The sequence below is a fragment of the Triticum dicoccoides genome, chromosome 7B (genome assembly GCF_002162155.2).
Source record: "Triticum dicoccoides isolate Atlit2015 ecotype Zavitan chromosome 7B, WEW_v2.0, whole genome shotgun sequence".
NCBI classification, from domain to species: domain Eukaryota; kingdom Viridiplantae; phylum Streptophyta; class Magnoliopsida; order Poales; family Poaceae; genus Triticum; species Triticum dicoccoides.
The window spans coordinates 62,117,672-62,189,760 of NC_041393.1; the positions used below are offsets into that span (position 1 = coordinate 62,117,672).

General features: G+C 46.4%; 1 protein-coding gene across 1 annotated transcript in view; it reads left to right on the forward strand.

Moving 5' to 3' along the window:
- Nucleotides 1-71,936: 71,936 nt before the first annotated feature.
- LOC119338612 overlaps nt 71,937-72,089 on the forward strand; it is a 1,614-nt gene continuing 1,461 nt past the window's right edge. Inside the window, exon 1 of the mRNA XM_037610907.1 lies at nt 71,937-72,089. This exon is cut by the window's right edge and continues 275 nt beyond it. The gene's annotated coding sequence lies outside the window, so the exon portion shown is untranslated.

The window sequence follows — 72,089 nt, forward strand, 5'->3', positions numbered from 1 at the left end:
CCAACTCGTAGCTAGTTGCGCCTTTACTTTGTTTCGAGTCCGCTCAACAGCTTAAGTGAGCTGCTAGCGCCCTTACTTTGCTTCGAGTCCGCTCAGCAACTTAAGTGAGCCGCTAGCACCCTTACTTTGTTTCGAGTCCGCTCAACAACTTAAGTGAGCTGCAACTAGTTGCGACAAGGTTGCTTGTCGGTAGCGACCCCGCCAGCAGGCTGCTGAAGTTCCACACTCGGCGCTCGCGGCAAGGGTACCTGCACCGGCAAGTTTCCCTAGAAAGCGTAGGGCAGAGCCATACAAAGCCAAGAGTCGAGTAAAGGAAGTAACACAGCAATTTTTTTGCCTAAGATAGAGTTATATTACAGAAATAACTTGTCGCGCCTCTAATAAAGTGTTCCCATGACATGACTGGCAGCGACAAGAAAAGAAGAAAATGGATGGCCTAATCTACGCTAGAGGTCGAGTGTCTATCCTTTTTGCCTCTCTTTCGTCCGCAGGGCTCGCATATCCTGGCCAGACTGCTTGAGGATGAAAAGGAGAAGAAGGGCGCGCCGGCACCTGGGCCCCGGCAAGCCAGTATAGCTGGGGGCTGCGAGTGCCAAGAATCGTCCACGGCAAACCAGAGTTGCCGGGGGCTGCTCGCGACGGCCCAGTTTCCCACTTCCACCGTCCGCGACTCCAAGCGCATGGGAGCCGCGTGGCGGGGATGCAGAACCAAGGCGACGGATGAGGCGGCCCCGCTCCGCCTCGTGATCGCGGGGAGTGGACGTCCCGAAAACCGCGCACCGGCCCCGTCCAGTAAATGCACCACGCCCCCACGCCTACCTCCGTTTAGGGAGGAGGGCGTGAACCGTCCCCATCATCGTGGCCTGACGCATGCTCGAGGGGCTTAGCCCCGCGCACGCCGCCCGCGTCACCCACGGCGCCGCGTTTGACGCATGCCGTTCTAGGCGTGCGCGGTGGGAGCGGAGAGATATGCGGCGTGACCCAGGCCGCACGTGCCCGTGCACTATTTTGGGCCTGGCCCAACAGCGCTCGGCACCATGTATGGCCCAGGCCCGGGGGCTCCTGTCGGTGTACTAGAGTAGGGGTACCCTAGTATCCCGAACTCGTGCACGGGCAGTCGCAGCGTCCCGCGGCAAGGCTGGCCGGGTGACCGCCAAGACCCTCCGTGGTTCCCTTGAAGACCATTCAAGAACAAAGTACTCAAACCAAGGCCCCGGCAAGAGGAGCTTGCCGGGAAGGCCAACCAAGGCCCCGGCAAGAGGAGCTTGCCGGGAGGGCCAACCAAGGCCCCGGCAAGAGGAGCTTGCCGGGAAGGCCAACCCAGGCCCCGGCAAGAGGATCCTGCCGGGAAGAGACAAGACCCCGGCAAGAGGAGCTTGCCGGGAAGGCCACTCAAGGCATACCAAGAAAGCTTGCCGCGACGCGCCCTGCGTCCCGGCAAGGCCCGGTGAGCGACAAGCTCCCAAACACGACAAGACGACGACCGCGGCAAGGAGCTTGCCGCGGGAAACCCCCACTTCGTGCCCGCGCTCCAGCACACCTGCTAACGTGTCGCTCTAGGACTCTCCCAAGCACACGTGGCAGGAGGCTGTGCAGCTAGGGGTGCGCGGTGGCAAGCGGAGATGAAGAGAAGGCCATCGTGGCGAATGGTGGCGCTCCTAACGGTCACTTTTTGCACTGTTTAGGCAACTCAGACAGGCATTCAATGACCTTGTCCCCTGCCGTCAGAGTTAGGTAGGATGCACTGTATCCACAGTAGCGGTAGCTGTACCTACTGCATCCTTTTCCATTTTTACCCTTCTAGTCTACGTTGCCACCTGTCGGTGACCCCTTGAAACTATAAAAGGAGGCCCAGGCGCAACGTAGAGGGGGCTCGGCCGGTTCGGCTCATTGGAAACACCAGGAACACTCTCACGCTCAGTCTGGTGGCGTCCATCACTCCTGAGCAAGAATTCAATACACACAAACAAGCAGCAGTAGGGTTTTACGCATCCGTGCGGCCCAAAGCTGGGTAAAAACCGCTCGCGTGTACCGCCTCGATCCGCTCTTTGTGCGGCCTCCGCCCTCACCGAACCGAAAGGGGCCCTGTCCCCATAGGTGTTGGTGGAATCAGCCTCCCCGACAAACAGACAAGAGATCGTCCAAGAAAGTGACATGTGCCCGATGTGGACTTGTGATCAACCTTGTCACCAGCATAATCAGCATCTGAGAATCCAACTAGATCAAACTCTAAGCCCTTTGGATACCATAATCCTAGTGTTGGAGTGTAAGCCAAATATCGAAGAATTCGCTTCACAGCTAAGTGATGTGATTCCTTTGGTGCCGCTTGGAATCGGGAACACATGCTAACGCTAAGCATTATATCTGGCCTAGATGCACATAAATATAGTGAAGAACCAATCATGGAGCGGTAATACCTTTTGATCGAACTCTTTACCATTGTCGTCGGGGCCCAGATGACTTTTGGTTGGCATTGGCATCGTGTATCCTTTGCAGTCTTGCATTCCAAACTTCTTCAGGCAATCTTTGAGGTATTTTTCTTGCAATATGAAGATGCCATTGGGTTGTTGAAGGATTTGAAGACCAAGTAAGAACTTCAGCTCTCCCATCATGGACATCTGACATTGCTCTTGCATCATGTATCCAAACTCATCACTTTATCTCTTATCAGTGCAACCGAAGATGATGTCATCCACATATATTTGACACACAAACAGTTCACCATCATATGTCTTTGTGAAGAGAGTGGGATCTAGAGAACCAGGTCTGAAGCCTTTGCTCTTCAGGAAGTCTTTGAGTGTGTCATACCAGGCGCGAGGAGCTTGTTTGAGGCCATACAGTGCCTTGTTGAGCTTGTATACCATATCAGGATGTTTTGGATCTTCAAAGCCAGGTGGTTGTTCAACATACACTTGTTCTTCAATCTTGCCATTGAGAAAGGAACTCTTCACATACATTTGGTACAGAAGAATGTTGTGATGGTTGGCATAGGCTAGTAGTATGTGAATGGCTTCAAGCCTAGCCACGGGAGCGAATGTTTCATCGAAGTCAATCCCTTGTACTTGAGTGTAACCTTGTGCAACTAGATGAGCCTTGTTTCTGACAACTTGACCAAGTTTATCTTGTTTGTTGCGATAGATCCATTTGGTGCCTATGATATTGTGCTTGCGAGGATCAGGACACTTGACCAATTCCCATACATTGTTCAGCTCGAACTGTTGAAGCTCTTCTTGCATAGCTTGAATCCATTCAGGTTCCATGAAGGCTTCAGCAACTTTCTTTGGTTCAGATATAGAGACAAATGCAAAGTGCCCACAGAAATTTGCTAGTTGTGTTGCTCTAGAATGAGTGAGTGGACCAGGTGCATTGATGCTATCAATTATATCATCAACATGTCCTTCATTTGCAACAAGAGGATGAACTTGACGAAGATTTTGCCCTTGCAGATCATTGTCTTCAGCTTCAGCATTGACTTCAGGCTGAGAATTGTCTTCGGGTTGATTTGGTGCAATGATGATTTCTTCTTCAGCCTGATCTTCTGAAGGTATGATTTCTCCAGTACCCATCAGCTTGATAGATTCACTGGGTGGGACTTCATCTTGCACATTTGGCAGGTGCTCTCTTTGTGAGCCATTAGTCTCATCGAACCGCACATCCACAGTTTCAACCACTTTATAGTGAAAGAGGTTGAAGACTCTGTAGGAGTGAGAATCCTTTCCATATCCAAGCATAAAACCTTCATGTGCTTTCGGTGCAAATTTTGAAGTGTGATGTGAATCCTTGATCCAGCACCTAGCACCAAACACTCTGAAGTAACTGACGTTTGGCTTCTTACCAGTTAGTAGCTCATATGATGTCTTCTTTAGAAGCTTGTGTAGATAAACACGATTGATGACATGGCATGCAGTATCAATGGCTTCAGGCCAGAACTTCCTTGGAGTCTTGTACTCATCAAGCATTGTCCAAGCCATCTCAATGAGGGTTCTGTTCTAGAGCTCCACGATGCCATTCTACTGAGGTGTGTAAGGAGCTGAGAACTCATGAGTGATGCCCAGTGTATCAAGATAAGTGCCGAGGCCAGTGTTCTTGACTTCTATGTTGTTGTCACTTCTGATGTGCTTGATCTTGATGCCATAGTTTGTCATGGCACAATTGGAGAATCGCCTGAAGACATCCTGCACTTCATTCTTGTAGAGGATTGTATGCACCCATCTATATCTTGAGTAATCATCAACAATGACGAAGCCAGAGAGACAAGCAGTGGTAGTAAGAGTAGATTAGTGGGTAGGGCCGAATAAGTCCATGTGAAGCAACTCGAAGGGACGTGATGTCGTCATGATTGTCTTCGAGGGATGCTTGGCCCTAGTCATCTTTCTAGCTTCGCAAGCACCACATAGATGATCCTTCTTGAACTTGACGCCCTCGATTCCCATGACATGCTTCTTCTTCGCGAGAGTGTACAAGTTCCTCATGCCAGCATGTCCTAGCCTCTGATGCCAGAGCAAGTACTCTGAAGCTTTTGCTAGAAGACATACGGCCAACTGTGGTCCTGCTGACAAATGTACCATGTACATGTCATCTTTTCGATACCCTTCAAAGACTTGAGATTTGTCAGATTCCATAAGCACAAGGCAACGATATTTTCCAAATATCACAATCATGTTCAGATCACAAAGCATTGAGACAGACATTAAGTTGAAACCAAGGGATTCAACAAGCATCACTTTATCCATGTGTTGATCCTTTGAGATTGCAACTCTACCTGACCCAATACCTTGCTTTTACCAGTGTCAGCAAATGTGATGTGACTTTTGTCAGACGGACGTAGAGTTGAATCCATCAGAAGACTTCGATCACCAGTCATGTGGTTAGTGCATCCACTGTCCATAATCCATTTTGAAGCCTTTGGTGTCATACCCTATAGTACAGTTTGGGGGATAGGCTTCACCAAGGGTATTGTGAAGCATAAACATTTAACAAACAAGCGGATTATGAAAGTTCAGATCTTGGTTAGGATAAATAGGATGGTTGTCAAGGAATCCTGGGACGAAATACATAATAAGATCATTTGGACATTTTATCTTGCGTCCCAAAATATGTTTAAGGTCCCCAGCATAAGCATTAGACGCCTTTGATTTCTGGCTCGAGACCATTCCCTGCAAAAGAGAGTTAATTTTTCTTAACCACCCACATCTTCAGGGGTGGCTTAGAAGCAATGAGTCTAAGTGCAGCATTTGAGAACTTCGGCTTTGGAGCCCTAGCAAATAGCCTTGGAGGAGGTGAATAATACTCATAAGAATAAGTAGAAAAGTTCTTGGTCTTATGAACATAGCAGTTTGATGAAACACGCTCATATTCATAAGTTTGAGTATGGTTTCCGTGCAAAGCATTGGCGTTAGGGTGACTCTAGTGAGTCCTCTTTCTGTACGAAGCCTTTGGACCATATGAAGCCTTTGGTCTAGGATTTGTCTTCTTCCTAGGTGGTGTCATGATGACATTCACGGGAAGATTCTCAAGACAACTCTTGGGTACCCAGATCTTCTTAAAAGGTGGTCCATTCCTACAGTTAGTACTGATATACCTAGCAAACACTTCACCATTCTGATTCTTAAACAATTTATAGTTTGCATCAAAGGATTCATCAATGATAATCGGGTTAGCACAAGTGAAGCCAGATGAGGTAGATGGATCCACTGAAGGTCCCATGTGGTTTTGGGGTACTGCTCAAGCTTCCAGTAAGAACCATCAACATTCATTTTCCTCTCGAACCCAACACCCTCTTTCCTAGGGTTTCGGTTCAGAATCTATTTGAGGACATCACATAGTGTATGATGCCCTATGAGACTTTTGTACATTCCTGTCTCAAGCAATGTCTTCAACCTTGCATTCTCATCAGCAATAGTAGTGGTATCCTTAGCAGAGGGGTTAGTTACCACATCAATAGTTGAAGATATTGCAACAGTAGAAGAAGTAGAACATTCAGCAATAGAGATAGCATTATCACGCTCAAGACATTTTAGACATGGTGGTTCAAATCCTTCCTGAGCGGAACTGGTCTGTTGAGCGTGGAGTGACTCGTTCTCCTTTTGAAGATCTTCATGAACCGATCTCAAGTTCTCAAGCTCTTGCTTCCTTTGAAGATAATCATAGGAGAGCTTTGCATGAGTAGTTTAGAGCGTTTCATGACGACTTTCAAGTTCCTCGTACTTAACATGAAGATTTTTAATGTATTTAATGAAGGACTGAGTTCGGGTCATTTCCGCGTCCAACAGGTCATCGCTTTTGTCTAGCAACTTTTGAATATGTTCCATAGCATTCTGTTGTTCAGTTCTAATTTTAGCAAGTGTTTTGTAGCTAGGTTTAGATTCACATTCAGAGTCATCTTCACTTGATGTTTGAAAGTAAGCATCGCGTGAGTTTACCTTGGCACCACGTGCCATGAAGCAGTAGGTGGGAGTAGAGTCATCGTCATCCTTAGCATCTGTGTTGGTGACGAGTCCATTGTATTTAGTGTTGAAGATGGACTTGGCGACATACGCTGAAGCTAGAGCCAGCCTTGCCACGCCGGAATCAGATTCCTCTTCAGACTCCACCTCTGCCTCCTCATATGCAAACTCCTCCTCTGAATCCATCTCCTTGCCAACAAACGCATGAGCCTTGCTGGATGAGCTCTTCACTACAAAAAAAAGACACATCCGTGACATTTTGGGCCGAACAAAAAAAAATTATGTCATACATATGACACTTCTATGACGATAATTATGACAAAACCCGGTATCATCATAGATGTGGTGGGCTCCTACTTCTATGACAAAAAATCATGATAGAAAATGGGCTTTTCTTCCTGGGCGGGCCGGAGTCGCAGCTGCATGACATTCTTTGGGCCGTCTATGACGGAAAAAAATAGTGGTAGAAGCGAGGGGGAGGAAAATTTCGGGGAGTTGTCGGTTACGGTGGGAGGTCGGGGGCCGAGCGATGCGCGTTTCTCTCATACACGTGTGAGGCGTTGGCTCTAACTAAACCCGAGCGAGGCGTTGGGCTCTAACTGAACTCGAGCGATTGCACTACAGGCTACGCGTTACTGAACCCGAGCGATTGATTGATGGTTGTTAACTGAACCCGATGGAGTGATTCCTTCGCTACTGCTGCTAACTGAAGCCGATCGATTGGATGAACAGTGAGCGTTGCGGGGGGGGTTGGATGAACAGTGAGCGGTGGCGTTGCCTCTGGATGAACAGGACCCCGTGGTGTAGAGGGCTGGATGAACAGTAGATGATGGAGGGGTGGCCGTGGAGGGGTGGTTGAATAGGACCCCGTGGTGTGGAGGGCTAGATGAACAGTAGACGGTGGAGGGCTGGATGAACAGTAGATGGTGGAGGGGTGGTTGAACAGTAGCCGGTGGAGTAGCGCGCGGTGGAGGTTGGATGAACAGGAGCCCGTGGAGGCTGGAGGAGGTCGACGGTAGCCCGTGGAGGCTGGAGGAGGTCGACGGTGGAGATGAATAGTATCCCGTGGAGTCCCGTTTTGCGGTACGCCACACCCCTCCCGATGAACAGGACCCCCGTTTCGACCGTACCGCTCCAACACAAGTCCGTTTCGTCCGTTTTGCGGTACGCCACACCCCTGCTGATGAACAGGACCCCCGTTTCGACCGTAGCGCTCCAACACAAGTCTGTTTTGCGGTACGCCACACCCCTCCCGATCAATAGGACCCCCATTTCGACCGTAGGAGGTCCGTTTCCTCCATTTTGCGGTACGCCACACCCCTCCCGATCAACAGGACCCCGTTCCGAACGTAGGAGGTCAGTTTCCTTATGCCAGGTCTCGTTTCCATCGCCTGTTCTGTCCAAGTCCTCCCGATGAACACGACCACGCATTCCGTTCCAACCCAGCCGGTTGGCTCCCCATGAACACGATGACGACGCTGTTTCTCCATTCCGACCCAGCCATGTATGTATGCACGAGTAGGTGTTCGAGACCCTGCCCGTATGTATGTATGTGGCCGTATTTTCTTTCTTGCACCCTCGCCGATATACGTACGTGTACATGCTACGTGCGCGCCTCTACTACGACACGTGTGCGCCTCTACTTCGACACATGTGCGCCTCTACAACGACCAGTATGTACGTACACGTTCGCGACCAGAATGACAACCCTACGTACGCTTCGACCAGGTGGGTCCCGACTGTCAGGCACTTCCTTGCCTGCGAAGATGTAGCTGGTGGGTCCCAGCAGTCAGGGGGCGAATCGTTTTTTTTTTTTGCCCGGACGCACTTCCTCGCGTGCGAAGATGTAGTTGGTGGGTCCTAGCTGTCAGGGGGAAACGTTTTTTCGCAAAATATGGTGGCCCGTCCAGTGGGTCCCCGCTGTCAGGTGGAGGAATAATTATTTTGCGTGTAATAAGGAGGCACTTCCTTGTTGTGGCCATGGACCCAGTTGTCAGCCTCTCCACGTACAGTCCATGTCCGATGGAAGCCATTCCTTGACCATGTTGACCACATCGCGCCGAGAGCACCAGGGCGGTGGACGACTGCGAGGCCTAGGAAGGGGACAACACGGAGCCGGGGAAGACGCGGCAGTGGATGCCCACGTGTAGAGGAGTACGAAGGTTCACTGGTTCGCTGAAGTGTGAGGCTGTCATCGCCACAGAATAACAAGGGGTGTGGGTGAGTAGAGGGATGGCCTGGCCAACGGTGGGAGTAGTAGGGGGCAATGAGGCCTCCGCCGCATCGCAGCCGGCCACGGGAGGCAGGAGCATGAGGCACAACCGGCGCTGGTTTGGGCGGCTGGAGCAAGAAGACCAGAGGTTGAAGAAGCAATATGGCCGTTGGATGGACATCGTACGATCACTGGAGCTAGAATCGTGCATATTGACTAAGTTGACAAAGCCCTCCGTCCCTGTCAACTTAGTAGGCCCACAAGTCAGCCTGCCACTATACTGGGTCCCAGCTAATAGAGGGATTATTCATTCTTTTTTGCTTCCTTGCGTGCGAAGATATAGCTGGTGGGTCCGAGCTGTCAGCAGCGGTGTCGGTGTCAAAACCGGTGGATCTCGGGTAGGGGGTCCCGAACTGTGTGTCTAGGCGGATGGTAACAGGAGACAAGGGACACGATACTTTACCCAGGTTTGGGCCCTCTTGATGGAGGTAAAACCCTACGTCCTGCTTGATTGATATTGATATTGTGGATGTTTACAAGAGTGGATCTACCACGAGATCAAGGAGGCTAAACCCTAGAAGCTAGCCTATGGTATGATTGTTGTTGTATATCTATCGACTAGCCTGGCCCCCTGTCAGAGGCCTTGGATAACAAGAGTCCTAGCCGAACGCCGGTGGGGGAGGAGTCCTTGTCTTGATCGCCAAGTCTTGTTGATTCTTCCTTGTATGCGGCAGTTGTCCAGACTGGCCCATGAGTATACGGCCATGGGGGTCCTCGGCCCAATCCAACTGATCGGGAGACGACGTGGTGAGTACCCCCTAGTCCAGGACACCATCAGTAGCCCCCTGAACCGGTCTTCAAGTTAGGGACGCTCCTTGATTCTTCCGAACTGTTCTTCATCTTCGGTTGCCGGTCTTGAAAACTGGTTCAACAAATCTTCTCATCTTCGATCTTGAGGATCGCCGAAATGCATTCGACGAGTTTATACGTCGGGTATCCGAGGAGCCCCTTTAAGTTTCCGGCCTTTGTCAATGCCTTGTTATTTTTATGCCACACCTCGGGTTTGAAGTTGTTCCCGGGTGGCAACGTCCTCTTGCGTCCGAGCTCCAACGCCGGACTGCATTCGAGGTATCTTTTGCAGCCGAGCACCAATGCCGGACTGCTTCCCAGCTCTAACGTTGGACTATGTATCCGAGCTCCAACGCCGGATGGTATCCGAGCTCCAACGCCGGACTATGTATCCGAGCTCCAACGCCGGACTGTATCCGAGCTCCAATGTCGGACTGTATTCGAGGTGTCGTAAATTACCTTGGTTCAAAGAAGTTTGAAGGAGTTTAGCCGAGCTTAATGCCGGAAGTGCCCTCTACGGAGCCAGCCACTAGCGCCCGAGCTTTATGCCGGACTGCTTCCGAGGTGGTTAAGCACCTCGGTCATGGGCTGATTTTTTGGTCAATGTTTTTTATTGATGCAATTTATTCTCTGACGAGATATATAGCCAGTAGCCCTCATGGTGGGTATCGGTCTAAAACCGGAGATGCACGTGAAGGATGACATAAGACCGCTGATCCCCGTAGCCGCTGAGACCCAGGAAGACCCGATCAGTCTCGGAATCCCGGTTTACAAGACATTTCGACAATGGTAAAACAAGACCAGCAACGCCGCCCGATGTGCCGACAAATCCCGATAGGAGCTGCACATATCTCGTTCTCAGGGCACACCGGATGAGCAAGACGTCGGGTTGGCATAGACCCTGGTTGTCCAGGGGGCGCCGGACATCGCTCGGTTTGGACCAGCACTTAGAGAAGCACTGGCCCGGGGGGGCTAAAATAAAGATGACCCTCGGGTTGGCCGACCCAAGGGAAAGGTATAGGTGGTGGTGAGGCAAATGGTAAAACCAAGGTTGGGCCTTGCTGGAGGAGTTTTATTCAAAGCGAACTGTCAAGGGGGTCCCATAAATCACCCAATCGCGTAAGGAACACAAAATCTGGGAACATAACACCGGTATGACAGAAACTAGGGCGGCAAGAGTGGAACAAAACACCAGGCATAAGGCCGAGCCTTCCACCCTTTACCAAGTATATAGATGCATTAATAATATAAAAGATATTGTGATATCCCAACATAATCCTATCAATCATGGAGCAATCTTCAACTTCACCTGCAAATAACAACATTATAAGAGGGGCTGAGCAAAAGCGGTCACATAGCCAAACAATGGTTTGCTAGGAAGGGTGTAACGGTTAGAGGCTGACATGGCAATTTGGGAGGCTTGAAGAACAAGTGATAGGTAGCGCAGCATAGCGATAGAACGAAGCAACTAGCATAGCAATGATAGTAATGAGATCCGGGGCGACGGTCATCTTGCCTTAAATCCCACAAGGAAGAAGAACGAGTCCATGAAGAAGACGAACGGGAGTAGTCGAACGAATCCTCACAATCGCAACATTACCGAAACTAAGAAGCAACACCGGAAAGAAACAAACAACAAGGTAAATGCACAATCATAAACATGGCATCATCCACAATCAAGTATGATGCATGTCCGGTTTAATGAGGCATGGCATGGCAAAGTGCAACAAACAATACTACAAGTTAAGTGGAGCTCAATATGCAACGAGTTGCATATTGACGAAACACCACAAGCAATTATTTAGTTTAATCTCGTTTAAGATACCAAACAATATTAAATGTTGATTAACATGGCAAGAGGTGAAGCATAAGTAAACTAACTATTTAGGCAAGTTTAAATGAGGCCGGAAACAACAAACAACAATTCCGGAAAATCCTCATATGCATATTTTTATTGGGATTGTTCTGCCCTAAACCATATTTTAGAGTTGTTAAATATGCAAGATGAGTGCACCATGTTAAACTACGCATTTTTCTACCCCATTTACATATAAAGTTTATTAAATTTGGAGCTACGGTTATTTAGTTATGAAATAAGTCATTTTAACATGGCATTTATGCAAAATTAAACAAACAGCAAGTTAAACATTTTAATCATGGATGAAAGCAGCATATTATGAAACTACGAAAAAATTTAAGCAAGTTACATATATAAAACACTTTGATATGATGCACGGTTGATGAGTTATTATATGCATGAAGTGCAAGGGGGTTTCTACAAATCTGTTACACCTCGGATAAAAGCTAAAATCGCAGGTCTGTAAAAAAATACAGACCAGGCTGAAATCTGTTGGGGAGCTGGGCTTGGGGTGGCTCACCATGGGCTAAGCCCAGTCGGTGGAGCAGGAGGCCAGGGAGGCCAGATCTTGGCACGGCTGGGCCTTGACCAACAGGCGAAGGGGAGGTGGCCCAGGCGCGGGAGGTCGATCTGGAGGCAGCAACGCGGTCAAAGGGCGCTGGCTCACTGCTCCACCTGCAATGAGACGAAGCAGGGGCGACGTGATGCAGGGGACGCAGGGACTTTGGCTGGTCGACGGCAGCGAGGGACTTGGCTGCACCTGGGGTTGAAGACGACTGGAGGAGGGCCGGAGCCATCGATTCCTCGTGGCAGCAGGGCGCCCAGGACAGCTTCCTGTTCGACCTGAAGAGAGAGGGGTCGCGATGTGAGGGAGAGAGAAGAGCAGAGGAGGAAGGAAGGAGAAGGGCAGAGGCGAGGGGCACGGCCTGCTGGTGGTTCACCGGAGCTCGGACGGGCGGAGGTGGCTTGGGGTGGCACCAGGCCGAGGGGCTCGGGGAGGATCCTGGTCGCTGGCGAGAAGGCCTTGGCTGACTCAAGAAGATCCCTTGGATCTTCATCCGAGGGTGGAGAAAGAGAGCTGTGGGCTGAATGGATCTGGCTGGTGATTTGCTCGGTGGGGAAAATGAGGAAGGTGGAGAAGGTGGCGGCGGCATGGGGATTTGTTGGATGGGACATCCCAAGATTTAGGGTTTGGTCTGAAAATAGACTAGGGTCTATATAGAGAGAGAAAGAGGGGAGTTTTTGGGACATCCGATTTAAATCGGACGTACGGGAAAAACAGACTAGTGGAGTTCAATAAATAAACCGAAGATATTTTAGGAATTTTTGGGGATGATCTGTATGCAACGGTGATGAATGAGCGGTACGGGTTCGGGCGGTTTCGGACATGCGCGAGGGGTCTGACAAAGGGGTTTGATGGGCTGAGAGGAGAGAGAGAATAGAGTGGTCCGGTTGAGTGGAGAGAAGGTCAACAGAGACAAGAAAGAAGTGGCAACTACAAGCAGATGCAAGTTTTATGAAAACATGCAGATGTAATGTGCATGATGCTATGAGATGAAATGCAAGACATGAACAAAATGCAAAAGAAAGACAAAAACCCAACCACGAAGGAAATATCAAATCGCATCTCCGGAAAAGGCAAGAGTTGGAGTTATGAATGTGGAAAGTTGTATCCGGGGCGTTACAACACTCCACCACTACGAGAGGATCTCGTCTTGAGATCTAGGATGGCACCGGAGGGAAAAGGAAGAGGAAGATAAGAGGTAAACTAAGTTGCTTCTTTGACAAACTAATGAAACCATGAACCTTGAGAGGTTGAGCAAAATGAAAGAAAGAAAACAACAAAGATGAACAAAGTTGAAAACACTCCGTTAGAACGGAGGGACAAGGGATACGACGAGTACCAAGAGGTTTAGTGATAAGATAGATATTGAAACCACTCCGGTTAAGACTAGATAGAGAAGGAATAAGATTGATATAATTTGGGCAGCACTACGACTGAAAGAAGAAGGAAAACTTGATAAGATGAAAAGAACTTGAAGAGATGACACAACACTCTGGTTAAATGGATAAGCATGAAAAGAACATGACCCTCACAATTCAAGATGATGAGTGAAGAGAGCAACATCACCGTGCCTCTGGAAGAAAAAATAGAGGATAGATCATTGAAATAAAAGAATGGAGAAGAAAATGCCAACTTCTGCCACAAATGAGCTTGGAAAGCATCCTTGCAAAGAAGAATTGAACGGAGTTGTTGCAAAATCAACAACGAAAAGCACAAGCTTGTTGTGGGCTTATGGCAAACATCTCAAAATGATGAGGTGACAACCGGCCGCTAATGGAAACAATTGCTTGCTTGAGATCAACGAAGAGATGAAAAACCTCTTTCACCGAGAAGGATATGGAGAAAGCTTGGATCATTGATAAGCACCACAAATAGCAACATTCTCAAAGGAAGGCTTTAGGTGAAATATAACCCAAGATAACTCCAACGAAGAGATTAATGGATTTAAAATACCTCATTCTAGACAACATGTGAATCGCGAAACATGAATGGAAATTGTCAAGAATAATATAACACCATCTCAAAAGATAAGGTAGGAGAATTGCACTTTGAAATGCAAGAAGAAGAATACTTGAACTCCTTAGGAAAAAACATGTGTTGGGCACCATGTTTATCTTGAGTATAGCTTGGCGGATCTTAGCTTCGAGAGAAATCTTGAAGAACAATTGAAGAATGAAAAGAATCCTTGACGAACCACCATGTAGAGCCTCCATGAAGAATTCCAGTAATAAAAGGATGATAAAAAGAAAGAGAAGTTGAAAACACTGAAGCCTTGCAATGATTTAGATGGAGCTTCGCGACGATAATGCGGAAAACTTGGAACTCCGGAAAAGAAAAGATGAAGTATCTCGAACCGAGAAATGTGACATGATGAACAACTCCGGAAAGAAGAAACTAGATCACTTGAAACAATAATAAGAATTACGTTATCCGTATCCTTCACCAATTTAAATTGATGACAAGCAACGAATTTGGCATACTACTTATTCTCGTAGAAAGGATTAAGAGAGATATAGCGCAAACTTGAGAAGGTATTGATGGAACCACTGGTGGGATTTGGAAACACCGAATGAATTAATATGATAACGAAGGAAGTGAAATCTTGAACGAACCACCATAAGAATTGAAAATGAGAGTAGCAAAGGCACAATTCACCGGGAAGAATTGGAAAACGAATGAAGATACTTGAGGGGGTTTAAATACGTGAGAACAAAGAGATCATGAACTGATTAGAGGATATTTGAACGATTCACCGGTAAGATTTGGAGAATGATAGCTACATGCTGAGAATGAAGAATTATGACATGATGGCCTTTGGAGGAAAGAAATGGAAACAACTCATGAAATGCTCCGGATGGGTGAAAAGAATTCTCACAATCAAAAACAATTATGAGAGGATGGCATCAAGCTAGAACCATGAATCTTGAAGAGAATGGAGCAAGATCTAAGAGAAACTCTTCTTTGGTATTCACATGTTGAGAATGATGATGAGAACCACCATGAAAATTGTTGAGGCACTCCGGAATGAAAATTGGAAAGGTTGAACCAACGATGAAAAGAATTGGAAAGATCTTGGAGAAAGACATATGACTGATGATAATCCATTCTTACGTCAAACTTTGAAAAGAATTTTAGAAGCTCCGGGAAAATTAGAAGAGTCAGGTAAGATCCTGGGAAAAGACATGTGGGTTAGGGCCCACTCAAAAGAAACACCGTTGAAAAGAGAGATTGCACTGGTTGGATTAAATGACTTGAATGAGATAACAACCTCAAAAAAACTTGAACGGATTGAGAATGGAAACACGAATCTTCTGAGATATCTTGAGCACTCCAGGACCAATGAATAGCGAGAAGTGAATGATTAAGAGGTGCATCGGCATGAGAAAGCATTAGAAACGAGGAATGGAATATGATGAGTATCGAAAGCTTGAATTGGATCCACCGGAGAAGAAACAACAATGAAGGATGATGAACTTGAAACTGTTGAGCATCTTCATGGGAAATCACCGGATAAGAACATTGAAAGAAAAGAATGAAGAGACTTCCCATAAATAAAAGGATACATGATTAAGAAATCTGAGTCCTTGAAGAAAAAGGGTGGGAGGGTGGGAAAACAAAGGCAACTTGGGGACGGATGAAACGGATACCGTTGAGAAAACTTAGAATTGATCTCACAAAGGTTGAAATGATTGGATCCACTTGAAGAGAAGCACACCGGTTGGAAAGAATTGACATGACAATCTCGATGATCAAAAGGATTAGTACTCCCATAGAAATATGAGAACACCATTTAGAAAATGTATGGAATGAACACTTGACATTGAAGCAACTCAAATACCACCACTCAAAACAAAACAAAGGATTGGCTTGCAGAAATAAGCTGGAACAAATACATATGATAGAGATTTAACCAATCCCATATCACGCATCTGTCGGAAAGATATACTAGGAGCTACTTGAATTCCCACCTATAAAACTCCCGAAACTTTATGGTTATGCAATCTGGTGTTGGGGATACAGGGGAAGCAATATATCTCACCCAAACTAAGAATCCCTACATCCAGCTGTATCCATCCGTCAACACATAACCAAGAAAACTCCAGAAATCGTGTACCTCAACCTTCAAAAAGCATCCGTTATACGAGCTATGGCAATACTCCCGAACTCCCCAGTACTGGGTGGCGTCGAGGTTATCTCACCAACAACTGCATAAAAGAGATTTTCGATGTCGGCAAAACTCGGGTATTCCAGAACTGCAACGATAAAATTGTGACGACAACACCTCGGAGCTCAACTCCCCGGGACACTGCCACAACCCCTAAATGTCAGGAGGCACCAAGAACAATGTTCTCGTCACAAGACTATCGGAATGATCCCAAGATACCCGCGTGATCCTAAAAACAAATTTGTGAAAAATTGAGGAGAGGAAAGACAAAACATCTACGTCGAGAGTCCTCACCAGAGCGACGAAGGGGGCTAAGGAGTAAAAAGAATCCTACTCTCCGATATATATAATCCTAAGACTCAAAATAGTTTTCTTCTAGACTCAATAACGGCCAACAATCAAGGGGGCTCCTATGGTCGGTCGAGGCTCTAATGCCAACTTGTCATGCCCAATATGCGATACTATCCTAAAGAGACAAGAAGGTCCCACCAAGGATAGAACCGCATATTGATATGCTTTTGGAAGGTGGATATCATTACATCAACATTACATAACAAATGGGGATACATACAAAAGGCATACAATGCCACACGAATACAACATCACAATACATAAGAGCAACATCCGACTATGGATGAAACACAAACAAAAACTCAAACGACATCCACCCTGCTAGCCCAGGCTGCCGACCTGGAACCTATCCCCTGATCGAAGAAGAAGCAGCAGAAGAACTCCAAAACAAGCAAACATCGCTCTCGCGTCATGATCATCGCATAACCTGTACCTACAACTGTTGTTGTAGTAATCTGTGAGCCACGAAGACTCAGCAATCCCATTACCATGGGTATCAAGACTAGCAAAGCTTAATGGGCAAGGAAGGGGTAAAGTGGTGAGGTTGCAGCAGCGACTAAGCATATATGGTGGCTACCGTATGCAAATAAGAGCGAGAAGAGAAGCAAAGGAACAGTCGTGAAGCTAGCAATGACCAAGAAGTGATCCTGAACTCCTACTTACGTCAAACATAACCCAAAACTGTGTTCACTTCCCGGACTCCGCCAAAAAGAGACCATCACGGCTACACACAAGGTTGATGCGTTTTAATTCGTATCTGGTGTCAAGTTATCTGCAACCGGACATTAACAAATTCCCATCTGCCACATTACCGCGGGCACGGCTCTCGAAAGTTTATACCCTGCAGGGGTGTCCCAACTTAGCCCATCACAAGCTCTCACGGTCAATGAAGGATATTCCTTCTCCCAGGAAGACCCGATCGGTCTCGGAATCCCGGTTTACAAGACATTTCGACAATGGTAAAACAAGACCAGCAAAGCCGCCCGATGTGCCGACAAATCCCGATAGGAGCTACACATATCTCGTTCTCAGGGCACATCGGATGAGCAAGACGTCGGGTTGGCATAGACCCTGGTTGCCCAGGGGGCGCTACACATCACTCAGTTTGGACCAGCACTTAGAGAAGCACTGGCCCGGGGGGCTAAAATAAAGATGACCCTCAGGTTGGTCGACCCAAGGGAAAGGTATAGGTGGTGGTGAGGCAAATGGTAAAACCAAGGTTGGGCCTTGCTGGAGGAGTTTTATTCAAAGCAAACTATCAAGGGGGTCCCATAAATCACCCAACCGCGTAAGGAACGCAAAATCCGGGAACATAACACCGGTATGACGGAAACTAGGGCGGCAAGAGTGGAACAAAACACCAGGCATAAGGCCAAGCCTTCCACCCTTTATGAAGTATATAGATGCATTAATAATATAAGAGATATTGTGATATCCCAACATAATCCTGTCCATCATGGAGCAATCTTCAACTTCACCTGCAACTAACAACGTTATAAGAGGGGCTGAGCAAACGCGGTCACATAGCCAAACAATGGTTTGCTAGGAAGGGTGTAAAGGTTAGAGGGTGACATGGCAATTTGGGAGGCTTGAAGAACAAGTGTTAGGTAGCGTAGCATAGCGTTAGAACGAAGCAACTAGCATAGCAATGATAGTAATGAGATCCAGGGCGATGGTCATCTTGCCTGAAATCCCGCAAGGAAGAAGAACGAGTCCATGAAGAAGACGAACGGGAGTAGTCGAACGAATCCTCACAATCGCAACATTACCAGAACTAAGAAGCAACACCGGAAAGAAACAAACAACAAGGTAAATGCACAAGCATAAACATGGCATGATGCACAATCAAGTATGATGCATGTCCGATTTAATGAGGCATGGCATGGCAAAGTGCAACAAACAATACTACAAGTTAAGTGGAGCTCAATATGCAACGAGTTGCATATTGACGAAACACCACAAGCAATTATTTAGTTTAATCTTGTTTAAGATACCAAACAATATTAAATGTTGATTAACATGGCAAGAGGTGAAGCATAAGTAAACTAACTATTTAGGCAAGTTTAAATGAGGCCGGAAACAACAAACAACAATTCCGGAAAATCCTCATATGCATATTTTGATTTGCTACTGTTCTGCCCTAAACCATATTTTAGAGTTGTTAAACATGCAAGATGAGTGCACCATGTTAAACTATGCATTTCCACCCCATTTACATATAAAGTTTATTAAATTTGGAGCTACGGTTATTTAGTTATGAAATAAATCATTTTAACATGGCAGTTATGCGAAATTAAACAAACAGCAAGTTAAACATTTTAATCATGGATGAAAGCAGCATATTATGAAACTAGGCAAAAATTTATGCAAGTTACATATATAAAACATTTTGATATGATGCACGGTTGATGAGTTATTATATGCATGAAGTGCAAGGGGGTTTCTGCAAATCTGTTATAGCTCGGATAAAAGCTAAAATCGCAGATCTGTAAAAAAACAGACCGGGCCGAAATCTGCTGGGGAGCTGGGCTTGTGGTGGCTCACCATGGGCTAAGCCCAGTCGGTGGAGCAGGAGGCCAGGCAGGCCGGATCTTGGCACGGCTGGGCCTTGACCAACAGGCGAAGGGGAGGTGGCCCAGGCGCGGGAGGTCGATCTGGAGGCAGTGACGCGGTCAACGGGCGCTGGCTTGCTGCTCCACCTATAGCGAGACAAAGCAGGGGCGACGCGATGCAAGGGGACGCAGGGACTCCGGCGGGTAGACGGCAGCGAGGGACTTGGCGGCACGTGGGGTTGAAGACGACTGGAGGAGGGCCGGAGCCATCGATTCCTCGTGGCAGCGGGGCGCCCAGGACGGCTTCCTATTTGACCTGAAGAGAGAGGGGTCGCGATGTGAGGGGGAGAGAAGAGCAGAGGAGGAAGGAAGGAGAAGGGCAGAGGCGAGGGGCATGGCCTGCTGGTGGTTCGCGGCGGAGGTGGCTCGGGGTGGCACCAGGCCGAGGGGCTCGGGGAGGATCCTGGTCGCTGGTGAGAAGGCCCTGGCTGGTGCAAGAAGATCCCTTGGATCTTCATCCGAGGGTGGAGAAAGGGAGCTGCAGGCTGAATGGATCTGGATGGTGATTTGCTCGGTGGGGAAAACGAGGAAGGTGGAGAAGGTGGCGGCGGCATGGGGATTTGGTGGATGGGACATCCTAAGATTTAGGGTTTGGTCTGAAAATAGACTAGGGTCTATATATATAGAGAAAGAGGCGGGGTTTTGGGACATCCGATTTAAATCGGGCGGACGGGAAAAATAGACTAGGGGAGTTCAATAAATAAACCGAAGATATTTTAGGAATATTTGGGGATGATCTGTATGCAACGGTGATGAATGAGCGGTACGGGTTCGGGCAGTTTCGGACGCGCGCGAGGGGTCTGACAAAGGGTCACAGAGACAAAGGGGTTTGATGGGCTGAGAGGAGAGAGAGAAGAGAGTGGCCCGGTTGAACTGAGAGAAGGTCAACAGAGACAAGAAAGAAGTGGCAACTACAAGCAGATGCAAGTTTTATGAAAACATGCAGATGCAATGCGCATGATGCTATGAGATGAAATGCAAGACATGAACAAAATGCAAAACAAAGACAAAAACCCAACCACAAAGGAAATATCAAATTGCATCTCCGGAAAAGGCAAGAGTTGGAGTTATGAATGTGGAAAGTTGTATTCGGGGCGTTACAACCGCTCTCCAAACAATCCCCATAACTTGGCCCTTCGCGGTCTGGGGGCTGGATATGGTCGGACCTCTTAAAGGGGGAAGCCATAAGAAAAAATACTTATTGGTCATGGTGGACAAGTTCACCAAATGGATAGAAGCCAAACCAGTCAAAACGGCCGAATCCGGACCAGTCATAGACTTCATATCCGGGGTCGACACCAATACGGCGTCCCTCACAGCATCATCACTGATAATGGCTCCAATTTCACAGCTGATGAAGTGAAAACTTGGTGCGGCAACATGGGCATTAAGCTCGATTACACTTCCGTCTACCATCCCCAAACAAACGGCAAGGTCGAACGGGAAAACGGTCTCATCATGAGCGGCATCAAACCCAGACAAGCGCGATCTTTGACTCCGTACTCTGGGGGCTGCGGACCACGCTGAATCGCACCACCGGATACACACCATTTTTTATGGTGTACGGTGCGGAAGCAGTACTACCCTGCGACATAATACACGATTCGCCACGCGTATGCATGTACGAAGAGAAGCAAGCCGAATTAGATCGGTAGGATAACTTGGATGCCCTGGAGGAGGAGCGCGACGTCGCAAAAGCCCGCTCCGCATTCTATCAACAGTAGGCTCGACGATACCAAAGCAGAGAAGTACGGGCCAAAACTTACAATATTGGTGAACTCGTTCTATGCCTACCGAAGAAGAAGAAGGACAAGCTCAAACCCAAGTGGGAAGGTCCCTTCGTCATTGACAAAGTTCTTACCGGAGGAGCGTACCGCTTACGTAATGCATCTGATAACAGACTCGAGACGAACCCGTGGAACACGGCAAGACTCCGGAGATTCTACGCCTAACGCCGAACTTAATGTTCGTCTCCTTACTCCCTCCCTTTTATTTATGCTCCATCCCTTTTCCTTTCTCGACTTTTCTTCCTCTTCACACAAAATATTTAATATAGTACGGACTTCCGGATAACTCCGGCCGCACTATGTGTGTAAGCAGCACCTGGGGGCTTCCTATAGGGAAGCTAACAATAATTACTCTAATGGCCTTTCGCCCATCACATGTGCATTTCTTTTCCACATGTGCCTTTTCTTCACCATTATATGCATCAATATGACTTAAGATGTGGCCAAGATGGGTTGCCTGGCTCTTGTGTTTATGCCCTACGTTCCCGTTAATTCGGCTAGGGCATAAGGGGAGCACCTTTGCGATTGTTACTGCCGGTTCAGCCGAATGTGTACCTCAGACTGGGTGAAGCCGAAAGCTAGTTTCCTTAAGAGAATATTCGGTCGGTGAACAAAAGATGTATTCGTTTATTACAACGTAAATCCCCAGAAGTCTTGTATCCAGCGCCATCGTTCTCAGTCCGGACCTGTGCATTGTCGCATGCGTACCCAGGGAAAGGAACCCCTAACGGAACTATTCTCCCTGGAAGATGTTTCTTACTATCCATGTAATATAACATAACTAGTTGGGTACTTGTCTGTTCAAGCACTTATGACCCCTACGCCTGGTTTCCATGCATACCCCGGTTTTGTATAACTGAGTGGGTATTCGGACACACCCCAGACTGTAGTATCCGGGGGCTGAAGCGAAAAGGTCCGCCATGACAAATGATTTTAATCCGGCTAGGGGCTACTTATGCCCATCGAATTACACAGTCACCTAGACTGGCTATATTCCTCCTCTATACCATCCAACAGGCTATCTAGCTTACAATCCTATTGAGAATACTTGGCGGCTAACGCTACCTGGTCATATACCAGACTTACGGGAATTTCTTGCCCATCGGGCCCCGCCGCTCCTACTTCGGCCATATGGTTCGGGTCCAACTTGGTGTAGCGCGTATTCACCATAGCCCAGGCTTCTCTTGCACCTTGCCGGCAAGCTGACACCTTCCACAATCGGAAGCATCACCGTGCTCCTTGAAGCATATCCACAAGCTCCCCCATGCCATTCGGTAGGGAACTTGTTGGCCACAAGGCTTGAGCAATGTCGTGCATCACCCGTCGAGCTCGCTCGTGCAACTGTGAAAGGTCTTGTAGCAAATCGCCCGCAGATGAGGGCATCTCCTCCCTGGGGCGACCTGTTAACATTCCTACAAGCAAAATTCTTTCAATATACTTCCTCGCCGAACTATAATATAGTTCGTCTGGATACTTACCATAAATTCCGCATCGAAGCCTTTTGTTCTCCTTCACGGAGTCCGCCAGCTGAGCGCGGACGTCCTTCAATTCCACGTCCAGCCGGACATTGGCATCTTGAAGATTGTTCTTCTCCTGCCTAACTTGCGTAAGAATGCGCTCGCTAGCCTTTAGCTGCCTTTTGAGATGCGAGTCGTCATCCGTTACGCCCTCCGGATTCACCCCGGGATTGTCTGCAGAATTCTCTGTTAGACTTGTTATACGAATCATTTAATACCTAGTGCATCTTCGGACAATTCAGACAAACGTTACCAGATGAGGCCTTTTGGGATTCCTCTAACTTGGCAACCGTGTCCCTCAGCTGGGCCTTGCATTCCTCTATCTCCCGAGCCAATTGTTCATTCTTATCTACAAGGATCTGTGCATATATTGATCCTTAAAACAGTTGTTCCAACCATTTCAAGTCTCAGGGGCTATTGTTATACATACTTATCAAAATTTCTTACCCGTATATCTTTGGTATACTGGTTCGTCGCTCGGGCAAGCCCGCCTTGAGCTGATCGGATGTATGTGTCCCCCGAATTGAAGGCATTAAATGCCTCTTCGGAGAAGATGTTGTTCCGAAGCACGACCCTCTGGCGCCGGTGATTCATGGCGCTCTCTACTTCTGAGTTCGTGGCCGATAGCATATATGCACCTCTGTCGGAGAACTATGCGGTACTGGCCCCGTGTCCGCCTCCGCTCTCGAAGCCGGTTCTGGAACCCGGCTGGTGGAGGCATGATTGGCGGGATCCCCGGATATAGTCCGGCTGCTCTTCTTCCTGCCAGGACACGAAGGGCGCCGTTATACTTCAAATATAATAATCGCAGGACAGGTTTTTGCTTTACCTCTGCAGCGGTGTGTCGACCCTCACCGCCTTCCTCTTGAGCCTGCCCGATTCGGACGCCCGTGGTCGACGAGTCCCTAGGGGCTCGGCCTCGCGCTCCGACCGTCGTCTCTGCAAACAGCACGACGCCTCAAGGGTAAGGCATGACACCTGAGGGGAGTCCTCTTTGAAGGATAGGGTTTTTAGTTTGGCTTACATGCGACACAGGGAGCAGTCCGGGATAGTCGACAATAATGGCCACTGAGGCACCATCACAACTCGCTTGATAAAATACCCCGTTGACAAGCCCCACTGACGATAGTCGAAGTTATGGCAATATGCATAATGCGGGGACTGGATCCGAAAGGGGAACGTCATCAATGTAAAACCACTCTGAAGGCCAGTTCTCTGGTGCCTTCTTAGGAGTGCCGGATAGGTATCCGGTCTCGGCAATGCGCCATACTTTGGCCCCACCCACTTGACATAGGGATTCTCCCTGGGTGCCGGGGACAAGGCAGAATAGCTTCTTCCATAACCTGAAGTGAGGTTCGCAGCCCAAAAATAGCTCGCAAAGGGCAACGTACTCTTCTATGTGTAGTACGGAGGCAGGGGTAAGGTTGTGCAACTGGAGACCGTAGAACTCCAGGAGCCCGCGAAGAAACGGGTGGATGGGAAACCCGACGCCCCTTAGCAGATGCGGGATGAGACATATTCACTCCTCCAGAGATGGATTAGGAGATCCCTCCGCTTGTTCCCCTCCGTTATAAGTGGCTATTCCGGCTCGAACGGGGACCATAAACGCCGGTGGGAGAAACCCTTGGGTTTGTAACTTTATCAAACGGCTATGAGGAACTGAACACTCTTCCCAATCCCCCGACTTGGAGCGAGGAGAGCGAGCAGGAGAGCTGCAATGATCGGCCATGTTGGAATGGTTTTTTCCAGAGCGCTCTGTGGGATGCTTGCTCGAGGGGGGAGAGTGAGGTTTGGATCTGAGAATTCCCGTCTCTTCAAATAGACGGCCAGCCTAAAGGATCGGGGGTGGCAAATGCAAAAATGCCTCGGCTCCTCACATTTGCTTGACACGTGGAGATGGTCATTATTGAGGCACTAAATCCGAGGAGTGCAACGTTGATGGGGAGCCGGACACTATTCGTCATAGTAGGTACATTGGAGTATTCGGAGAAGGAACCCGCCTTGCAATGCCGAAGACAAGACTGCGCGCCGGACTCATCGTCATTGAAGCCTAGTTCAGGGGCTACTGAGGGAGCCCTGGATTAGGGGGTATCCGGACAGCCGAAATGTATACATTGTCCGGACTATTGAAGCGTGAAGATACAAGACTTAAGACTTCGGCCCATGTCCGTATGGGACTCTCCTTTGTGTGGAAGGCAAGCTTGGCGATCTAGATATTGTGTTTCCTTCCTTGTAACTGACTCCATGTAAACCCTAGCCCTCTCTGGTGTCTATATAAACCGGAGAGGTTGGTCCTTAGATGGACGATCACAATTACAATCATACCATCATAGGCTAGCTCTTAGGGTTTAGCCTCTACAATCTCGTGGTAGATCTACTCTTGTACTACTCATATCTTCAATATTAATCAAGCAGGAAGTAGGGTTTTACCTCCATCGAGAGGGCCCGAACCTGGGTAAACATTGTGTTCCTTGCTTCCTGTTACCATCAGCCTAGACGCACAGATCGGGACCCCCTACCCGAGATCCGCCGATTTTGACACCGACACCTTGTTCTTCTCTTCAGCTGGAATACTCCTAGTGTTCCTCTTAGGTGCAGACTTGGGCTTAGGAGCAGCAGCCTTGGAAGCATCTTTGGGCTTAGATGGAGCAGCCCCTAATCTTATAGCATCTCTCAACAGCTTTTGAGCTTTAGGAGCTGGTGCAGCATCCTCTTCCTCTTCTTCCATCATTGAGGGCTTCCCAACAACTCTGGTCATGGTCTTCTTGATCCTTTCTTTCCTTTTCTTCCCTTCAGCAACAGCCTCTTTGGGTTCAGATTCCAAAGTTACTTGAGTAGAGGCTCTGGCCTTAGACATTGGAACTCTTCTTGCATGAGCCTTTGTCTTCATTCCTGGCTTTGTGGCAGCAGCTGTGCCATACTCCTTCTTTAGCACCTTCTTCTTAGAAGTGGCCTCATCATCAACAGCCACACGGTCCTCATCTTCAGAATCTGAGGTTCTGTTCTTCCTTGTCCTGATGGCTGCCTTTGGCAAATTGTTGGGTGTGCTCCTGCTACCCTCATCTAAGGTACTGGAGGGACTAGTGCCCTCACTCATCTGAACTTGCTCCTCAGACTTGTTCTGACTGTCACTCTGATCTGACATGATGCAAACTCTGACAGCAGACCCTGTGAATAGATGTAGATGAGGTACAGTAGATGAGCATCACAAAGCACAGAGGTTTTTGCAAAAAGATTGAGTCAAAAACTTAGTTTTAGTTTTCCACAAAAAGCATTTCGGAGCTACCGATTTGTAAACTCGGTGATACCGAAGCATCTTTTGCAACCTAAACTAGTGAACTCGGTAAGAGCGAGTCACAGTTTGGTGGCACCGAGACTGCTAGGGTTTCACAGAGAATCGATCTTGGTCACACCGATTTGCAATTCTTGGTTGGACCGAGAATCACATGTGCAATGGCCTAAGCCAGATTGGTGAGACCAATTTCTACAACTTGGTCGGTCCGAGATGAATTCGGCGGAAACCTAACCCTAAATTTTCAATCCAAGACTAATCTACGGAGTAGTTTTGCTGGATAGGAAGATTTCAAACGTGGCAAGATTCATGGCAATGCAATGTGCTAGGAATCGGAGTTAAGAATAGCACAAAGATTCAAATCCATACCCTAATGCGATGATGGACTTGCTACGGCGGCAACGGCGGAGTAGAATCCCGTTGACAGCGGTGGAGACCAGCGGCGGGAGGTCACTAGCGACGACGAGGACGATCCGGAGACCCGACGAGGCAGAGCAGGCTGTGCGTGGGCGAAGGGTTTCGGAAGATTCTCCAAAATTTGACCCGTGAGTATATATAGCCTGACCCTATCAGTGTGACCGAGTGGAACAACTTGGTGGCACCGAGATGCAAAACTGCAAGCAGTTACTGCAACTCGGTGTGACCGAAAAGTTCTAATCAGTTGCACTGAGATTGAAAACCTAGATCAACTTAGTGATCTCGGTATGACCGAAATGGATGAATCGGTCAGACCGAAATTCACAAAGAGGTTTTGGAAGTTTAAGTCTATGACGAATCGGGGACTCCGAGTGCTCCTCACACAGAGTGGTTCGAATCTGACTTGATCAAACTTTGTGATATAGCATGAATAGAGTTTGAGACGAGAAAAGCATAGATAGCTAGAGAAGGTTCTTAGGCATTCTTGTCCATCCACTTGGCAAAAGAAAAGAAACCAAACAATCAAAATTACAAGTGGATGTCCTCGAATGAGTAAAATATGCAATCAACATGCTCACACAATAAAATGGCAAATGAAATATGTGACAAAGCATGCACACACAATACTAGCATCTATCAAGCAATTGGCGATGACTAGGTCATCTATATATGAGTATATTGACTTAGGAGTCAAATGAGAACATTTGATCATAGGTCATACTCATTGTTTAAGCACAAGCGGGGTTACCACTTTTACATAAAGCATTGTTGTGTTCACACCGTTAGAGTTGCTTTAGCTCAATTCTTAGAGTAAAGCTCCCCCTAGATGTGAGATCCCCCCTAAGAGGGTTGAACTAACCTTGGGTTTTGTTGATGATGACTTCATGTAGGTGTTGAAGATGTGGATGCTCAATGTTGATGTAGATCATTTGGAGCAATCCATTGGAGTGAGTTGCACTTTCAATACCTACACGAGTTAGTCCCACAAGGAACAAACAAGGATATCCGTAGACATTGAGTGATACGCACACACAAGATCATGTCTATGAAAGCATTAGGTTACCTTGTCCCTTGTCTTACCAACAAGAGGGCTTGTGACTCCATGAACTAGTGCAAGATGTGGAAGTTGATTGCACTTGTCCTCGCCAAAATGATGAGAGTGAAGTATGTTGGCGGAGTCACCCTCAAGAACTCACTAGTTCTTCTTCTTCGGGATCCACATCATCTTGATGGGAATCCTTGGAGTTGTAGTCGTACTTGATGAAGTAGAACTTGATGTAGTCTTGGGAACCCACTTGACAAAGGCCTTAGGAGCTTCTTCAAATGCATCTATCTCCTCTTGAAGCTTGTCCTTGCCTTTTTGCTTGTGGTCTTGTGGTGGAAGATCGTCTTGAGCTTGTGTCCCTTTGAAATAAGTAGGATCATACTTCTCTTGTTGAGGAACAAACTTCGTCTTGGGGTATTGATCTTCTTCCCACTCAACTCCATCGGCATTGAACTTTTGTTCAAAACCAACACCTTGGTTCTTCCGGTGCCTTCCTTGCTTGCGTACAATTTCCTCGAATTGCTTACTCCCGGCAAGGCTCTTGTAAACACCTTTCTCTATAATTCCCTTCAATAAGCTATTTTCTTGCTCAAGTGTAACTTGGCTAAGAGAGTCATTAGTGGAATCAAGAGAACTACTAGAAGCAACAATATTGGATTTAGCATGATTATTGTTACTACTAGAGGAAGAATCTTTCTTGTTCTTGTTACTAGACTTGACTTGAGGCATGTAAGTAGGTAAGATTAAATGCTTGACAATGTAAGAAGAACTTTTCTTGCGAAGATCATCATTGATTGCCTTTAAAAACTCATGTTCTTGCTCAAGGTTGAGCTTTTCAAAGCGTAACTTCTCATGAGTCCTTCAAAGTTCTCGATGATCTCCTAAGATAGTTTCATGAGCTAACTTAAGAGTGTTTAGTTCTTTAGTTAGGAGCTCAATCTTCTCCTTATCATTGTCATTCGTTTTATCTTGATTAGCATGATTATTTGACGTTTCATCATAGTATTCATCACTAGAGTTGTCAACAAGTAAATCATCATCACCTAACAAGTCATCTTCATCATCACCTTTGGGCCTTTATCCATGAAGCATCTTCCAATTCCTTCATTTGGTGAGTCAAATATGTCGTAGGAGTTGGTTGACACAAGTGCCAGACCGGCAACACCTTCATCTTGAGTATATTCTGAGTCGGAGTGATAGCTTCTCTCGGAGTGATTGTCGGAGTCGGAGCCGGATACCCATTCACCAACATGAGCTTGATGTCTTCATTTTGTGTAGCCCTTTGATGACTTGTTCTTCCTTTCTGAATCCTTGCTTCTCCGGGATGTTCTTCGTTCATAGCGATCATCTCTATTCCTTCTTTCTCTATATGGTGATTCTTCTCTTCTACTTCTTCTTTTTGGAGAATCTTCTCTTCTTTTCTAGAGAGTCGTACACTCATTGGAATAGTGTCTGGGTCTTCCACAATTTTAGCAATTACGCTCACAACTAGAAGATCTTTTGTCATTGTAGGACCTTGACTTGGAACTTCTTTCCTTGCTTCTATTCTTGTAGAACTTGTTGAAGTTCTTCACCATTAGGCTCAATTCTTCATTGAAGGTTTGTTTCTCACTTGATGATGTGGGAGCTTCACATGAGACTTTGTAAGCACCACTTGACTTGTTGTGGAGCTCTTCCTTATCCTTGAGTGACATATCATGAGCAACAATTCTTCCTATGACTTCCGTTGGCTTGAGATCTTTGTAATTGGGCATCCGAAAGTGCGTTATATTGACTAGAGGGGGGTGAATAGGCGATTTTTATGAATTCTTCACTGAGGAATTTGCCGGAGGAAATTCCTTAGCGAAGAACTACTTGCAGCAGAATAAGTACTTAGAAGTAAGCATAACAGGATACAGACATAGTCATCATGATGAAATGAAGACAAGCACAGAGTACAGAAAGCGTAAACACATGATAACACAAGATGAAGACAAACAGACTGAAGAAATTGAACTGAGGAAATTGAGAAAGTCTTCAGTCAAAGTCTTCAAACACAGATATGAACAATCACTCAACACAGTAATGAGGAAATGAAAGAGTTAAGGAAATAGAACCAGTTAGGATGGTGAAGACAATGATTTGGTAGACCAGTTCCAACTACTGTCTCAGTTGTACGTCTGGTTGGAGCGGCTGAGTATTTAAACTCGAGGACACACAGTCCCGAACACCCAGTCGCTGAGCACGTAGCTCAGGACACCAAGTCCTCACCATATTCTCCTTGAACTAAGGTCACACAGACCTCGTCCAATCACTCGTGGTAAGTCTTTGGGCGACTTCCAAACCTTCACAGACTCGGTCACTCGGTGATCCACAATTCCTCTTGGATTCTCTAGACCATGACGCCTAACCGTCTAGAAGAAGCACAGTCTTCAAAGGTAACAAGCGTCGGATCCACGCAGGATCAATCTCTTCAGTGATGTTCAATCACTTTGGGGTTTGTAGGTGTTTGGGTTTGGGTTTTCCTCACTCGATGATTTTCGCTCAAAGTCCTCGGAGGATGGGTTGCTCTCAAATGACAAGTGTCAGTTTCTCTCGGAGCAGCCAACCAGCTAGTGGTTGTAGGGGGCGGCTATTTATAGCCTAGGGAGCAGCCCAGCATGATAAGACATAAATGCCCTTGTCTGATATGACCGTTAGGTGGATAAGTTATTTTTGGGACAGCTGGCGCGTAGCACAGCAACGGTCAGAAATTTGACTATCAAATTCCTCAGGGCTATCATGTTCCTCACTGTGTAGGCAATCCGCACTGGCGAATTCCTAACTCCTCAGTCAGAACAAATTCCTCAGAACAGAAGAACTTCGTCTCTGTCACTGAAGAAATTGACTGAATTGTATGAGATTTCCAAAAGCTTCACTCGAAGGGATTGGTAGGTGTAGGATTTTGAGTTGAGCATGACATGGAATTTTTTCCTTAGTATTTCCTCGACCCCCTTTAACAGTATGGTGTTTCCTACGACTCAAGAAAGAGAAAAACAAAACTATGAAAATGAAAGTCTTCAAGCTTCATATCCTCGCATGAATATCAAGTGTTCATGGACACACCAATTTCTTCACTTTTAAAGTCTTCATGAAAGTCTTCAGGAATACCAACATCTTCAGTCGAAGATATACATTTTTAGGGGTCGACTTTCTCTGTAAATATCAAACTCCTCATAGACTTATAGACCTGTGTACACTCATAAACACATTAGTCCCTTAACCTATAAGTCTTCAATACACCAAAATCACTAAGGGGCACTAGATGCACTTACAGTCTCCCCCTTTTTGGTGATTGATGACAATATAGGTTAAGTTTTCAACGGGGATAAACATATGAAGTGCAAGTACTGGTATTGAGGAATTTGATTGCAAGATATAGAAGAACTCCCCCTAAAGATGTGCATAGTGAGGAATTTGCTTTTGAAGCAATGCACACTTGAAGAGTTAAATCATGGAGATCTCCCCCTATATCTTGTAATTCATAAATGCATTTGTCATATAATATGAAGAATTTGAAATGCATGATGAGATATGGTGCCTGATGAAATTCAGCATGCGTGCAATAATATTAATGAGGAACAAGCAGCATGCAGAATAACGCATCAAGAGTATCAGATCACAGTGCATCAAAAGTATCAGAGCACCATCGGGTTTAAGTTTACAACTCGATCCAACAAAGTTTCAGAAGAACGAGAGTTGTAACTTAGCAAAAAACGCCCATATAATAGACCCGCTTGAAGACTAACTCAAATTTCTCCCCCTTTGTCATCGAATGACCAAAAGGGTCGAAACTGAGGACTAACGCCCCTGAAGAATATCAAGTTGATGGAGGAGCGCCAGCGTTGTCGGGGCTGATTGTCGTAGTAGGGCCTGCCACAGTGTCGTCCAAGTCTACATTTTCATCAGTGTCGCGCAATGAAGAATAGGAGCTGGCCACCAAGGAAGGAACCCTGACCTTCTTGAATTTCTTCGGTGGAGGTGCAGACCAGTCAAATTCTTCCTTGAGACCCATGTTCTTCAGATCATCTGCGCTGTAGATGTGAGATAGAACAGCCCAGGTACGGTTGAAGGTTTCATGGAGGTAGTAGTGGTTTTTCTTCACTGCATTGTGTGTTGAGGTCATGTTGTGAAGAATTGAACCAAACTTACGCTTGACCCATTTATGATTGCGATCAACTTTCTGATGAAGACTGAGGAGTAACTCACGATCAGTCATCACCCTGGGTGCTGTGGCTTGAGGATTTTGCTTAGCGGCAGAGTCATGTGTGGCAGAGTCATCATTGGTGGAGTAGGATGCAGGCTTGCGAAATTGACCATCCAATGGACGAATGCCTTCATCTATCATAGCAGTTGCCTTGCCTTTGTCATCAGCTGAGGAAAATGTCCGTTTGAGGACTTCAATTGGAGGCAAGTAGCTGTCGTGGTTCAGAGTATCAGCCTTGTAATTGAGTGAAGACCTTGTCCTGATGAATCTCATAATCCATGGTGCATAAGGCTTCAGCTCAAATGGTGACATAGCAATATTCGCCAGAGTCCTCATGAAGAAATCATGGAATTTGACGGGAACGCCATGAATGATATTGAAAAGCATATTCTTCATGATGCCAACGACCTCTTCATCATTTGAGTCGTGGCCTTTGATAGGACTCGTCGGTGTCAAAACCGGCGGATCTCGGGTAGGGGGTCCCGAACTGTCCGTCTAGGCGGATGGTAACAGGAGACAAGGGACACGATGTTTTTACCCAGGTTCGGGCCCTCTCGATGGAGGTAAAACCCTACTCCTGCTTGATTAATATTGATGATATGGGTAGTACAAGAGTTGATCTACCGCGAGATCAGAGAGGCTAAACCCTAGAAGCTAGCCTATGGTATGATTGTTATTCGTCCTACGGACTAAAACTCTCCGGTTTATATAGACATCGGAGAGGGCTAGGGTTACACAGAGTCGGTTACAATAGGAGGAGATCTACATATCATATCGCCAAGCTTGCCTTCCACGCCAAGGAAAGTCCTATCCGGACACGGGACAAAGTCTTCAATCTTGTATCTTCATAGTCCGGGAGTCCGGCCAAAGGTCATAGTCCGGCTATCCGGACACCCCCCAATCCAGGACTCCCTCAGTAGCCCCTGAACCAGGCTTCAATGACGACGAGTCCGGCGCGCAAGTTGTCTTCGGCATTGCAAGGCGGGTTCCTCCTCCGAATACTTCATAGAAGATATTTGAACACAAGGATAGTGTCCGGCTCTGCAAAATAAGTTCCACATACCACCGTGAGAGAATAATATTTACACAAATCTAATCTGCTGACATATTCCGTAGCATGTCATGCTACGGCCAAGCCTTTATTCGAATCGTTTTACTGTCCCACCTCTGCGCGTTTAACGAGGTGGTTTCCTTGGCACGTCTTGTCAAAGCAGAGATCGTGTCCCCTTATTCCGGGATTCTCATCAGTACGGGCGTGGATAACCCAACCGCGCCATTAATCGCGGCGCTTGGGAGATAAGAGAGTTTTACTAGGCTGGTGGGGGCACATAGTTTCGGCCGCCCATATAAGGGGATAAGAATCTACCCTTTCCATCTACCCCTTCCTCTTCCTTCGCTTATCCATTCCTGCGCACTCGAGCTCCAACGCCCAAGTCCGCACTTCCCACTTCAACCTTCTCGAATCATGTCCGGAGCGGCAGGCAAGTGGATGGCCTCCTCCGTTACGGAGGGGCAAATCAAGAAGCTGAGGAAAGCCGGATACTTGTCCAACGACATCGCGCACCGGCTCCCAGATGAGGCGCAGCTCATCCCCACCCCCAGGCCCCATGAGAGGGTCGTGTTTCTCCCCCACTTCCTCCGTGGACTGGGCTTTCCTCTTCACCCATTTGTCCGGGGGCTCATGTTCTACTACGGCCTGGACTTCCACGATCTGGCCACGAACTTCATCCTCAACATCTCGGCGTTTATCGTCGTGTGTGAGGTCTTCCTCCGCATCTAGCCCCACTTCGGCTTATGGCTGAAGACCTTCAATGTCAAACCTAAGGTTGTGGGCGGCCGACAAGCGGAGTGCGGAAGCGCCATGGTGGGCAAGACGACCAACGTCACATGGCTCGAGGGCTCCTTTGTGGAAACCATCAAAGGGTGGCAATCGGGGTGGTTCTACATCACCGAGCCGCGTGACCGTGAATGCCCCCCCCCCCCGAGTACCGATCTGGCATTCCCACGAGGCTCACCTCATGGAAAGAGGCGGTCCTGTCGTGGGGTAATCCGGAAGAGGCGACCGAACTCCAAACCTGCGTCCAGAACATGATGGACAAGAAGGTTAAGCTCGTCAACGTAGTCCAGGTCATGCTCTTCCGCCGGATCCTGCCATGTCAACGGCGGGCTTTTAATCTGTGGGAATTCGACCCGGCTCAGCACCAAACTCTGTCTAGGCTCTTCAACACAATGCACGAAGATGCTTGGAAGGTGCTTTTCAAGAGCTCCGAGGTCCACGCTCCCACTACCGAGGATCGCGGATTCTGCACGAAGCGCCAAGCCAGCGCGGTAAGCTTAGTTTACCCAATACAGGGTATTTGTTTTTCATAGTTTGACTCCATGCGGGATCTAAACTCCCATTCCTTTAACAGGACTGGCAGAAGAAGGCCGGACAGATCGACTGCCCGGCTCCTTTGCCCGAAGACCCAGCGGACGCCCGTTTGGCAAAGCTGCTGGTTCCGGCACCTCACGTGGTGCCGGAGAAGAAGGCCAAGAAGAAGGCCACGGGAACTCGAAGGAGCTCCCGGCGACTGGTGGTGTCGGACTCATCGCCCGACGACCCCAAAGCGCACTCCTCCTCTGAAGACGAGGAGGAAGAAGAAGCCTCTCCCCCTCCAGCGGGGGGAGGAACGAAAAGGAAGGCCGCCCCGACTGGGGAGGCCGAAGGGTCCAAGAAGGGGAAGACCCTTCTCCTGGACTACGCCTCCGACACCGAAGACGGCGGAGAGGAGTGGCCAACCAGGGCCAAGCCCCTGGCAACATCGTAAGTATCCGAATACCAGAATAACTCATGGCGTTCCTTTAGTGCACAGCACCTTCTGACGCCGAATATAATTATGCAGTCCGCCCAAGGCTCAGCTAGACGATTCGTCGAGTGGCTCCCTGGACTCGTCGGATATGAATAGTCTTTCACTTCTGACGGCTTCCTCCCCCCGCCCTATGGACGAAGCCGAGGTGGAGTCCCAAAAGGGACTGAGCCAGGAGGAGGTGGTCCTGGAGGCGCAGCAAGGCGACCTCCCGGACTCCAGGCCCAAAGGGGATAAAACCCTGGAGTGATCTAAGTCCGGCCCTGGGCCGGACACCGCACCGGAACCTTCAGTGGTTCCGGAGTCCGGCAGGCGGCCCCTTCGCAAGAAGGGCAAGCCTACGACGCCGGCGGCCTCCGTCCAACCGGAGGCGCCGGACAATTTGCTGGAGGTGCTTAACGGTGCCTCCATCGACGAGGAACACCGCACTGTTATGAGTGCGGTCATCAAAAAGGTTCAGTCTGCCAAGAGCGGGCTGACAGAAACCTGTGCCAGCCTTCTAACAGGTTTTGAGGTATGTGTTTAAAACATGTAAAAATGTTACCGCATAGACAGTAGCCCCTGATGCTCAGTTTGGTGTTCGGAAAGAAAAGTCGGACTGAGGATCTAAAAAGATATACGCAGGAGTCTAACATTAATATGTCAATATGGGAATGCAGGCTACGCTGTTGACCTCTGCCGCACTGACTACGGAGGTTGATGCATTGAAGCAGAGCCTCGAGCGGTCCGAGAACGAGCTCGGCCGTGCCAAGAAGCAGCTCGAGGACAAGGAAGGTATGTAGTACCTTATGTAAGTATATATAAAAATACCTGGTTGCAAATAATGACAGGACGAACGTGAATGTTACAGGGGCCACAACCGAGGTGGCGACCCTGAAGGAAGCGTTTTCCAAGGCCGAAGACAATGCGGCTGTGGAGCGCACCGAGCGAGAGAAACAAGAGGCGCAGGTGGCGGAGGTGCGGCAAGAGCTCAATGCTCTTGTGAAAAAACATGAGAGTTTAGAGCTTGACTCGAAGACTCGAGAGTCCGAGCTTGCCTCGGCGCTTGAAAGCGCCAAATCTGCCAAGGCCGAAGCCCAAAAAGCCCTCCAAGAAATTGAGGCGATGAAAAGGATTGCGGCGGGTAAGGCATTCTTTATGCAAAGCAAGCATGTGAAAGTAAATTACCTGTTACTTACCCGAATCCGGAGCTCTCCAGGAGCATTCGCAGATCTACCCCGCAGTGTATCCGACGCCGCCGCATTCTACCGGGCCGAGGAAGGGAGCTCGACGGAGAAGGTGTTCTGGTCCCGGTATGATGAGGCCGGACACCCGGTGCCCCTGAGCGACCAGCTGAAGAAGCTGGTCGAGCTTCATAAGGCAGCCGAACAGGCCATGAAGGGCCTGATAGGCCGACTGTGGCCTGGGGAGGCCATGCCTGGGAGCTACTTTGGGCTGGTGCGGCGGTTGGTGGACGCCTGTCCACGGCTTGAAGTCATCAAGCGCTCCGTAAGCATCGAAGGCGCCCGTAGGGCTTTTGCCCGTGCTAAAGTGCACTGGGGCAAGCTGGATGCTGAGAAGCTGGTGACAGAAGGGCCACCGGAGGGGAAGGAGCATCATAGGCCCGAGATGTATTATGAGAGCGTCCTGAAGGGTGCCCGTCTTGTGGCGAATGAATGTACCAGGGATGTAATTTTTGAGTAAACTCGCTCGTGTTTATCCTGTGCACTGAAAACTTGTTCATATGCGCTAACCAACGCTTTTCGAATTTAAAATATTACCTTCTGTGCGGCCGTATATTAAATCTGAGAGATGCAAGTCGTCGGCTTCTACCCCCATGCCACGAGTGCTAGGGTGTTCGGGATAAACCTGAGCGCTCTTGTTCCCATTCTTGGGTCCTTCGAGGGAGGCGCTCAGCACAACGAACAAGGCACTCAGACTTATAGTGCTTTATCACTCTCACTTAGCCATAGAATTCTATAATTTTAAATTTCGGCGAAGCCCCTAGTATTTGGAAGACCGAGTTCGGGGCGCTATCCACGCCTAGGCCGGACAAAGCCAGCTCCTCACTCTAAGCGGCATGAGTCTTTAGGGACTCGAAAAACCTCTCGAACAGCGACCGGTCTCTCGCCCTATCATGACGGTTAGTTTTAGCTTTCTCTACTGAGGTGTTAACCCAGCTCAACTAGGGCACAATCGCAGTAGTTCTCCCAGCGCTACCTTAGCCGACATAGCAGAACGTAAGGTACCAAAACATGGGAGCCGGGCAAACCCAACTATTGACCCAAGACATGATTCGGAGCCGATGCATATAATGCTATAAGTTCGGGGTGCCGCACTCATGAGAGTGTTCGGTCTTCTCACATCGTATTCTGGGGTACTTAAGCCCCTGGTGTATTGGCCGTACCAAAGTGTATGGTTGCATGATGTCATAACTGAACATATTTACATAAAAATGAATGCAATAATAGACAAGAGCTATGTATTGTTTACTAAAGGGCTGCTATGAGAGCAGAACGATACAAATAGTGCGATAGGCAAGAGATGGGATTATTTGACATGTCCCCCTCCAGGGGCAAGCTGCGAGACTTTAAGTAAGACAGGTATTTAGCTCGTTAAAGAGACCACCTGGACATTCGACGTGGCTTGTTGTCTCCCTGGCTGTTGCATCATGTGTTCGGCGATTGTACTGCCGGACAGGCCTTCCGAATAGTGGAGTCCTGAAAGTATATATATATATATATATATATATATATATATATATAAAAAGAAATGGAAAAATCGGGAGCCCCTAGTGCGGTTGAGCCGCATTCTGGGCGTGTCGTGGTTGTGCCCCTCCCCTTATGCCCATGGTATTTCCAGAGCGTAATATGTACGCGCGGTACTGGTATCACAATCTCGCGAGGGCTGGGGTTGGGGCCGCACCGCTATGCTTGCTCGGAACGTGCCAGACGGTCTTGTTGTAGGTTACTTCGGGCGCGTTTGACGTTGCCCGGGCGTCTAACAGCCGGACTGGAGAATTGCCATGAGAGGCTACTTTGTACTTCTGCCGCCAGGGCCGCCATGTGCTCCTCTGTTTAGAGAGAGCGTTTGGTGTTTCCATTGACCGCAATGACTCCTCGAGGGCCTGGCATCTTGAGCTTGAGATATGCGTAGTGCGGCACCGCATTGAACTTTGCAAATGCGGTTCGTCCGAGTAGGGCATGATAGCCACTGTGGAACGGGACTATGTCGAAGATTAACTCCTCGCTTCGGAAATTATCTGGAGATCCGAAGACCACTTCAAGTGTAACTGAGCCCGTACAGCTGGCTTCTACACCTGGTATGATGCCTTTAAAGGTCGTCTTTGTGGGTTTAATCCTTGAGGGATCTATGCCCATTTTTTGCACTGTATCCTGGCAAAGCAGGTTCAGGCCGCTGCCGCCGTCCATGAGGACTCTAGTGAGGTGAAATCCGTCAATGATTGGGTCTAGAACCAATGCGGCGAATCCGCCGTGACGGATGCTAGTGGGGTGGTCCCTACGATCAAAAGTGATCGGGCAGGAAGACCATGGGTTGAACTTTGGGGCGACTGGCTCCAATGCATATACGTCCCTGAGTGCATGCTTCCGCTCCCTTTTGGGGATGTGGGTTGCGTATATCATGTTTACCGTCCGCACTTGTGGGGGAAACCCCTTCTATCCTCTGTTGTTCGGCGGCCGGGGCTCCTCCTCGTCATCGCTATGCAACCCCTTGTCTCTGTTTTCGGCACTTAACTTGCCTGCCTGTTTGAACACCCAACAATCCCTGTTGGTGTGATTGGCTGGTTGTTCGGGGGTGTCGTGTATATGGCACGAGCGATCGAGTATCCGGTCTAAAATGGACGGGCCCGGAGTATTTCTTTTGAATGGCTTTTTCCGCTGACCGGGTTTAGAGCCTCTGAATCCGGCATTAACTGACGTATCCTCAGGGTTGTCGCTGTTAATGCGGCGTTTGTGCTTGTTGCGACGCGGCCTGCCATTGTTTTCCTTGGTATCCGAATTACCAAGGCTCTTGGTCATGTTATTGCTACGAGCTAGCCAGCTGTCTTCTCCCGCGCAAAAGCGGGTCATGAGTGTCGTGAGGGCTGCCATGGATTTTGGCTTTTCCTGTCCTAGGTGTCTCCTAGGTGTCGGGCAAGCCATTCATCTCGGATATTATGCTTGAAGGCTGTGAGGGCCTCTGCGTCCCGACAGTCGACTATTTGATTTTTCTTGGTTAGGAACCGTGTCCAGAATTGTCTGGCCGATTCCTCTGGCTGCTGAATTATGTGGCTTAGGTCATCGGCGTCTGGTGGTCGCACATAAGTGCCTTGGAAGTTGTCAAGGAATGCGGATTCCAGGTCCTCCCAGCAACCAATTGACTCTGCTGGCAAGCTGTTAAGCCAATGCCGAGTTGGTCCTTTAAGCTTGAGCGGGAGGTATTTGATAGCGTGTAGATCATTGCCACGGGCCATGTGGATATGAAGGAGATAATCCTCGATCCATACCGCAGGATCTATTGTGCCATCATATGATTCGATGTTTACGGCTTTAAAACCCTCGGGGATTTGATGATCTGTTACTTCATCTGTGAAGCATAGTGGGTGTACAATGCCTCTGTACTGGGCTATATCACGACGTAGCTCGGATGAGCTTTGTCTGTTGTGTTCGGCCTGGCCGTATTTGCCGTATCTGGCGTGACGGTTATCGTCACGTGTCGTGGGGCGCCCACGTGATCCGTAGATCGATCTTGTTTGCCTTGCCTTGTCTTCCAATATGTCTTGCAGACCTGGCGCGTTTCCCCGTGCATTGGTACTTTTTTAGCGGCGCCGGGGTGAGGCTTGAGTGGAGGGTCGAAAGGCCTCTCTGTCGCGGCCACGGGGTGGCCGATCGGCCGCATCATACGCTGGTGATGTAGGTTTAGTTGCTTCCTCCTCTAGTTGGGGTAGCAGCCTGCGCTTTGGGTAGCTCTTGGAGTGGCGTTCGAGTTTGTACTCTTCAGCCGCTAGGACTTCAGTCCATCTGTCGGCTAGCAAATCTTGGTCAGCTCTAAGCTGCTGCTGTTTTTTCTTGAGGCTGCTTGCCATGGACATAAGCCCGCGTTTGAAACGCTCTTGTTCGACGGGGTCCTCAGGCACGACAAATTTGTCGTCGTCGAGACTTGCCTCGTCTTCGGAGGGAGGCATATAATTGTCATCCTCGACCTCTCTGTCTGCCGCTCTCTCATGAGGGTTGGCTTCCCCATCCTCATGTGCTGAATCCTGTTGGAGGGGGTTGTCTTCGGCACTGTCCAGGGTGTTATTGTCTCCGGTGCCGGAATCGCCATTTTTGCTGTGGCGGGATTTAGAGCGGCGCCGCTGACGTCGGCGCTTAGGCTGCTTCTTGAAGGGGTCATCCTCCATTTTTCCATCGCCATTCCCTTCTTTTGGGGTGTCCACCATGTATATGTCATATGACGAGGTGGCTTTCCAGTGCCCTATAGGCGTTGGTTCTTGGTCGTCTCCTTCATCGGCGTCCATACCGTCGATGTCTTCGGAGTCGAAGTCGAGCATGTCGGTTAAATCATCGACAGTGGCTACGAAGTGGGTGGTGGGTGGGTTTCGAATTTCTTCGTCGTTCGCATCCCAACCTTGCTGACCATAGTCCGGCCAGGGCTCTCCTAATAAAGAGAGAGACTTTAGTGAATTCAGGATCTCGCCAAAGGGCGAGTGCTGAAAGATGTCCGCGGCGGTGAACTCCATGATCGGAGCCCAATTGGGTTCTTTCTGAAGGGGTGCGGAAGATTCGGAGTCCGGAAAGGAGTCCGACACCTTGGAGTCATGAGCTTCACAAAGGACAAGGCTGGTATTCGGCTCGATCGCCGTAGAGATTGCAGCCCCCGAGGCGGTGTCCAACCATCCATCCCCGATTGGCACAGTCGGCTCCGAGCTAAGGGTCCGAGCGGACACCTGAGCGGCCTTGTGGGCACTGTCCGGCGGCAGAGCTAGATCATGCCCATCGTGATAGCACGGCGCGCTCGATTGTGGCTCGAATTCGTCGAAGATCAAGTCTCCGCGGATGTCAGCCGTGTAGTTCAAACTTCCAAATCTGACCTGATGGCCAGGGGCGTAGCTTTCGATCTGCTCCAGATGGCCAAGCGAATTGGCCCGCAGTGCAAAGCCTCCGAATACGAAGATCTGTCCGGGGAGAAAGGTCTCACCCTGGACCGCATCGTTGTTGATGATCGGAGAAGCCATCGGGCCTAAAGGTGACGACACAGAGGAACTCTCAATGAAAGCACCAATGTCAGTGTCAAAACCGGCGGATCTCGGGTAGGGGGTCCCGAACTGTGCGTCTAGGCGGATGGTAACAGGAGACAAGGGACACGATGTTTTTACCCAGGTTCGGGCCCTCTCGATGGAGGTAAAACCCTACTCCTGCTTGATTAATATTGATGATATGGGTAGTACAAGAGTTGATCTACCACAAGATCAGAGAGGCTAAACCCTAGAAGCTAGCCTATGGTATGATTGTTATTCATCCTATGGACTAAAACTCTCCGGTTTATATAGACACCGGAGAGGGCTAGGGTTACACAGAGTCGGTTACAATGGGAGGAGATCTACATATCGTATCGCCAAGCTTGCCTTCCAAGCCAAGGAAAGTCCTATCCAGACACGGGACAAAGTCTTCAATCTTGTATCTTCATAGTCCGAGAGTCCGGCCAAAGGTCATAGTCCGGCTATCCGGACACCCCCCAATCCAGGACTCCCTCAGGACTCATTGTCTTCGTCAGAATGTGATAGACAGTCCGAGGCACATACAGTAATTCCTTGACGAGGAATTTGGTTCGAGGAGCCTGCCCAGGCTTCAAAGGCTTCATCAGCACTTGCATGTAATGATTTGAAAGCTCAGGTTCATTGTAAACGCAACGAGCACCGTCAAGGGGAGGACTGAGTGGTAAGACACGAAGCAATTCAGTAGCTGGTGCCTTGTAGTGAGTATTTTCAGACATCTAGTCCAGCACCCATGAATTCACATCTTCAGAGTTTCCTATGATGTGCAGCGTTGCATGGAATTGAAGAATGAGTTCTTCATTCCAATCACAGATGTCAGTGCAGAAATTTAGCAACCCAGCATCATGAAGAACACTGAGGACTGGCTCGAAGCACGGCAGAGACTCCATGTCCACATGAGGAATATGTTCATGATCAAAGACTTTGTCTTTGTTGAACAGTACAGAGGAATAGAAATTTCCTTGACTAGCAGTCCAGAAACGCCTCTTCCTTATGCGAGCAGAATCATAGGGGTTGTAGTCTGTGAAGAACACATGCTCGCTGAAGAAATCTTCAGCCTTGAACTTTTGCTTCTTTGAGAATGGATCCGTTGGCTTGGGCACTAGAGTGTCAGTGAGTTGCATCACAGCCTCAGGAATCGCAATCTCAGGTTCTTCGGGCTGAGGAATTTATGGTTCCTCTTCAGTGGCAGTCTGCGTGTTCAAAGGATCAGCAACAATAGTTTCTTCAGCACTAGTGGCTGGAATTTCTTCATGTACAGACGAGGTGGGATGAGTTTCTTCAGAGCCCATTTGAACGGTTGGTGCAGGGGACTGAGGTATTTGTTGTAACGGGGTGAAGAGTGGAGTATTGGGGTGCTGACTTTCCCAAAAGTCATCATTCATCACGGGCGTTGTGCAGCCAATGTCCATGTCTTCATCTTCATTTTCTTCAACGCCAGCCTCTTCAGCTGTGAACTGAGGCATTGGCGAGGAAGCAACATCCATGGAAGGGATCGAGTCCACTTCAATTTCTTCATCAACCTTCTCTGATGAAGCAGTAGATTGAGGTTCTTCGTCAGATCCGCTTGGGATCACATATTCTTCACCAAAAGGAACAAGGTCCTTTGATGGCATGGTGGAAATTGGAACAGCATCAATTGGATTTTCATGTGAGCTTGGTATCGGCTTCATCTTCTTTGGAGCTGAAGATTCTGAAGCACTTGATGCTTTCCTTTTCTTCACTGCAGCTCGCTCTGCAGCCTTGGTCTTCCTCACATCTGATGCAGATGGAAGGGTAGGAGTTGGTGTAGGCGCAGGAGGAGCTGAGGAATCTGGTTGATTTTCTTCAGGCGCAACTGATGCAGTTGCCCTGACTTCTTCAGTTTCTTAAGGCGCACCACTAGTGGATGCCCTGGCAATTTCTTCAGCAGCTAGAATGGAGTCATCAGCCCTGGAACTAGCATTTTCATCAGCAGCCTGAATGTCATCAGCGGTGCTGGCATGTTCTTCAATTGGCTGAGCAGAAGCTTCAGCTTGAGGAATTTCTTGTTGCGATGGGGCTGCAACATTGGTGAACTTCTCAGTCAGTTTAACAAACCTAACTTTGGCTCCTTGCCAATCAGCATAGTAAGCATTGAAATCATCGCTGAGGGCTTTGATTTCAGACTGGATCTTGAGGAGTTCATCGGTTGTCATTTTGACAATGTTTTTCCTCAGGAACTTCTCTTTCCTGAACTGAGCCTTCTTGATCTGCCTGGCCTTCTCAAATTTCCATTTCTCTTCAGTGATGAAATGGGTGAGCATGTGACTTTGACCAGGAGTCAAATTGAAATCAGGCATAGGAGTATTTGGGTCCTTGTGCCAGAGATCAATGTAATCTAGGATCGCCCTTGGATCCAAAAGCAGTGGCACATTTGTGCCTTTGGCTCTAGCGGCCCTTTCTTGTCTATCTCTGATGATTTCTGCAAGTTCATCATCATCAGCTTCATCGCCAAATGGCACTTGGAAGGCAACCTGTTTCTTCTTAGGACTTGGCCGAGGACCTTGACCAGCCGTTGCCTTTGTCTTCAGCAGAGTGGGGCCTGGTGAAGATTTTGGTGCAGCTGAGGAACTCGCTGAGGAACCAGAGGCAATAGAGATGCCTGTAGTCCTTTGGCACGTGGCCAGATGTACAAGTGTTGAGGACTTGACTGGAGCAGCTGAGGACTTTGGAGGAGGAGCGGGGGACTTTGGAGGAGCAGGAGCAGCATGAGGAACTGGCCGTGAGGGCTTTGAAGATTCTGGCCGTGAGGGCATTGCTGAGGAACTTGGCCGTGAGGGCATAGTTGGTGAAGCACTTGGCTTGTGAGCGGGCTTCTTTGCCATTGTTTTCTTGGCCTGACAGAGGCCTCAGTGGCAGCAGCAGCAGCAGAGTCTTCATTGAATTTCCTCACTACTTCTTTGGCTTGTCTTGCCAACTTGGCTTGGCGCTTGGCCCATTCTTCAGGAAAGTCCTCACCAAGCTTGATGCTGGTGGGGTCAGCTTCTTGGCCAGGTGCTAATGGAGCTCTTGGGCATGGAGGATTTAGTGCGAATTTCTTCATATACTTCAGAGTTACATATCTGTACTCCCTCCATTGTCTTGCCCATCTCCTTTCAATCTTCTGTATGCGCACCTTGCGCTGATTTTTAGTTTCCTTTCCGAACTTAGCCTCATCAGGTGTGCAATAATCAGCATAGATGGCCTCGGGTATTTCAAAAGCAGTCATGACCTCAGGCTTCTTTCCTCCTTTCTACGGCTTCTTACCGTCTGCCATATTTTTCAGATGAGGAATTTGAACAATCGAATTCTCTGAAGAAGTATGCAACTTTTCTTCGAGGAACGCTGCAAATGAGTTAAGTTGATGAGAACCTAGTGATTCAGCAGCGGACATGAGTACCTGTGAACAGAGTATAGTTGCGAGGAATTTGGAGAGGTCATATGCGTTCTCAGAAGGTTTTTCAAAAAGAACAAGTTTGAGGAATTTGACCAGATGAGCCTTGAAGAATTTCACTAAGCGTTCTTTGTCTTAGGTTCCAGAGTTGTATAGATCGAGGATCCACACAATTGAGGAATCTTGAAGAAAAATGATGCTTAGAGAAACGGATCAAGAACAGATGACTAGTGAGGTGTTTTGTGTGCGAGGATTTGAAGAATAAAACACCTTTGAAGATTTTATAGTGAAAATTTGAATCAAAGAGGGCAGTAAAAGTAACTTTTAATTACCCTTGATGAAGAACACGACGAACTGTGAAGTATAATAGTGAAATTCGTCGGTGTAGATCTTCCACGCCCTAACTTGGCGGAGGAAGACAGCTACAGCTGCGGCGGAGTGAAGATTTCCGCGACCGGCGCGAGTACAACGGCAATGAGGTTGAGGCAGTGAAGCTCTTCCTCACCGGCGACGATGGAGTAGCGGCGGCACTAGGGTTTGAGAAGCTCGAGCGAGAGAGAGAGGTCGAGCGGAGTAAAGGAAGTGAGGAAGGGGAGAGGGGTATTTATAGTCACAGTGAAAAATTGTTTGCCCGAAGATTTAGGATGAACATGCCCCTGACCCTTCTCATCCGTTTGACATGTGTCACCCACGTACAGAGAAGTGGAGATCGTGATAGATCGTGGGTGAATAGATAAGTCTATCATGGTATACGGGGCGGTTTGAGCGGTAAAACCAAAAATTTGGATAAGATAAGTTTTAAGTTCCGTTCGCAATTTCTTCAGCTGACAAGGACACAGTGAAGATTTTGAACGAGTTTCAAATAGAACGCACATGAAGAATTTGTGAATAGATTGGGTTGAGTATAGCATAGAGGGGGAAGGGTCCGATCACATTCACTTAGCAGAAAATGCAACTTGAAGAAATAGCCATAAGTGAATGTTGTAGAGGACATAAACTCTTATATATATATAGCCAATGAAGAAAAACGTCGGAAACAGTGAAGATTTTGCAAAGTTGAAGAATTTGAAAAGCTGAAGAATTTCAAAAATTGAGGAATTTCAAAAATGAAGATTTTCAACTTTGGTGGTGGCGTGACCCACCGTATAAGAATGATGATTTCAGACACCGCGTACAATTATCGTAGGGTTCTGAGAATCAAATTCTTCATTAATTTCTTCACACTTAGAGTGTTATTCTTCATTGATTGAAGAAAAACGTTTCTTCATGTGTTGCACATCTAAGTCATTAATTTTGCATAAGTGTTAGGATGAGTGTCCTTTTTCAAAGAACATTCGAAGATTCTAGGATATTTAGCTCACACCGCAACTTGCTAAATCTCTTCCCATCCAAGGGCTTTGTGAAGATATCAGCCAGCTGTTCTTCAGTCTTCATGTGCTCGATGGAGATGTCGCCCTTCAACACATGATCATGAAGAAAATGATGACGAATCTGAATGTGCTTTGTCTTCGAGTGCTGAACTGGGTTGTGAGCAATCTTGATGGCACTCTCATTGTCACAGAGGAGAGGCACATTCTTCACGTTGACGCCATAGTCCTTGAGGGTTTGCTTCATCCATAGCAGTTGAGCACAGCAAGAACCAGCAGGAATGTACTCAGCTTTGGCAGTAGACAGTGATACGCAGTTCTATTTCTTCGAGGACCAACAGACTGAAGATCGTCCGAGGAAATGACAAGTACCAGATGTTGACTTGTGGTCCAAACGATCACCAGCATAGTCAGAGTCAGAATATCCAATGAGATCAAAAGTAGAGCCCTTGGGGTACCATAATCCTAGTGTTGGTGTGTGAGCTAGATATCGAAGAATATGCTTCACAGCCTTATGGTGTGATTCCTTCGGTGTAGCTTGAAATCGGGCACACATGCAAACACTAAGCATTATATCTGTCCTAGATGCACATAAGTACAATAAAGAACCAATCATGGAGTGGTATACCTTGTGATCGAAGTCAATACCATTTTCATCAGTGCATAGATGGCCATTTGTGGGCATAGGAATTTTGACACCTTTGCAATCTTGCATGCCGAATTTCCTCAGAACATCCTTGAGGTATTTCTCCTGAGATATGAATATGCCATTGTGCTGTTGACGAATTTGAAGACCTAAGAAGAATTTCAACTCTCCCATCATAGACATTTGATATTCTTCACTCATCATATAGGAAAATTCATCACTATAACGTTGGTCAGTACAGCCAAAGATAATATCATCAACGTATATTTGGCACACAAACAGTTCACCATCATAAGATTTAGTAAAGAGAGTAGGGTCGAGTGAACTGGGTGTGAAGCCATTCTTCACAAAGAATTCCTTCAAGGTATCATACCACGCCCAAGGGGCCTTCTTGAGGCCATAGAGGGCCTTGTTGAGTCTGAAGATTTTGTCAGGATTCTTTGGATCCTCAAAACCTGGGGGTTGAGCAACATATACTTCTTCCTCAAGCTTACCATTGAGGAATGCACTTTTCACATCCATTTGATATAAAGTGATATTATGATGGTTAGCATAAGCAAGTAATATGCGAATAGCCTCAAGTCTAGCAACAGGTGCAAAAGTTTCATCGAAATCAATTCCTTCAACCTGTGTGTAGCCTTGAGCTACAAGTCGTGCCTTATTCCTCACCACAAGGCCATTTTCATCTTGCTTGTTGCGGTAGATCCACTTTGTGCCAATGATATTATGCTTGCGAGGATCTAGATGTTTGACCAGTTCCCAGACATTGTTGAGCTCGAACTGATGTAATTCTTCTTGCATGGCCTGAATCCACTCAGGCTCTAGAAATGCTTCATCTACCTTAGTGGGATCTGTGATAGAGACAAAAGCATAGTGCCCACAAAAGTTAGATAAATGTGAAGCTTTTGAGCGTGTGAGAGGACCTGGCGCTTCAATGTCATCGATGATCTTTTCAACTTGCACTTCTTTTGCAACACGAGGATGAGCTGGTTGTCATCGAGGAATTTGATCAGCATTTTCTTCAGCAGTGTCTTCAGGTGCATTAGCTCGACGATCTTCACGTTCTGGAATGAATTCTTTAGTAGATTCTTCGGTAGGAATGACATCCTCAGTAGCCTTGAACTTGATAGAATCCTCAGGTGTTAATTCATCTATCACAGAAGGTAGGTGCTCTCTTTGCGAGCCATTAGTTTCATCGAACCGCACATCTACAGTTTCAACAACCTTGTGAAGAACGTTGTTGAAGACTCTGTAGGTGTGCGAGTCCTTTCCGTAACCAAGCATAAAACCTTCATATGCTTTCGGTGCAAATTTAGAATTGTGATGAGGATCTCTAATCCAACATTTAGCACCGAAGACTTTGAAATAACTCACATTGGGTTTCTTGTCAGTGAGGAGTTCATAGGCAGTCTTCTTGAAGAATTTATGAAGATATACCCGATTGATGACGTGGCACGCAGTATCAATTGCCTCAATCCAGAAACGATGAGGCGTCTTGTATTCATCAAGCATAGTGCGAGCCATTTCAGCGAGGGTTCTGTTCTTGCACTCTACGACACCATTCTGCTGAGGAGTATAAGGAGCAGACAACTCATGAGTAATACCAAGTTCATCAAGATAGCCATCAAGACCGGAATTCTTGAACTCAGTCCCATTGTCAGTTCTGATGTGCTTGATCTTCACACCAAAGTTGGTTGAAGCCCTCGAGGAAAATCGTTTGAAGATTTCCTACACTTCATGTTTGTAAGTGACAATGTGTACCCATGTGTAATGAGAATAGTCATCAACAATAACAAAGCCATATAGAGATGCATCATTTGAAACAGCAGAATAATGATTAGGACCAAAGAGATCCATGTGAAGCAATTCGAATGGACGAGTAGTGGTCATGATAGTCTTCGCTGGATGCTTGGCCTTTGTCATCTTTCCAGCTTCACAAGCACCACACGAGTGATCCTTGAGGAATTTGACATTCTCAATACCAATGACATGCTTCTTCTTCGCAAGCGTGTTCAGATTCCTCATGCCAGTGTGACCAAGTCGTCGATGCCATAGCCAGCCTTCTGAAGCTTTTGCCAGTAAGCACACGGCTGGTTGTGGTCCTGTAGAGAAATCAACAATATATAGATCTCCTCTCCTAAAGCCTTCGAAGACTTTGGAATGGTCAGCTTCCATGATCACAACACAACGATATCTTCCAAAGACAACAACCATATCGAGATCACAAAGCATTGAGACAGACATGAGGTTGTATCCTAAGGACTCGACAAGCATGACTTTGTCCATGTGTCGATCCTTTGAGATAGCAACCTTACCTAGACCCAATACCTGACTTTTGCCTTTGTCAGCGAAGATGATGTGCTTTAGATGTGACGGTGATAAAGGAGCATCCATCAATAGATTCTTGTCACCAGTCATGTGATTTGTACATCCACTATCGAGGACCCACTCGTTTGCTTTGGGCTGATCATCCTGCAGATGAATTAGTGCATCTTACGAACTCATATACTTCATTAGTGAAGAATATGATGTCAAATTCATCAGTTCAATTTCATCAAGCAATAGCACAGATAAGCAATGTGAGGATGTGTGAAATGAAAGTTCATTTCATCATGATTCTCCTGCGTCCTTTCAGGCATTTCTGTCAGGCCTCCAGCAAATTCTTCAGACGTTAAGGCACGTCTGGAGACCTGACCCTGCATAAGAGATTAGTTCTTTTTCTTCACCACCTGAAGGAAATATGCCCTAGAGGCAATAATAAAAGTTATTATTTATTTCCTTATTTCATGATAAATGTTTATTATTCATGCTAGAATTGTATTAACCGGAAACATAATACATGTGTGAATACATAGACAAACATAGTGTCACTAGTATGCCTCTACTTGACTAGCTCGTTAATCAAAGATGGTTAAGTTTCCTAACCATAGACATGAGTTGTCATTTGATTAAACGGGATCACATCATTAGAAGAATGATGTGATTGACTTGACCCATTCCGTTAGCTTAGCACTTGATCGTTTAGTATGTTGCTATTGCTTTCTTCATGAATTATACACGTTCCTATGACTATGAGATTATGCAACTCCCGTTTACCGGAGGAACACTTTGTGTGCTACCAAACGTCACAACGTAACTGGGTGATTATAAAGGAGCTCTACAGGTGTCTCCGAAGGTACATGTTGGGTTGGCGTATTTCGAGATTAGGATTTGTAACTCCGATTGTCGGAGAGGTATCTCTGGGCCCTCTCGGTAATACACATCACTTAAGCCTTGCAAGCATTGCAACTAATGAGTTAGTTGCGAAATGATGTATTACGGAACGAGTAAAGAGACTTGCCGGTAACGAGATTGAACTAGGTATTGAGATACCGACGATCGAATCTCGGGCAAGTAACATACCGATGACAAAGGGAACAATGTATGTTGTTATGCGGTCTGACCGATAAAGATCTTCGTAGAATATGTGGGAGTCAATATGAGCATCCAGGCTTCGCTATTGGTTATTGACCGGAGACATGTCTCGGTCATGTCTACATTGTCCTCGAACCCGTAGGGTCCGCACGCTTAAGGTTTCGATGACAGTTATATTATGAGTTTATGAGTTTTGATGTACCGAAGGAGTTCGGAGTCCCGGATGAGATCGGGGACATGACGAGGAGTCACGAAATGGTCGAGACGTAAAGATCGATATATTGGACGACTATATTCGGACTTCGGAAAGGTTCCGAGTGATTCGGGTATTTTTCGGAGTACCGAAGAGTTACGGGAATTCGCCGGGGAGTATATGGGCCTTATTGGGCCATATGGGAATTGAGGAGAGAGGCCGAAAGGAAGGAGGCGCGCAGCCCCCCCCCCTCTGGTCCGAATTGGACAAGGGGGGCAGCCCCTCTTTCCTTCCTCCTCTCCCCCTCTTTCCCCCTTCTCCTACTCCAACAAGGAAGGAGGGAGTCCTACTCCCGGTGGGAGTAGGACTCCCCTTGGCGCGCCTCTCCCTGGCTGGCCGCCTCCTCCCCTTGCTCCTTTATATACGGGGGCAGGGGGGCACCCCATGACACACAAGTTGATCTTCGTGATCGTTCCTTAGCCGTGTGCGGTGCCCCCCTCCACCATATTCCACCTCGGTCATATTGTTGCGGTGCTTAGGCGAAGCCCTGCGTCGGTAGAACATCATCATCGTCACCACGTCGTCGTGCTGACGGAACTCATCCCCGACACCCTGCTGGATCGGAGTCCAGGGATCGTCATCGAGCTGAACGTGTGCTGAACTCGGAGGTGCCGTACGTTCGGTACTTGGACCGGTCGGATCATGAAGACGTACGACTACATCAACCACGTTGTCATAACGCTTCCACTTTCGGTCTACGAGGGTACGTGGACAACACTCTCCCCTCTCGTTGCTATGCATCACCATGATCTTGCGTGTGCGTAGGAAATTTTTTGAAATTACTATGTTCCCCAACAGTGGTATCCGAGCCTAGGTTTTATGCGATGATGTTATATGCACGAGTAGAACACAAGTGAGTTATGGGCGATACAAGTCATACTGCTTACCAGCATGTCATACTTTTGTTCGGCGGTATTGTTGGATGAAGCGACCCGGACCGACATTACGCGTACGCTTACGCGAGACTGGTTCTACCGACGTGCTTTGCACACAGGCGGCTGGCGGGTGTCAGTTTCTCCAACTTTAGTTGAACCGAGTGTGGCTACGCCCGGTCCTATAGAAGGTTAAAACAGCACTAACTTGACGAACTATCGTTATGGTTTTGATGCGTAGGTAAGAACGGTTCTTGCTCAGCCCATAGCAGCCACGTAAAACTTGCAACAACAAAGTAGAGGACGTCTAACTTGTTTTTGCAGGGCATGTTGTGATGTGATATGGTCAAGACGTGATGAGATATAAGTTGTTGTATGAGATGATCATGTTTTGTTGAAGCTATCGGCAATTGGCAGAAGCCCTATGGTTGTCTCTTTGTTGCATAAGATGCAAGTGCCAAATAATTGCTTTACTTTATCGCTATACGATAGCAATAGTTGCAAGAGCAATAGTTGGCGAGACGACCATGTGACGACACATTGATATAGATCAAGATGATGAAGATCATGGTGTCGTGTCGGTGATGATAGAGATCATGACAGTACTTTGGAGATGGAGATCAAAGGCGCAAGATGATCATGGCCATATCATGTCACATATTTTGATTGCATATGATGTTTATCTGTTATACATCTTATTTTGCTTAGTTCGGCGGTAGCATTTTAAGATGATCTCTCCCTAATTATCAACAAGTGTTCTCCCTGAGTATGCACCGTTGCGAAAGGTCTTCGTGCTGAGACACCACGTGATGATCGGGTGTGATAGGCTCTATGTTCAAATACAATGGGTGCAAAACAGTTGCACACGCGGAATACTCAGGTTAAACTTGACGAGCCTAGCATATAACAGATATGGCCTCGGAACATGGAGACCGAAAGGTCGAGCGTGAATCATATAGTAGATATGATCAACATAGTGATGTTCACCATTGAAACTACTCCATCTCACGTGATGATCGGACATGGTTTAGTTGATTTGGATCACGTGATCACTTAGAAGATTAGAGGGATGTCTATATAAGTGGGAGTTCTTAAGTAATATGATTAATTGAACTTTAATTTATCATGAACTTAGTACTGGTAGTATTTTGCAAATTATGTTGTAGATCAATAGCTCGCGTTGTTGCTTCCCTATGTTTTATATGTGTTCCTAGAGAAAACTAAGTTGAAAGATGTTAGTAGCAATGATGTGGATTCAATCCGTGATCTGAGGATTATCCTCGTTGCTGCACAGAAAAATTATGTCCTTGATGCACCGCTAGGTGACAAACCTATTGCAGGAGCAGATGCAGACATTATGAACGTTTGGCTAGCTCAATGTGATGACTACTTGATAGTTTAGTGCACCATGCTTAACAGCTTAGAATCGGGACTTCAAAGACGTTTTTGAACGTCATGGACCATATGAGATGTTCCAGGAGTTGAAGTTAATATTTCAAGAAAATACCCGAGTTAAGAGATATGAAGTCTCCAACAAGTTCTATAGCTAAAAAGATGGAGGAGAATTGCTCAACTAGTGAGCAAGTGCTTAGATTGTCTGAGTACTAACAATCGCTTGAATCAAGTGGGAGTTAATCTTCCAGATAAGATAGTGATTGGCAGAGTTCTCTAGTCACCATCACCAAGTTACTGGAACTTCATGATGAACTATAATGCAAGGGATGAAGAAAATGATTCCCGAGCTCTTCGTGATGCTGAAATCGACGAAGGTAGAAATCAATAAAAGAGCATCAAGTGTTGATGATTGATAAGATCACTAGTTTCAAGAAAAGGGCGAAGGGAAAGAAAGGGGAACTTCAAGTAGAATGACAAGCAAGTTGTCACTCCCACGAAGAAGCCCAAAGCTGAACCAAAGCCTAAAACTAAGTGCTTCTACTGCAAAGGAAATGGTCACTGGAAGCGGAAATGCCCTGAATATTTGGTGGATAAGAAGGATGGCAAAGTGAACAAGGGTATATTTTATATACAGGTTATTGTACCTTACTAGTGTTTATAGTAGCTCCTGAGTATTTGATACTTGCTCGGTTGCTAAGATTAGTAACTCGAAACAGGAGTTACAGAATAAACAGAAACTAGTTGAGGGTGAAGTGATGATGTGTGTTGGAAGTGGTTCCAAGATTGATATGATCATCATCGCACACTCCCTATACTTTCGGGATTAGTGTTAAACCTAAATAAATTTTATTTGGCGTTTGCGTTGAGCATAAATATGATTTGATCATGTTTATTGCAATACGGTTATTCATTTAAAGTCAGAGAATAATTATTGTTCTGTTTACATGAATAAAACCTTCGATGGTCATACACCCAATGAAAATAGTTTATTGGATCTCGATCGTAGTGATACACATAATCATAATATTGATGCCAAAAGATGCAAAGTTAATAATGATAGTGCAACTTGTTTGTGGCACTGCCGTTTAGGTCATATCGGTGTAAAGCGCATGAAGAAACTCCATAAAGATGGATTTTTTGAATCATTTGATTATGAATCATTTGATGCTTGTGAACCGTGCCTTATGGGCAAGATGACTAAAACTCCGTTCTCCGGAACAATGGTACGAGCTAGTGACTTATTGGAAATAATACATACTGATGTATGTGGTCCAATGAGTATTGATGCTCGTGGCGGATATCACTATTTTCTGACCTTCACAAGATGATTTGAGTATATATGAGTATATCTACTTGATGAAACATAAGTCTGAAATAGTTGAAAGGTTCAAAGAATTTCAGAGTGAAGTGGAAAATCATCATAACAAGAAAATAAACTTTCTGCGATCTGATCGTGGAGATGAATATTTGAGTTACGAGTTTGGTCTTCATATAAAACAATGTGGAATAATTCCACAGTTCACACCACCTAGAACACTATAGCGTTATGGTGTGTCCGGAAGTCGTAACCGCACTTTATTGGATATTGTGCAATCTATGATATCTCTTATCGATTTACCACTATCGTTTTGGGGTTATGCATTAGAGACAGTTGCATTCACTTTAAATAGGGCACCATCGAAATCCATTGAGACGACGCCTTATGAACTGTGGTTTGGCAAGAAACCAAAGTTGTCATTTCTTAAAGTTTGGGGCTGCGATGCTTATGTGAAAAAGTTTCAACCTGATAAGCTCAAACCCAAATCGGAGAAGTGCGTCTTCATAGAATACCCAAAGGAAACTGTTGGGTACACCTTCTATCACAGATCCGAAAACAAGATTCGTTGCTAAGATGGATCCTTTCTAGAGAAGGAGTTTGTCTCGAAAGAAGTGAGTGGGAGGAAAGTAGAACTTGATAAAATAATTGTATCTTCTCCCAAATTGGAAAGTAGTTCATCACATAAATCAGTTCCAGTGATGCCTACACCGATTAGTGAGGAAGTTAATGATGATGATCATGAAACTTCGGATCAAGTTACTACAGAAACTCGTAGGTCTTCCAGAGTATGGTCCGCACCAGAGTGGTACGGTAATCCTGTTCTGAAAGTCATGTTACTAGACCATGATAAACCTATGAACTATGAGGAAGCGATGATGAGCCCAGATTCCGCGAAATGGCTTAAGGCCATGAAATCTGAGATGTGATCCATGTATGAGAACAAAGTGTGGACTTTGGTTGACTTGCTCGATGATCAGCAAGCCATGTTAAATAAATGGATCTTCAAAAGGAAGACGGACATTGATTGTAGTGTTACTATCTACAAAGTTCGACTTGTTGCGAAAGGTTTTCGACAAGTTCAAGGTGTTGAATATGATGAGATTTTCTCACTCGTAACGATGCTTAAGTCTGTCCGAATCATGTTAGCAATTGCCACATTTTATGAAATCTGGCAAATGGATATCAAAACTGTGTTCCTGAATGGATTTCTGGAAGAAGAGTTGTATATGATGCAATCAGAAGGTTTTGTCGATCCGAAAGGTGCTAACAAAATGTGCAAGCTCTAGCGATCCATCGATGGACTGGTGCAAGCATCTCGGAGTTGGAATATACGCTTTGATGAGTTGATAAAAGCATATGGTTTTGTACAGACTTTTGGAAAGGCATGTATTTACAAGAAAGTGAGTGGGAGCACTACAGCCTTTCTGATAAGTATATGTGAATGACATATTGTTGATCGGAAATGATGTAGAATTTTCTGGAAAGCATAAAGAAGTGTTTGAAAGGAGTTTTTCAAAGAAATACCTCAGTGAAGCTGCTTACACATTGAGCATCAAGATCTATAGAGATAGATCAAGACGCTTGATAAGATTTTTCAATGAGTACATACCTTGACAAGATTTTGAAGTAGTTCAAAATGGAACAGTCAAAGAAAGAGTTCTTGCATGTGATGCAAAGGTGTGAAGTTGAGTAAGACTCAAAACCCGACCATGGTAAAAAGTAGAAAGAGAATGAAAAGTCATTCCCTATGCCTCAGTCATAGGTTCTATAAAGTATGCTATGTTGTGAACCAGACCTATTGTCCTTGCTCTGAGTGTGGCAAAGGAATACAATTTTGATCTAAGAGTAGATCAATGGACAGCGGTCAAGAATATCCTTACTGAGGACTAAGGAGATGTTTCTCGATTATGGAGGTGATAAAAGAGTTCATCGTAAAGAGTTACATCGATGCAAGCTTTTACGCTGATCCAGATGACTCTAAGTCTCAATCTGGATACATATTGAAAGTGGGAGCAATTAGCTAGAGTAGCTCCGTGCAGAGCATTGTAGACATAGAGTATTTGCAAAATACATACGGCTCTGAATGTGACAGACCCGTTGACTAAACTTCTCTCACGAGCAAAACATGATAATACCTTAGTACTCTTTGGGTCTAAATCACATAGCGATGTGAACTAGATTATTGACTCTAGTAAACCCTATGGGTGTTGATCACATGACGATGTGAATATGGGTATTAATCATATACAGATATGAATATTGGTGTTAAATCACATGGCGATGTGAACTAAATTATTGACTCTAGTGCAAGTGGGAGACTGAAGGAAATATGCCCTAGAGGCAATAATAGAAGTTATTATTTATTTCCTTATTTCATGATAAATGTTTATTATTCATGCTAGAATTGTATTAACCGGAAACATAATACATGTGTGAATACATAGACAAACATAGTGTCACTAGTATGCCTCTACTTGACTAGCTCGTTAATCAAAGATGGTTAAGTTTCCTAACCATAGACATGAGTTGTCATTTGATTAAACGGGATCACATCATTAGAAGAATGATGTGATTGACTTGACCCATTCCGTTAGCTTAGCACTTGATCATTTAGTATGTTGCTATTGCTTTCTTCATGACTTATACATGTTCCTATGACTATGAGATTATGCAACTCCCGTTTACCGGAGGAACACTTTGTGTGCTACCAAACGTCACAACGTAATTGGTTGATTATAAAGGAGCTCTATAGGTGTCTCCGAAGGTACATGTTGGGTTGGCGTATTTCGAGATTAGGATTTGTCACTCCGATTGTCGGAGAGGTATCTCTGAGCCCTCTCGGTAATACACATCACTTAAGCCTTGCAAGCATTGCAACTAATGAGATAGTTGCGGAATGATGTATTACGGAACGAGTAAAGAGACTTGCCGATAACGAGATTGAACTAGGTATTGAGATACTGACGATCGAATCTCGGGCAAGTAACATACCGATGACAAAGGGAACAATGTATGTTGTTACGCGGTATGACCGATAAAGATCTTCATAGAATATGTGGGAGCCAATATGAGCATCTAGGTTCCGCTATTGGTTATTGACCGGAGACATGTCTCGGTCATGTCTACATTATTCTTGAACCCGTAGGGTCCGCACGCTTAAGGTTTCGATGACAGTTATATTATGAGTTTATGAGTTTTGATGTACCAAAGGAGTTCGGAGTCCTGGATGACATCGGGGACATGACGAGGAGTCTCGAAATGGTCGAGACGTAAAGATCGATATATTGGACGACTATATTCGGACTTCGGAAAGGTTCCGAGTGATTCGGGTATTTTTCGGAGTACCGAAGAGTTACGGGAATTCGTCGGGGAGTATATGGGCCTTATTGGGCCATACGGGAATTGAGGAGAGAGGCCGAAAGGAAGGAGGCGCGCAGCCCCCCCCCCCCCTCTGGTCTGAATTGGACAAGGGGGCAGCCCCTCTTTCCTTCCTCCTCTCCCCCTCTTTCCCCCTTCTCCTACTCCAACAAGGAAGGAGGGAGTCCTACTCCCGGTGGGAGTAGGACTCCCCTTGGCGCGCCTCTCCCTGGCCGGCCGCCTCCTCCCCTTGCTCCTTTATATACGGGGGCAGGGGGCACCCCATGACACACAAGTTGATCTTCGTGATCGTTCCTTAGCCGTGTGCGGTGCCCCCCTCCACCATATTCCACCTTGGTCATATTGTTGCGGTGCTTAGGTGAAGCCCTGCGTCGGTAGAACATCATCATCATCACCACGCCGTCGTGCTGATGCAACTCATCCCCGACACCCTGCTGTATCGGAGTCCGGAGATCGTCATTGAGCTGAACGTGTGCTGAACTCGGAGGTGCCGTACGTTCGGTACTTGGATCGGTCGGATCGTGAAGACGTACGACTACATCAACCGCGTTGTCATAACGCTTCCGCTTTCGTTCTACGAGGGTACGTGGACAACACTCTCCCCTCTCATTGCTATGCATCACCATGATCTTGTGTGTGCGTAGGAAATTTTTTGAAATTACTACGTTCCCCAACACCACCCACATCTGAAGGGGTGGCAAAGAGTTCATCACTCTACGAGCACCATATGAGAAAGGTGGCATAGAAGCTAATCCATTTCGTTTCATATAAGAGGGGTTAGGGTAAGCATATGAATAAGCAGAGAAATTCTTTGAGGATTTATGAACATAATGATTTGAAGAATAATGTGCATATTCATAGCCCTTAGCTCTACCCTGCGAAACAGAGTTGTTAGCACGATGATGTTCATGTGAGGACTTTGATCCATTTGAGGAATTTGATCCACATGAGGAATTTTGTCCGTATGAGGACTTGGATCCATATGAAGAATTTGATCTGGGGTTCCTATTCTTCACAGGTGGTGTCATGAGGACATCCACCTAAAGACTTTCAACATAACTTCTGGGAACCCAGATTTTCTTCATAGGTGAACCGTTCCTGAAGTTAGTGCCAACATATCTAGCAAATACTTCACCATTCTGAATTTTGAACAGTTTATAGTTGGAGTCAAATGACTCATCAGAAGAATGAGGAGATTCACATGTAAAGCCAGATAAGTTAGATGGATCAACTGGAGGTCCCTTTGCAGCAACCCATGAGGTTTTGGGGTACTGCTCAGGCTTCCAATATGTTCCATCAGCATTGAGTTTCCTCTCAAAGGCAATACCCTCTTTCCTAGGGTTTCTGTTGAGGATCTGCTTTTTGCGCACATCACAAAGAATCTGATGCCCTTTGAGGCTTTTGTACATGCCTGTTGTGTACAATTCCTTCAGCCCTGCATCATTAGTAGTACTAGCAATGTCCTCAGATGAGGAATTAGATATAGCAGTGGCAGGTGAAGAATTTGTAACAGTTGAAGCATTTGAACATTCAGGTGAAAAATTAGCAGATTCACGTTCAATGCACTTTAAGCATGGAGGAACAAATTCTTCTTGAGTAGCGTTGATTTGTTGAGCAAGTAATGAATCGCGCTCCTTCTGAAGATCTTCATAACTCACTCTTAGCTTCTCAAGATCTTGCTTTCTTTGAAGAAATTCATAAGAAAGCTTCTCGTGATCAGATAAGAGAGTTTTATGATGACTTTGAAGGTTGTCAAACTTAGACTGAAGTTTCTGAAGATTTTCAGTTAAGTCTTTAGTGCAGTCCATTTCATCACCCAACATATCATCACTTTTGTCTAGCATGTTTTCAAGTTTTTCAATAGCCTTTTGTTGTTTCACAGCAATCTTAGCAAGTTTTGAGTAGCTAGGCTTAAGATTTTCATCTCATCCTCACTAGATTCAGAGGAGGGGTATTTTGTTACCTTGGCACCCTTTGCCATGAAGCAATAGGTGGGAGCGTAGTCATCATTATCTTCATCAGCGTTGTTTGTGTTGCCATTTTCTTCAGAGTTGAAGATAGACTTGCTGACAAATGCGGTAGCAAGAGCTAGACTTGCCACACCTGACTCAGACTCCTTGGATGCCTCCTCTTCCTCATGTTCCTCAGATTCAGCTTCAGAGTCCATTTCCTTGCCAATGAATGCCCGAGCCTTCTTAGAGCTGCTCTTCTTGTGATATGAAGACTTTGAGGATTTTGATGATGAAGACTTTGAAGATTTCTTCTTCTTCTTCTTGGCATCATCGGAACTGTAATCCTTGTATTTCTTCTTCTTTAATTCCTTGTCCCACTGAGGACAATCTTGAATGTAGTGACTAGGCTTCTTGCATTTGTGGCATAGCCTTCTCTTATAGTCACTTGATGAGGAATCACTGCTCCTTGAGGATTTTCCAAAGCGACCACGTCTTGAGAACTTCTGGAACTTCTTCACGAGCAGTGCTAGCTCCTGGCTCAATTCTTCAGGATCACCAAGGCTACTACCAGAGTCTTCACACTCAGATTTAGACACAGCCTTGGCCTTCAGGGCACGTGGTTTGCCATAGCTTGAACCATAGAGATCTCTCTTTTCAGCAAGCTGGAACTCATGAGTATTTAGCCTCTCGAGGATATCAGCAGGATCTAGTGACTTGTAATCAGCATGCTCTTGAATCATCAGTGTCAGAGTGTCAAATGAAGAATCGAGTGATCTCAGCAATTTCTTCACCATCTCATGGTCGGTGATGTCAGTGGCACCGAGCGCTTGAAGCTCATTTGAGATATCAGTGAGGCAATCAAAGGTTTGCTGAACATTTTCATTGTCGAGTCTTTTGAAGCGGTTGAAGAGATTGTGAAGAACGTCAACACGAGAGTCACGTTGAGTTGAGACTCCTTCGTTTACTTTGGAGAGCCTATCCCAGATAAGCTTAGCAGTTTCCAAAGCACTCACTCTACCATACTGCCCTTTACTCAGATGACCACATATGATATTCTCTGCTTGAGAATCGAGTTGCTTGAATCTCTTCACATCAGTAGCATTCAGGGAAGGTGTGACTGAGGGAACACCATTTTCCACAACATACCAGAGATCATTGTCAATTGCTTCAAGATGCATTCGCATCTTATTCTTCCAGTAGGGATAGTCCGTACCATCGAAGGTAGGACACCCAGCGGAGACCTTGATCATACCTGCGGTCGACATAACTAAAACTCCAGGTGGTTAAACCAAAATCACACAGAACAAGGGAGTACCTCACTCTGATACCAATTGAAAATGCGTTATATCGACTAGAGGGGGGTGAATAGGCGATTTTTATGAATTCTTCACTAAGGAATTTGCCGGTGAGGAAATTCCTTAGCGAAGAACTACTTGCAGCGGAATAAGTACTCAGAAGTAAGCATAACAGGATACAGACATAGTCATCATGATGAAATGAAGACAAGCACAGAGTACAGAAAGCGTAAACACAAGATAACACAAGATGAAGACAAACAGACTGAAGAAATTGAACTGAGGAAATTGAGAAAGTCTTCAGTCAAAGTCTTCAAACACAGATATGAACAATCACTCAACACAGTAATGAGGAAATGAAAGAGTTGAGGAAATAGAACCAGTTAGGTTGGTGAAGACAATGATTTGGTAGACCAGTTCCAACTGCTGTCTCAGTTGTACGTCTGGTTGGAGCGGCTGAGTATTTAAACTCGAGGACACACAGTCCCGGAGACCCAGTCGCTAAGCATGCAGCTCAGGACACCAAGTCCTCACCATATTCTCCTTGAACTAAGGTCACACAGACCTCGTCCAATCACTCGTGGTAAGTCTTCAGGCAACTTCCGAACCTTCACAGACTCGGTCACTCGGCGATCCACAATTCCTCTTGGATGCTCTAGACCATGATGCCTAACCGTCTGGACGAAGCACAGTCTTCAAAGGTAACAAGCGTCGGATCCACGCAGGATCAATCTCTTCAGTGATGCTCAATCACTTTGGGGTTTGTAGGTGTTTGGGTTTGGGTTTTCCTCACTGGATGATTTTCGCTCAAAGTCCTCGGAGGATGGGTTGCTCTCAAATGACAAGTGTCAGTTTCTCTCGCAGTAGCCAACCAGCTAGTGGTTGTAGCGGCGGCTATTTATAGCCTAGGGAGCAGCCCGACATGATAAGACATAAATGCCCTTGTCTAATATGACCGTTAGGTGGATAAGATATTTTTGGGACAGTTGGCGCGTAGCACAGCAACGGTCGGAAATTTGACTATCAAATTCCTCAGGGCTATCATGTTCCTCACTGTGTAGGCAATCCGCACTGGCGAATTCCTAACTCCTCAGTCAGAACAAATACCTCAGCGACCAGAAGAACTTCGTCTCTGTCACTGAAGAAATTGACTGAACTGTATGAGATTTCCAAAAGCTTCACTCGAAGGGATTGGTAGGTGTAGGATTTTGAGTTGAGTATCACATGGAAATTTTTCCTTAGTATTTCCTCGACCCCCTTTAACAGTATGGTGTTTCCTATGACTCAAGAAAGAGAAAAACAAAACTATGAAAATGAAAGTCTTCAAGCTTCATATTCCTCGCATGAATATCAAGTCTTCACGGACACACCAGTTTCTTCACTTTCAAAGTCTTCATGAAAGTCTTCAGGAATACCAAAATCTTCAGTCGAAGATATACATTTTTAGGGGTCGACTTTCTCTGTAAATATCAAACTCCTCATAGACTTATAGACCTGTGTACACTCATAAACACATTTGTCCCTTAACCTATAAGTCTTCAATACACCAAAACCACTAAGGGGCACTAGATGCACTTATAGCATCATTTGGATCAATGTGCACACAGTATCATATTTTCCATCCAAGGCTCTTAGGATCTTCTTGGTGATGAATTTGTCGGTCATCTCTTCACTTCCTAAGCCAACAATCTCATTTGTGATGAGAGCAAGCCTAGAGTACATTTCAGCGACACCTTCACCATCCTTCATTTTGAACTTGTCAAGTTGACTTTAAAGCACATCCAATTTGGATTCCTTGACGGAGTCGGTACCCTCATGCATGTCAATCAAAGTATCCCAAATTTCCTTTGCATTCTCAAGACGGTTGATTTTGTTGAATTCTTCGGGGCACAATCCGTTGAAGAGGATATCACAAGCTTGAGCATTGTATTGCAACATCTTCAACTCTTCCGCAGTGGCTTCACGGTTCGGTTCTTTCCCATCAAAGAATTCACCCTGCAAGCCAATACACACAATAGCCCAAACGGCAGGGTTATGTCCAAGAATATGCATTTTCATCTTATGCTTCCAACTAGCAAAATTAGTACCATCAAAGTAAGGACCTCTACGGTGGTAATTTCCCTCGCTAGACGCCATACTCTCCTAGGTTGTGAAACCAAGGCTATGACTACCAAAAGCTATGGAAATCAAAGCAAATAGAGACCAAAGCTCTGATACCACTTGTAGGATCAAAAGTATGTCTAGAGGGGTGTGATTAGACTACTTGACCAAATAAAAAAACTTGCCTTTTCCCAATTTTAGTTCTTGGCAGATTTTAGCAACTAAGCACAAGTCAAGCAATCAACCTACACATGCAATTCTAAGAGTATAGCAGCGGAATGTAAAACAATTGCATATGAAGGTAAATAGGAGGAGTTTGAGAAGGCAAACGCAATTGGAGAAACGGATGTTTTTGTCGTGGTTCCGATAGGTGGTGCTATCGTACATCCATGCTGATGGAGACTTCAACCCACGAAGGGTAACGGCTGCGCGAGTCCACGGAGGGCTCCACCCACGAAGGGTCCACGAAGAAGCAACCTTGTCTATCCCACCATGGTCGTCGCCCATGAAGGAGTTGCCTCACTAGGGTAGATATTCACGAAGTAGGCGATCTCCTTGCCCTTACGAACTCCTTGGTTCAACTCCACAATCTTGTTGGAGGCTCCCAAGTGACACCTAGCCAATCTAGGAGACACCACTCTCCAAGAAGTAACAAATGGTGTGTTGATGATGAACTCCTTGCTCTTGTGCTTCAAATGATAGTCTCCCCAACACTCAACTCTCTCTCACAGGATTTGGATTTGGTGGAAAGAAGATTTGAGTGGAAAGAAACTTGGGGAAGTCTAGAGATCAAGATGCATATGGTACGAATGGAATATCTTGACCTCAACACAAGTGTAGGTGGTTCTCTCTTAGAAAATGTATGTTGGAAGTGTAGGCATGTTCCGATGGCTCTCTCCATGAATGTAGAGTGGGTGGAGGGGTATATATAGCCTCCACACAAAATCTAATCGTTACACACAACTTACCAATCTCGGTGGGACCGAATCGTGAAACTCGGTCGGACCGATTTAGCAAATAATGTGAGTTAGGATTTTCGGTGGGACCGACATGTCAACTCGGTGAGACCGATGTGGTTAGGGTTAGGGCATAACATAATCTCAGTGAGACCGATTACACAAACTCGGTGGGACCGATTTTGGTAATAAGCTAACCAGAGAGTTGGTCAGGCAAACTCGGTGGGACCGATTCGCTCATCTCGGTTGGACTGGAACATTACGAAAGGGAAACAGAGAGTTTGCATTGCAATCTCGATGGGACCGATCGCTCATCTCAGTTGGACCGAAACGTTACGAAGGGAAACAGAGATATTACAATCCCATCTCGGTGAGACCGAGATCCCTATCGGTGAGACCAAAAAGACTAGGGTTTGTGGCAGTGGTTAGACATCTGAACTCGGTGGCGCCGGATAGAAAGAATCGTTGGGGCCGAGTTTGACTTTTGGTTTGGGGTCATATATGGATGTGAGAAAGTAGTTGAGGGCTTTAGAGCATATCACTAAGCATTTTGAGCAAGAACCTCATTAAGCAACACATCATCCCTCCTTTCCTATAGACTCAATGTGATCTTGGATCACTAAAATAGAAAATGTAGAGTCTTGTGCTTTGAGCTTGAGCCAATCCTTTTGTCCTTAGCATTTTGAGGAATCCACTTTTCTCATCCATGTCATGCCAATCATTGAGCTTTCCTGAAATATTTATCTTGAAATAGCATTAGCTCAATGAACTATATGTTGTTAGGAATTACCAAAACCACCCAGGGATAGTTGCACTTTCACATGGGCTCCTTTATGAAATGTTCTTGGTTGGATGCCACAGTGTCGATGGCCTGCGGTACGACCGCTGGTATGAGCACGTGTGGTCCTACCATCCATCGTGTATTGCTCTAGTTGCCTTTTGGCACCTCCTTTTTACTTGGTTTGACCCTGCACACTTGTGTTTCCTTCCATGTGATGAGTTCCTTCCGTATATGGGTTCATTTCCCGCGGAAACACGTTAAACAAAGGGTTTTCTATTTTTTGCGTTCATTAATCAATAATGTCAGTATCAAAGTGATTCTCTCGGATATTCTGGAATTATCCAGTTTAAACAATAGAGGAATGTATGCAAAAGTATCACTCATTAACCTCTCCAAGCCTAAACCTTGACCGCTCTCGAGCAAGAAACAAAATCAACCATAACAAACTTAGTTATTAAACCAAAATAACGAGACGATTTTGATTCACTTACAGTCAGTACACCTCGATAGCCCTCCGCTCCCTTCACCTGTAAACTTAGTATAGTTACATTGGTGGCCTGGTTATTATGCAACCTTAGTTAAGACAAGATAATCAACACAAAACTTTTGTTAGTTTAGAAAAAATAATCAACTACTCCCTCCGATACATATTAATTGGCATATAATGGATATATATATATATATGCATATTTCACTGTTTATATACATCCGTTTGAGCGACAAATAATATAACTCGGAGAGAGTAGCATTTATTCTATTACTTCTAGCTAACACTTTCTTGCCAGGAACGCTTTTGAAGAGCCTTTTATTTTTGCAATGAAAACATATATTATGGGAATGAAAAGTTTGTAAAAGACAATGTTGTGCTAGAGTAACTCCCTAACACCCACGAGCATCACCTCATCAAGGCTCGCAAACACTTCTTTCAATCAGTGTTTACTGAAATTAGTTGTCTACTAATGAGATTATGCCAAAAAAAAGATACATACAACTATAAGGTTTCATTATGCTTATGTTTCAATACTATGGACCAAGAATTGGCTCTTTCAAGCACAATGATTAATATTGTTTATTTTCACGTACGAAACCCCCTTCTCTCATTCCTCCCCTGATGCTAGGTGGATAGGGCAAACTTTTCCTTTCAGATTTCACCGGCCAGCCCATGGATTCGCCTCCTCTCTGTCTGCCGCTCCGGCAGTTAGGAGAAGAATCCCGGTGCTCCTCTCCAGTTAGTAGTTTAGGTTATGATTTTTTAGTCCTCACACGTGTGGTGCTCCGACGGATTGCGCCGCTTCTTCTTCTTCGAGTTTTTCTTCTGGACTTCGATCCTCCTCAAGTTCGTCCATTTGGACATAGCTGACGGAGCTTCTGTTGGATGTCTGCGGTCTTCGTAGAGCAGTGACCTTATGGTTTCTCGTTATGTGGCGAGATTTGGTGTTGGGTGTTTCAAATCTATGCAAATATTCAACGACGACGACTACGGCTCCAGGGTGCTGGTCTTTTTTTTAGAAAAGGGGTATTACCCCAGCCTCTGCATCAGAAAGATGCATACGGCTCATATTATTAAAAAACAAAATGAGTCACAAAGTCTCCAATATCTGAAAGGTCGAAAAGAAAACAAGCTGCTCAAACGAGCCTAATCATGAAGCCACAACCGGCTGGCAAATAAAATAGGAGCACTACATGCCTATCCTATTACATGACCGCCATCCAAACCGGTTGAAAATAACCCGAGCTACCATCTCCCATCGGGTAGACGCAGTAGCCAAACGCCCCCTGGCCTCCGTCGGAGTGAGTAGCGACCACATACGGATCAATGCTGTGGCCCTGAAGATAACCTACAAAAAATGAAAGTTCGTTGCTCTGTTAAAAACCAAATCATTTCTGCAGTTCCATACTGCCCATAACAAGGCACACACGCCAACACGAATGTGTCTTGCTACATCCAAGTTCACCCCATCAAGCCATGTTCCAAATAACATATTGATAGAGGTAGGTGGAGTAATATTAAAAGCAATATGAATCGAACACCAAAGAATCTTAGCCAGTGGACAATCTAGAAAGAGGTGCCTGATAGTTTTGTTACAATCACAAAAACTACACCTAGCAGAACCCATCCAATTGCGTTTTGCCAGATTATCCTTTGTCAAAATGACTTGTTTATGCACAAACCACATAAACACTTTGATTCGCAAAGGTACCTTAACTTTCCATACGTGCTTCGAGCAAGGAATGACACTAGTGTTTATGACATCTAGATACATGGATTTGACCGAGAACCTGCCGTCCTTGGTCAGTTTCCAAAACAATCTATCTAGCTGCTAAGACAGCTGGACATCCATCAGCCTTCGTACAAGATGAAGCCATGCCTCCCAACGATCGCCTACTAGCGTCCTCTGGAAGCTAATATTGAGAGGCGTGGACTGTAAGACAGTTGCAACATATGCTTCTCGATGTTGAACAATGTTATACAGAGTAGGATATTGAAGTGCCAGAGGCGTCTCCCCTAGCCACGTATCCTCCCAGAACCTCGTACTAGCCCCATCACCGACTAAGATTTTTACCCTGTTAAATAAGAGGGGCTTGACTCTCATCAACCCTTTCCAAAACGGTGAATCAGTCGGGCGCACAGTCACCTGAGCCAAAGTTTTTGACTGAAGATACTTATTACGCAGAATCTGAGCCCAAGTAGCCTCTGTCTCGAACGAAAGTTTAAAAAGCCACTTGCTAAGGAGACATCTATTCTTGATCTCTAGATTTTCAATGCCTAGACCGCCTTGGTCCTTCGGCCTACAGATGATATCCCATTTGGCAAGCCTATACTTTCGTTTCAACTCATCATTCTGCCAAAAGAATCGGGATCGATAAAAATCTAACCTCTTCCTGACTCCCACCGGGACCTCAAAAAAGGATAAAAGAAACATGGGCATACTGGTGAGGACCGAATTAATCAGAATTAATCAACCTCCATATGACATGAGCTTCCCTTTCCAACAGCTTAGTTTCTTTTCAAAACGATCCTCGATGCACTTCCACTCCTTGTTCGTCAGCTTACGATGATGAATGGGTATACCTAAGTATGTAAACGGTAGCGAACCCAACTCACATCCGAACAATTGCTTATACGCCTCCTGGTCCTCACTAGCTCTTCCAAAGCAAAACAGTTCGCTCTTATGGAAGTTAATCTTGAGTCCAGACAATTGTTCAAATAAGCACAACACAAGCTTCATGTTCCTTGCTTTCGCCAAGTCATGCTCCATAAAGATGATAGTATCATCAGCATACTGCAAAATGGATATACCACCATCAACTAGGTGCGGAACCAAGCCCGAAACCTGCCCCGCATCCTTAGCCCGACCTATTAAAATAGATAGCATATCAGCCACTATGTTGAATAGACTCGGTGACATGGGATCACCCTGCCTTAGTCCTTTGTGTGTCTGGAAATAGTGACCTATATCATCATTCACTTTAATCCCTACACTCCCTTTTTGCGTAAAGGACTCGATCTGGTCTCGCCAGGCCTTGTCAAATCCTTTCATAAGCAACGCCTGTTGAAGGAAAGGCCATTTAACTTTATCGTATGCTTTTTCAAAATCCACTTTAAAAACCACACCATCAAGTTTTTTTGAGTGGATTTCATGGAGCGTTTCATGCAAGACGACCACCCCTTCAAGGATATTTCTATCCGGCATGAAAGCGGTCTGGGACGGTTGCACAACTGAATGCGCAATCTGCGTGAGTCGGTTCATCCCAACCTTGGTGAAAATTTTGAAACTAACATTAAGCAAACATATGGGTCTGAACTGCTCAATGCGAATAGCCTCTGTCTTCTTAGGAAGAAGAGTTATCGTTCCAAAATTGAGCTTGAACAAATGAAGCTGACTAGTGAACAACTCATGAAACATTGGCAACAGGTCACCTTTAATAAAATGCCAGCACTTTTTGTAGAACTCCGCCGGAAACCCATCTGGTCCTGGTGCTTTATTGTTTTTCATTTGTGCAATGGCCTCAAACACCTCCTTCTCCGTGAAAGGAGCGGTCAAAATATCATTCTCTTCCGTCTCAAGTTGGGGAACATCCTCAACTCTTGACTCATCCAAGGACACAAAACTCTCTTCCGGAGGGCCAAACAACTGCTTATAATAGTTGGTAATGTAAACTTTCAGGTTTTCCTGACCAACTATCGTCCCTTCATCTTGTTCTAATTGAAAAATTCTCTTCTTACGATGCTTTCCATTAGCAATCATATGAAAGAATTGAGTGTTATCCTCTCCTTGGACAACCTTACGAACCTTACCTCTCAAAGCCCATTTCAATTCCTCCTCGCGGAGAAGCTCTTTCAGCCTTAACTCGGCCTCCACTTTAGACTCCAACTCGCTGGTATCTAAAATAGAGGTTTCAGCTTTTAACTCAAGGGAATGAATAATCATAAGGAGCCTTTCCTTCTCCGCCTTATAAATTCCATTGGTATGCTTAGCCCATCCACGAAGGAACCTTCGCAGATGACGAATCTTGCATTGCCACCGCTCAATGGGTGACCTTCCCCCCGAGTCTTTAGCCCACTCTCTAGCTAACAACTCAATGAAACCTTCTCTTTCAAACCAAGCAAGTTCGAAGGAGAAAATATTCTTATTACCCATATGAGTTTGAGCCCTTGAGTCGACTAGTAGCGGTGTGTGATCCGAGATACCTCGCGTCAACGCCCGCACCGTTACCAGAGGAAACTTTTGTTCCCAATCGACGCTCGCCAAAACACGATCAAGCTTCTCAAAAGTCGGAACCCGTAGCGAGTTTGCCCAAGTGAATTTCCTACCCGAAAGCTCTATCTCTCTGAGATCCAAGCTTTCTATGATAGTATTGAACATAACCGACCATCTGCCGTCAAAGTTGTCATTATTCTTTTCCTCCTTTCTTCGAATAATGTTGAAATCACCCCCACTAAGACGGGTAGTTGCTCATTACCGCAAACACGGACCAAATCAGCCAAGAAATCTGGTTTGAGTTCGGGTTGCGCAGCCCCATAGACTGCCACCAAAGCCCAATCAAAACCATCTGCTTTAGTTCTTACCCGAAACTTGACCGCAAACTCACCCAACACTACACTCCGAACCTCCAACGTTTCGCACTTAACCCCGAGTAAAACCCCACCGGATCTTCCTCAAGGTGGGAGGCAGTGCCAGTCAAAATCTACCCCCCCAGATAAGGTACTAAGAAATTGTGGGGAAAAATTACCTCGTCCAGTCTCGGATAAAGCAATAAAATCTAAATGATGTTCAAGAGAAGCCTCTGCTAGAAACCGTCTTTTAGCCAAGTCTTTAAGACCTCTGCTGTTCCAAAAGATGCCTCTCATATTTCATCATGAAATTTTTTGGAGGTACGGATCCTAGCACTTCTACGCACAGCCGACACCAGGTAAACCTTCCGTTTCCAGGTCCTCTTAGGCTTAACGCAAACATCAGAAGGTTCGGCACGCTCGGAATGAGCCTCTATGGCCAAAGACTCAACTTCAAGGTTAGTAGTATCTGGGGAGGGATACTCATCCTCCTCCTCCGTCTCCTGTACCGCAGGGTCAAGATCAGCACACAAGCCATCAAGAACCCTAACCCCAAGCGCATCAATCTCCGACTCATTCATCGGTCTAACTGCAGCTATGTTACGAATCAAATCTAACACTCGTTCAGCTTCCAAATCTAGCATATCGTTAACAGACTTAGAAATCTCTAGATCATTATTACCAAGAGATACTCCTAATTGGTTGGCATTTTGCACAATCTCATCATTGGTAAAATGCATAATAGAATTAGACTTGTTAACAGACATACCAGTAGAAAGCTCGACGTCCCGCAACTTGGCCGCCCTCAACACGCACCTGAGCTGCATGTCATCAACATCCGGGTGCTCCTGCAGTCTCCCGCTGACCCGTCTCCCTGCAGAGACAGGATCCAGGATCCCACCGAAAGCGATGACCTCCTCGCGAGAAGCGGCGCTGGGGAAAGAGCCTCCTGCCCGTCCCCCAGCAGTGGTGACTAGCGCCGGGGCCACCGGAGCAACATCCAAAGACGATGAGAGCTCCCAGGGCCTATCGACGGCCATCCCGCCGATGCCCGAGCCCGGTGAACTCGTCCTAGCGCGATCCAGGGAATCCGGTGCCGCAGCGACCACACCAGCCAGCCCGCCCTCCAGAGCAGCAGAAGGGGAAATGACGGCCTCCTGCGCGCCCGTTCCCCCGCAAGCCGACGACCTCACCAAAGGGGTCACGCCGTCCCTCGGCACCGCCAGCATCAAAGACCCGGAGGGCCGAGCCTCCTGCTCGACAACTCCCCCCGCGACCACCAGCTCGGCCACCACAGCCATAGCCGAGGGAGAAACAGGAACCGAGGGCGGGACCTCCTGCCCCGCAGCACCTTCGTCCTCAACAGACCTCGCCACACGCAAACTGAGCACCGGGCTCGCAGAACCAACCCTGTCACATGACAACCTCGGCGGCGCCAAGAACGCCCCAATAGAACCCAGCTGAAGATTGGTAGTCGGAACTGTGCTAGACGGGCCATCAGGGGCGGAGTCAGCATTATCCGACGGCCCCGACGGTCCCATAGCCTTGTCATCATTACTCTTTGCAATATCATCCTGGTTCCCCGAACCCCCTCCTCCCTCAGAAGTATCCATGGGATTATCATCCTCAAACTCGTTGAAAAGATCAGGATCCTCATACTCAACATCCAACTGATATAAAACACCTGCGTAAGTCCAAGGCACCACGTCTGGCAAGAACTGAATATTGGCGACACTGACCAGCAGTCGTGCCACCCCGTGAGCCCGAGTGAACTGCATATCCACCTGCTCAGTCCTACCAATCAAAGACCCCAGACTCCAGGTCACCAAGAAGCTATCCAAAGGAGCAGACGGGGCACCAGAGAAACGAACCCAAATCTGAGTTAAAGGCGTGCCCTATGGCTCTTTCTTTTTCCACTCATCGAATTCCAGCACAAAACTAGTACCTGTGACCCTGCTCATACCGAACTTGAGAATCCTCATATGATCCTCCTTAGACGGGAAATCCACTTTATATGAGTTATCGGAGAGCTTAAGTAAGGACCACTGAAAATTACCCGGAGCGAGCTCTCTCAACTGCTGAATGATCTGTGCTTCGGTCAACGGCCCGTGAACCACCTTCACCACACCGGGGAAGGATGTTTCCACTATGGGCGCAGAAGGCTCCGCAGACGGAGACTCAAAAAACATCAACCCCGAACAACACACTCCGTAAATCTGAACGGATGGTTTTGGCCCCAACATAAGAGGACAGTCGGCCGCAGTGTGTTTAGGCTTCCGGCACAGATCACATAACTCCGCAGTACACTGAACCAAAAAGTGACCCGGTTCCCCACACCGGAAACAAGTGACCTTCTTCTTCTTAGCCGCTGGTCCTTAGGGGATGTGCACGAATACTTCCCGGTCATCATCGACAAGGTCAAGCCGGCATCGGTTGGGGAGCAGCGACAGCGGCGCATCGGCGGCTCGTTCTAGCGGCAGTAGTGGTCGTTCGGTGTTCTCGAAATCTCGATGTTATTTGAGATGCTTTATACTTTCGATGAACTTTTATAACAGACTTGCTTATGCACACCTCTAAAGAAAGCCTAATAATATTCATGGTACGTGTAAATCGCAACAATTCAAAAATAATAATATCCAAAGTCAATCTCTTGTCCAAATTTACCGTTCTTTGCAATGCAAACCACTCACTCTGTGCATTTCAAAACCGAACCGAAAAACCATACCAAAAATAAACTGAACCGAACCGATTTTATGGTTTTTATGGTTTCTGGTTTCGGTATGGTATGAACTTTTCATACCGATTTGAACTTTGGTTTTAATGGTATATACCGAAAAACCGAACGGTTAACCGAATAAACCGAAGTAAAAATAAATTTATATTTCTTGAGATGAACAACCATACAAGTTGTCATTTTTCTTGTACATGAGTCCAATTCACTAATAAGCATGTAAAAGTTTCTTGTAACATAGTCATTTTTCTCTTTTTAAAATGCTAAGCACGTCCATAACCATCAATAGATGAATTAATGCATGCATCTATACTTATATATATAGTCATATACTATTTATGTAAAATAGTACGTGTTTTGAGTCATAAATTTACAAATTATTATTACGTCATTTTCAAATTCGCGTCAACTTTGGTTTTTATGGTATATACCGAAATCATACCGAAATAATTTGGTATATACCGAAACCGAACCGTATTTTAATTTCATATACCATATTTACCAAGTATTAATACCGTACAAACCGAAAAACCGTATAAACTGAACCATGTAAACCGAATAAACCAAACGCACTGGGTGACAAACCACTACAGCGTAGTGAGCGGCCCAGATCAGCCGAAGTCAGCCGGCAAGCTCCACGGGAAACCCTAGCTACTCCCGGCTGGCCGCCGCCGCCGCGCCTGCCGTCCACGCTCCACCCGCGGGAGCTCGCCTCCTCCTCCACCCTCTACCTCTCGAGGC